The sequence below is a fragment of the Castor canadensis genome, chromosome 5 (assembly GCF_047511655.1).
Source record: "Castor canadensis chromosome 5, mCasCan1.hap1v2, whole genome shotgun sequence".
Classification (NCBI taxonomy): domain Eukaryota; kingdom Metazoa; phylum Chordata; class Mammalia; order Rodentia; family Castoridae; genus Castor; species Castor canadensis.
The window spans coordinates 8,622,054-8,694,142 of NC_133390.1; positions in this window are offsets into that span (position 1 = coordinate 8,622,054).

The following is a 72,089-nucleotide window of genomic DNA, read 5'->3' on the forward strand; positions in this document are numbered from 1 at the left end:
CATTCTGCTTAAAATACACATATGTGCCAGAAAGGAAAACATTTTCAAAGGGCAAGTTTCAAGGACTCCTAAAAATGGGATCTGTTGCCAAATATACATTTCCCCAATATGTAAATGGCTGAGAATGGAGCCCAATGAAAAGCATATGCGATTCACATTTTCCTTGGAAAAACAAGAGCTGGTAGATTGGACTCTAGCTCGGAGACTCTTTAAACTGGTGCTTTCCATTTACCTTTTAGCCTAAGTCTCAGACATCATTCTTTGCACATTTTACATCTATCTTTTAATCAAGGATGATAAAGCCTACTAAGAATAATTTTATTCTCCAAGTGTGCAAAAGTTATTTCATCACATCAATCTGTGAGTTGACATGAACCTTTCAAATAATTATCAAGACTAACAAGATCAAACACCTGGGCTTCTGGTGGCTGCCTCACAGAACCAGGGATAAAGCTCTGAGCTGGAAAGAAAATGTAAATTTGTTGAGATACGAAGGGTTTTCATTTCTTGCCTTTTTTGACTCGCAATCAGAAATCCCCCCAAACTCTTTCTGGAAATAAAAAACGGCAAGGCATAATAAGCACATTCATTAAAATCAAAGAAGTCAATGATGTTGGGGGTTTGCTGAGGATTCTGTGCCTGTCACCCAGTACAAATGAATGTCCTTTATTCTTAACTCTGTACCTTATAATTTAGGAGAATTGTCTTTCTTTATGAAAGTTCCACTGGTGAGCTAGTCTCTCAAATACCTTCTTTTTACTTTCTACATTTGATCTTAGCCAAAAGGCTAAGAAGATATTTTTTGAGAAAAATTATTTTCATCACCAAGGAGTCAACACTTAATTATTATAGGTTGTCTTGTCATAGGTTCACAAACCTGTGAGAAGTCCTTCCCGGGAGTGCTGGAGTCTGCTGGCTCTCTGGAGACCTCCATTCCTTCCAGTGGGGCTGAGGATCAGAGTTGGCTTACAGAGTACAACTGAAGGTCTACACTTTTACCCTTGGAATTATCTTGCCTTCCCAGCTCTGGTTAAATTTTTTCTTCCATATCTTAATATTTCCATGATAGGCCATGGAAAAAGAAACTTAGAAAAGATTTCACCTTTGCTGTTAAAAAGTTGTGACCTTTGCTCACATTTGCCAGAGAAAGTGCATATAGCACCAATTAACATGAATTATTAACTCCCGGATTAATAATTTATTAGAAACCTAAAGGCCCTAGGCACTGCCAGATCACACTATTGAAAGAAAAATGAAGAAAACAATATAGATCTAACTAGCACAATTTCTAGACCATGCTTGGAATAAGGAATGGCATTTGGGCTTTCTCCTCTAACACCAGAGTGGCGAGTCATGCAAATCAATAATTCCTATAATAATGCATGCAGATGTTGGTTTTAAAAACCTTTATTTAATAACTACTCATATACCTCATTCTTTGCATCAGCTTCTGTTTGAGCACTTGCACATATTAACTCATTTAATGAATCCTCCTAAAAAAGTTAGTTGAGTTAGGCACTGTGGTTACCATCCACATGAGTGAGACATGAATGGGGGAGGGCATAGATGGTAGCTGGTTGTATTACATATAACATAGCAAAGTACCACAGACTGGGCTGCTGAAACTTCAGAAAAGTACTGTCTCTCAGTTTTGAAGGCTGGAAATCTACAGCCAGGGTATTGATGTAGTTGGTTCCTCTTGTGGGCCGTGAGGGAGAGTCTGGTCCGGGCCTCTCTCTAAGATTTTGGTGGTCACTGATGATCTTTGGCTTTCTTGACTTGTAGATGGATCACCCCAACCTATGCTTTCATTTTCACATGGCATCCTCTCTTGGTCTGTGGTATGTCTGTGTCCAGATTTCCCCTTCTTATAAGGAAGCCAGTCATATTGGACTAGGACCACTGTAATGACCTTGAAATTGATTACCTCTGTGAAGACTGTGCTTCTAAATAAGGCCACGTTCTGCAGTGCTGGAGGATTGGAGATGGGGGCATCCATCATCCAACCCATAACATTAGTAGAGCCAGTATTCAAACCAGGACATCCACGATCCTAACCACCATGCTGTGCTCCTCCCATCTTTGGTCCTTTTGAACACATGAGGCTCATTATGGCCAGTTCAATTTAGGGTATCTTATTGATTTGTATTCAAGACATGTCCTTAGTATGGGTGCCCTTGCATGCAATGTGTTCTTGAGCTCGGGTGAGGATTTGCTTTACAGGAGGATCAGACTGGCTTACAGGTAGAAGGTCTCCACACGCTCTTCAAACTAGGAACCACCATTTTGGAATCTAAAACTCTTTTCAGCTCCTTCTGCTTGATTCCCGAGCATATATTTTCTTAAATCCATATTTTAAAGGCATTTGAGGAAGGAGAGCTTTAATTGCTTCCATTTTTCTCTTTCAAATACCTGTTCTTCAAGCCACATTTAGGTAATACTTATAGTACCGCTGCTGCTTGCAAATTCACCTGACATCATCTTTGTTGTATTTTTTTGGTTGCACTGGAGATTGAACTCAGGGCTCAGAGTACTCTACAACTTTATCCATGCCCCCTGCCCTTTTTGATTTAGTTTTTTTCGGGTAAGATCTCATGCTTTTTTTCTGGGCTTGCCTGGACTATGATCTTCCTACTTATGCCTCCTATGCAGATGGGATTACATCTGTTAGGGTTGGGCCCAACCCTAACTCATCTTGAAATGGAAAGAGCAAACCCAAAAGGTCTGTGAGTTCCGATTCATTGGCCTTTTAACTTGCTGTAGGAGCACAGCTTCAAATTCTTTGTTCCTTCATGCGAAAAGGAAAGGAAGAAAGAGTAGAAAATGGGGGAATCAGAAAAAGTAAAAGAACAGAGAAAAGAACTTTGTGAGTAAAAATCAAAATGGAGTTTGGGGTTAGGAAATCGTGTTTTGTGTTATTATATGTGAATTTTCAAGGGTGAGTGGCAGCTTACACATGGTTATTTTGAGGAAACTGGTGGAGGTTTATGTGCTCCATGTCCTGTCACTTCATCAACCTCACCACTGAGCTCATTCTGACATCTGTCCTAAGACTTCCAGGTAAATATTAGATTCCCAAAACCATATGCCATATTTAGCTCCCAACTTAGTAATTTTAGGATTTCTTCTCTTCTTTCCTTGTGCATTCAGACTTAATAGCATTTTAGTGCAGTTAATGTGTCTGAATAATTCCTGAATTTCTTCTCTTTTGAAGCAAATAATGCCATAAAAATCAGGCAGGGGAAGGCCAGGTAGATGACAAGCATTTATTCCTATTTTGCTGGAATGACTTGTCCACTCCTTTCAGCATGTTTACATATTTGCTCTGTTCTGAAGGCAGAAGTCCTGGAGTCACTTCTAAATGGACTCTAAGAGAGGACAGGCACACAGCGGTCACTTCAGAGTGAAGTACACGAAAGTTCAGGACTTGGCTGGGGCTCCTTGTCCTGCCAGGTCTCTAAGAGAGACATAAGATCTGTTTGGGGGTTTCCAAAACTTACCTTGAAAGGACTGGCCCAGACATTTGACTGGGTTCTTACTTCCCTCTCTTGTAGGGGCTGTCCTGCTTGTGGAACCCCAACAAATAGTAATTCGTGCTCAATCTAGCAGATGGGTAGGCTGAAAAATCAGCCACGAGACCTCAACTTTCCTTTATCTGTGTTCTTTGTAATGTGACTTTGCAGCCTTCTCACCCAGGGAAGAGCCTGTTTCCCCTGTTCTTGGATCTGGGCTACCCTGTGACTTGCAATGGCCAATAGGAGGCTGCAGAAGTGCCCACGACCTGCGTGGGTATGCTGTGTGAACCTGACTAAGAGCGGTGGGGAATGAGAAATAAGACACACACAGACACACAGACATAAAACAGAAAAGCTGGGGATGGAAGGGCTGCATCTTGGTGGGAAATGTGAGCGCCTACCTGAGCCAGAGTGTTTGTTTTTCAGGTCAATACATGGGGAAGACTCAGGTAAAAATTGAGCTTTGACAATTCTTGATGCAAGGTAAAAGGAATGACGTTTGGTGGGCTGATTTTCCTAAGGCTATGGAAGCTTAATTACAACACATCTCTTCTGGAATCATCAAGGCACGCAGGACACCTTAGCTAAGGTATTGATTCATCTGGCATCAGGGAGTCTCTAACAGTTCTGATACTTACCTAGTTTTGCATCAGGGGGTTGGTATGCGGACACAGCAGGTTGTATTCTTCAAGGAGTTGTGAGAACAAAGGTCAAGACACCAGGTACTGGGGAAAATATGGTAGGAGTCACTGTGCAAGCTCCTACCATGGAGAGGCTGTGCAAGCTCCATTATTTCCCAGTCCAGGGTTCATGCCTGGTCTTCAACAGAAAAGTGATGGTGAGCCATTTCTGAGCCTAGCACGAGAGCTCAAGTGATCTTATGCACTGCTTAATAAGGTTGCTTAATTAATGCAACAATTGATAACTGATATACTAGCTTGAAATGTGATCAACTTTTGTGCTTTCTGGTCTCTTTTTTCTGGTTTATAGGAAGCCTAGCATTGTGGTATCTTCTCTATTCGTGGAAGAATGATAATTGCTAGTGGGAATATCATAAGTCAGCCCCTAAAGTCTCCTTCTTTGTAGTAGGAGATGCAAATGCATTATTTTGTCCTTTATTTGGATGGGATGTCCAGGCCTCCTTCTGACCACTAGACCCTTGAAGCATTTACTCATATAGTGAGATCCTGAATCTTCATGGGGTTTATCTCATCCTCTGGAACATATGTGTCTTACTGAGGCCTCCAACATGCTAGTCAATTATTGCTCATCTGGCCTGATTAGTGTGGTGGCACCAGTGCAATGTGTCAATGTGATGTTCTATATGTTGCCTTAGTGCCTGATCCCTACAGACTGGAATGTAATGGAGTACAGAAGAGTGAGAATAGGGTCATCACTTTTCTCATGCTTCAAGGCTCCATCCTGATGGGAGATGTCCTTGCTGAAGGAGGTTAAAATCCATGTGAAGGTCAGGTTCCTGGTTGGGAAAGAATGGGACTTGACACTTGGGTACAACTAGGGTTGGCACTGAGGCTGCAATATTTAAGGAGGTCCATGCATGTGTGGGGAGTTTTCCTTGAGATTTTACTTCCCACATGTCTTGACTTCACCCTGATCCCAGCCTTGCCTGGATGAAGACATCTAGGTTGTATGCCTTCAAAATCTTAAACTCTTAGATCCCTCTCAATCCTCTGAGCTGCAGAAGTAGCCATTCTCTCCATGGCATGAGCCATCCCTTCCCTTCTTGCCTGGAAATAATGCAGAGACTTTGCCCATGAGACAACAGGAGCTCCCTCAAGATGTGACCCTACTTTCCCTTTTGGCCTGTACGCCTATCACTAGGGTCATAGCATAGCATACCCCAGATGAGGATGAGCCAGGCCAGATAACTGAGGAAAGGCACTGCAAGGCCCAGGCAGCACTGCCCTGTGGGTCCTGGAGTGTGAGCTTAGGTACAGTTCTGGGGATTTGGATCACATGGCCCTGGACAGGGACTGGCTGAGGGGACTTTATTGACTTGAAAGTACTCTACAGACTGAACTTCCTGACAAGAACCCCAGGGGACAGTGCGATCTTGCCACAGGTTTTCCATCACTATCCCACCTCTTCCTGTGCCAAGTCTCTCCAGAACACTGATTGGCAAGGGTGAGGACTGTGGAGAGAAGAATTTTGGTTCCTTGGACTTGTAGAGTATAAAATTATAAATACAATTTTAAGTCTGTTGTCTTCACTCCGTTCTGCTGCTTGCTTGTCTCTGTCATTAGTAGCCTCTTTACTTCCCTGAAAACTGTTGATGCTCTCATAAGTATTGTCTGAGTGTACTTCTCATTTTCTGATTCCTCCTTTATGTTTAGCCTACTGAATTCCAAACTATCCTAACTCAAGTTCTTTTCTGTTTTTTTTTTTTTTTTGTCAGAACAAAACAAAACCCAGCAGGCACTTTCAGTGCTTCTGTAATGGCCTGAAAGCCTCATTCACAAAGGAATTTGTCTTTGCTTAGTGTGGTTAGTAAAATAATGCTCACATCTCCCATATGGTGTCCATATCAAAATCCCAGAGACTATGGATACTTCCTGTTACATGGTAAGGGGGAGCTAAGGTTGCTAACCAACTGAACTTGAGATGAGGAGGCTGCGCTGGGTTATATGAGTGGACAACGGTCATCATGTGGACCCGTCTAAGTGGAAAGAGGTCTAAGACAGAGAATAACTTGAAGACAATGTCTGCAAATGGACGGAGGGGCCACCAGCCAAAGAATGCAGCAGCAGTTCCTGGGCAGTTGGTGCTCACAAGTTGCCCTGGCAGAGGGGCGTCTTTTCTGAAGCCTAGCACATGTCCCCACAGGACTGTCATTAGTGGTCCTATAGGTGCCACCTTTGGTCATAGCTTCGAACAAAGTGAGGACTTTCTTTAACAATGCAGCAATCCTCCTGTGACTCTGGGGCCAGTTGAGGACCGTGTGATGTTCACTTCTGAGCTGAAAGATGACTGCAGAGGTAAAATCACACACAGGAGTTGCACACGACATTTAGAATGGCTGCAAACTGTCACCCAAATGGATCCTTGGATGGTTTAACAAGCTATGTTATGAGTTGAATAGTATTCCTTCAAATTCATATATTAAAGGTCTATCCCCAATACCTCAGTATGTGAGTTATTTGAAAATGGTTTCTTCACAGGGGGAATTATGTCAAACAGAGATCTTCAGGTGGACTCTATTCTAACATGACTGCTGTCCTCATTTAAAGACAAAATTTGGACAGAGAGACAGAAGGGCACAGAGGGAAGATGCAGAGATATGAAGCAATAGAGGAGAGGTGACTTAAGTGCCAGGGAGGGAGGTCTGGAGCAGATTACTCACTCACAGCCCAGAAGGAACCAACCCACTGACACCTTGATCTTTACTTCTGGCCTCCAGAATCATGAAAGAATAAATGTCTGCTGTTTAAGGCACCCAGCCTGTGGTTCTTTATTATGACAACCCTAGCAAAGTACAAGCTGGAGACCACCCCCCCATAGTGTGTATCACTTCCAGAGAGGCATGGCCATTCTTAGAAGTGCTGGGGGCTCTTGGTTGTAAACACTGAGTGAGAACGGGAGCCCCTCCCATCCCGCGGTCTTTCTCTCTGTGATTAAGGATGCCACTGTTGTGGGTTGTTCTTATGGTGTCAAGGCCAAGAGGAAAACATGAAGGCCAGCAGCCCCATCCAGGGAGGAGGGTCAGTGAGGAGCCATCTATTACAATGTCGACTTTCTGAGAAGAGGAATTAAAGGCATGTAATCTCATTTTATTCAAAGACAAGTAATGATTACAGGGCCCCAACTTCTGGAAAGTAAGATGCCTCTGCGAATTTTTACAAAGATAAACAAAGTTACAGAACAGGTTATAAATGGGGCCTGTGCTTGGGGACCATGACTCAGTGACTCGGGCTGTGTCCCTTACTCTAAGTGGATTCCCCAGCCCTGCCCTTCCCACCAATTGCATGACTCCCTCAGATTCCCAGCCCCACTGTGCCTCAGCAGCTCTGAAAGGCACAAGTTAGAAAAGCAGAGATTTTCTCCCCTTTGTGTCTGATATGTTAGGAAGCCATGTCTTAATGAAAGAAAGTTTACAAAATGCATGAAGTATTTAAAAGTGATGTTTTCTTATTCCTTAGAGGAATTCATTATCTATTTACTACAGCCTTGATCCCTGAAGCTGACTGGACTAGGGAACTTATCCTTAGGTAACCCAGGGCTAGGCCTCAGCTTGACTCTTGTTCAGAGGGTGTCCTTCTGTGCAGAGTGCCAAAGGGAAGTTCATTTCCAATCATGAAAGCCCCAGTTGTCTCCCATTGCTTATTTTGCTTAGGTAAATCCATTATGAAGAATAATGCTGCTTGAGTTAAAGATATCCAAGGGCAGCTGTGCTAGGAAGTACACAATGATAAATGCTTACCTCAGGAGGCCAGATGTCACTTCACCAGAGGTATATTATGTCTTCTAGATACAATCGTGGGAACCATGGGATACAGCAGAAGGGGAGATGAACATGAGATCAAAGTGCACACATTTGGGAATGGTGGAAGCCACCATCCTCTGGTGGGGGACAAAGACAATAGGGCTCAAGTCAAGATAAATGACTGTGCATACCAATGTTCTTAGGAACAGTAGGGTTAAAATGAACAGTGAGGGTTATCGTATAGGGAAAGGACCAGACTGCCAGGGCCAGGAGTATATCAAACATTTGCAAAGCGCACTGCTTAGGCTCACCTGTGCAGGTGATGAGGTAAAAAGACCTAGCAACCCCCAGACCCTAAGGATGTAGGTGCCACTTTACTCCTACATGTTCAGAGTGATAAAGTACATATTCCTGAGTGAGGTGATATTTTAGAAAGGATAAGAGAAATGGACACATCTTTCCTGCCTGTGCACGTGCAGATATGTGTCTCCATGCGAGAGTCACTCTGTGCTTATGGAGTCATCGGTGGAAGTTATTACTGATAGGGTTGGCCGGAGTTCTCCTTGGCACGCTCCAGGGCTGGCACTGTAGAAAGAGGAGCAGCCTAGAACTCAGGAGTTTCCATCTCGTCTCTGGGTTGCATGTTCAGTCATTACAAGGTCTTGGGAAGTGATCAAACACTCTCTGTCTCACCTCACTGATCTTTAGGAAGGGAAGTAGTAGTATTTATTCCAATTGTCTCCCAGCATAAATAAGAACATCAAACTTTGAAATGGTTTTAAAAATGATTATTTATGGTTTAAAGTTAGAGTAGAGAGGAAGGAGGTTAGGAGAGAGGGAGAAAAAGGGAAAAGAGGACAAAAGAGGAATGAAAGGAAGGGGGAAACATGAAAAGGGAGAAGGAAAAACAGTCACTTGAATTTCATCTTGTTCCATGTTGAGATCTCTGAGTTAATTTGGTAAAAGTTGGGTGCTCTGGGAGAATTCAGGTAGTATCTCTCAAAATCTGTTTCTTTAGTATGTAAGCTTGAAAAATGTTGAGTAATATAGTCACTGAACTTACATCCTGCCTGAAAACCTGAATTCCAGTCTCTGGAAACTTCTTTGCTTTATGTGTCTTAACTTCTGTCGTTGTTGTTGTTGTCTGCAACCTTCCTTAAACTATCAAGATTCTCTGTAAAACTGCAGAACTGTGCAATATACTTTAATCACCAGGTCCTAAACCACAAAACCCATCACCAAGTCTGGCAAAGCAGATCAGCAGTAAGAGGATGTCTTTGAAAGACTAAGATGAACATTAAATTAATCAACCAATGCTCTGGAGGGAAATGGCCACTAATTTCAAATTTTTCATCTCTGGAAAATCAATTATTATTATGTTTATTGATGTTGTATTTGTCACTATTTTCAGCCATTTCCCCTGATGACATGGGTTAAAATAAGAACATTGTTATAAAAGAGACTAGACACGTTCGATTCTGTTTCTAGACTTTCCACCTCTGAGCTACCTGGGGCTTGGGAGAGAAATTGACTGCTATAGGACAAAGGCTGAGCTTCCTTTTGTTTGTCCTTTTTTCTGGTGATTTGCTTTTGCCTCTAAAAGATTTAAAATATTTAGTTAAATACCTGCTAAGGTCCATAATTCACTGGTCAGGATTTTGGAGACCTGTATATCAAGTCGACACTCTCTTAGAGTAATTTTGGGCTTGGAATTTGCTTCCTTACCCTCCAAAGATTCTCAGAACTCTCGCTGCCTCAGTATGAGGTAGAGCTCCCCAATATCAGCTACCTAGAAAGATACTTCCTGCTAATGTGATTAATCCCCCAAATGGCCCTGACTCTTACAAACTAGTTAATGCTTGTGTACACTTGTTCCAAACCTAGTTGTCCCTTCCCTGTTAAGTGGCTTTTGTCCTTTTGAAATAGGTGGTGATTTGGAGTTCCTACAGTAGTGATCAAGTCAGGTTTGTCTGACAATAACACAATACAGATTTCCCCTATTTATTTGCATACACATTTTATATGTAAATTTGCAGAATTGTAATTATATATATGGCCTAGGAGAGGCATTAGAGGAATGATTCTAGAGTCACAGTCCATGTTCCATTATATTCCATTGTCTGGGAGAAAATAGTGGAATGTATAATTATACATACAATATACAAATTAAACACACACACATGCACATATCATTTTACTAATATAAACACATAATTCTCTCTAACATTTATCCAAATATATGGTAGGTATTATGCAAAGCATTCTGGAAAACTACAAAGATGGATAGACTATAGACTCTGCCTTCTCTAAGTGCATAGTCTAGTGAGTACAATATGTTATTAAATTGTAGGTTTGTTGATGGAGGGGGTGAATTCAACTATGATGTATTGTAAGAATTCTTGTAAATGTCACAATGCACCTCCAGTACAAGAATAATAGAAAATTGTAGATTTGTAAATATTCATGTTAATACACCCTCAGATAAAAGTATAACAGGAAGGATTTCTAAATGAAGTCCTCAGAGAACAAAGTGCATTTTTAAAAACCTTATCAACTGTAGATATTTAAAATGTAATACTCACTTGCTCTTACACATTAAAGTAAAACAGAAGCTTAAAAACAATAACAAAACAAAAATAAAAGCCCTCTTTCTCCCTCACGCTTAGTCCTCAGGTGGCTATACATTTTGTGTTTGGTGTGTGTTCCTCCTAAATTTTTGTTTTCCTATAAAACATAAAAAGTAAGACTCACTTCTGGTGGATGTGTGTGTATACCATCATCTCATTCTTTTAAATGATAACCTATTATCCCACATTGTGGATGTACTAGAATTTGTTTACCATTCCTTTCTTGGTGGGTATTTAGGTACCTCATCCTTTTTATGTACGTGTTTACATTGTACTCTTAAACATATTTTGAATTAACAAGAACTCATTACAGTAGGAATGCTCACATTGTAAGTCCTATGTAAGCAGTAGTCAATTGTTAATTGAATCCTTCAACAGAGGAACAGTAGGATCAAGGATACATATTGAAAGGACTCAAGGTGAGGTTGACTTGGATTGGAGAGCTATTTACATAATCATCCAGATGAGAGAGTCTGGAGATTTGAACTAGGACTATGGTGGCTCGTGAGTCAGCTTTCCATCACTATAACCAACACCTGAGACCATCAACTTAAAGAGATAAAATGTTTTTTTGGCTCACAATTTTGGAGGTCCCCATCCATGATGGATTGACTCTGAGGTAGCACAGCATGACCGCAGTGCAGGCTGGAGCAAATCATCTCCCTCCTGACCAGAGGGCAAAAGAAAGAGAAAGAGATCAGTGTTGTACAATCCCTTCAAGGGTATGATGCTCCAATGACCTAAAGACGTCTCACTAGGCCCCACCTCTTAAAGGCTCCTTCATTTCCCAACAATGACTGGGTGGAGAGCAAGCCTTGAACACATAGACCTTTGAGGGACAATTAAGGTAAAAAATACAACAGGTAGTGAGAAGGAGAGAAAAGATTCTAGAATTGTAATCCATTTTCCATTTACTGGGACAAGTTAGTAGGGAAGAAGATATCTATTCTTAATTGCAATTAAAGCTATAGTCAACTCTTGATTTTCCAATGGTGGGACAGCTATGGCTAAGACCCAAGAGATAACTGGAATGTACTCATCATGGGGTCAGGAGTACTGATTGCCCATTTTGGAGTGGGTCAAGTCTTGGGAGTAAATCCCACTTGGGATAGAGGTAGGAGACTAAGAACCAGAGTTCTGATCTCTTTCCTGCTTACATCAAGGGCAGCTCTTCTGAATTCTGTGTTCTTTTTCTTGGCAGGGCAGTCAGCCAGCAAGTGCTCTCAGCTGGAGAGGTAAAGGGGTCCCAGCTTGCTGTTCATCCAGCTTTCACCATAATTAAAATGTGAACATTTTTAGGAAACAGAACTAACAGGAGTTTGGTAACATTTAGATATAAGAATAAAAGTAGTAGGAATAAAAGGATACATGAAAAATGATGGATGTTATCTCTTGGAGGTGAGGTCACAAGATCAGGACCAGATGATATAAGTCTCCGTGGGGAGTTCTCATCCTCAGCCTAGGGCTAAGGCTGAGGAATGAACCAAGACGATGAATAGGAGAGAGAAAGAGAGACCAAGGATTGTTGCACCCATTTCCGGAGGATTTTCCTCCTCTTCTCAAGTTTCTGTTCCACTCCACACCTCATGGGGACCCCCCTATCTGTTCCTTCCTGTCATCAGTGAAGGACTCCAATTTTCCATTTTGGCTGTAGAACTAAAAGAGTTAGGGAGAGGGAAGGTAAAAGAAGGAAGTTAAGAAGGTGAATATGGTTGATGTCCTTTCTGTACAAGAATGAATATAGAATTTTTAAACATGGCAAAATTAGTATAAGTAGAGGATTAAGGTAGAAAGGAGAAAAATAGAGGGGATGAACCAATTTTGGTTATAATACATACATAAATGGAAATGTCATAATGAAAATCCCTGTATAGCTATCTTAAACAGAAAAAAAATTTTTTTTGGAGACTGGAGAACAAGAAGGTAAAACAGGTCTTGTATGGGGATTGGCACCAGTGGGAAAGGGAAGAATGTGGGGAAAGGGTGCAGGAGGGTGAATATGGTAGAAATGTTATGTACTCATGTATGAAAATGAAAAAATAAGACATGTTGAAGCTGTTACATGAATGCGGGGATAAGGGATAAAGGAGAATAATGGAGGGGGTTAATTCCACCATGATATATTGTAATAACTTTTGTAAATATCACAGTGTATCCCCAGTACAACAAGGATAAAAAAGATTTTAAAAAATGAAAGAATTGTACAATGACAATGATACAATGCTCATTTTTTTCATTGAAAGTATTTTCCTTGTGACTGTGTTCAAGTTGGGCATTTGGTTCTGTCATCCTTAGCTTGCTGATAACAATGAAAAGCTGGAATCCCCTAAAAGCCCAATAAGTGGTAAATTGCTCAACTAGATACATTCATTAATCCAATAGTATTGATTTCCCTTTTTAATAGAAAAACAATAATACACAGACACATAGAAATAGCTAATCATTTGTTCGTATGTCTGGGACACCAACATGTCCCATTTCTGGGGAGCTTGCAGGGTGGAAAAAGCTACATTCTTCTTTTATGCAAATTGTAGGAAAAACAAAGATTGGATCTCCTGGATTTCTTTAGCCAGGAGTGGAAAGTTTAGTGATCAAGGTGTGGGATTTTTCCAGGTGGGTCTGACAAATGATAAGAAGGGTTAGGGAAGTTGTTACCTGAGTTGGACTGTAAGAAATTGGCACACAGAAGGGAACATCAGCCAACAGAGATATGCTGTTACCTTCCAGTTGGCAAATATTTGGGCTGATAACAAAGCACTGAACTGTCCTGAAGTAAAGCAGTACATCTTTCTAATGAACTGGCAATATTATAAATGACAATAACAAATTTAAAGATTCATCTTTTCTTATACAGAATAGACAGAGGTCTTAGTGGATCACGATGTGAACTTATTAGATCTTGAAGCCATTTGGCTATTTACCAACCAATTAATGGCATTTTTTAAAAGGATGATCAAATTCACAAATAAAATTTCCTAGTGTGGTAGTCAATTTCAGTGAAATTCTCTTGAGTTAAAAACATGATTGTTTAGATATTTTGGCACCATGGGATTTGCCAGGAAGATAATCCTGTGTTCCAACTGAAGTCCAGGCCAGTAGAAGAGGCAGGAGTGTCAGAGACTATCTACTAAGCCAGTTTCTTTCCTTTCAAGACTGAATCTCACTAGATTTCCCAAACTGTCCTTGAACTTTTGATCTTCCTTCTTCAGCCTTCTGAGTATTGGGATTACAGGTGTGTGCTGCCATGCCAGGCTAGTAACCCATTTTCTTCTTTTTTTAAATTTTTATTGTTTTATTATTCATATGTGCATACAATGCTTGGATCATTTCTCCCCCCTGCCCCTACCCCCTCCCTTACCACCCACCCCGCTCCCTCCCTCTTCCCCCCACCCACTCAGTACCTGGCCGAAACTATTTTGCCCTTATCTCTACTTTTGTTGAAGAGAGAGTATAAGCCATAATAGGAAGGAACAAGGGTTTTTGCTGGTTGAGATAAGGACAGCTATACAGGGAGTTGACTCACATTAATTTCCTGTGTGTGTGTGTTACCTTCTAGGTTAATTCTTTTTGATCTAAACTTTCTCTAGTTCCTGGTCCCATTTTCTTATTGGCCTCAGTTGCTTTTAAGGTATCTGCTTTAGTTTCTCTGTGTTAAGGGCAACAAATGCTAGCTAAATTTTTAGGTGTCTTACCTATCCTCACCCCTCCCTTGTGTGCTCTCCCTTTTATCATGTGCTCAAAGTCCAATCCCCTTGTTGTGTTTGCCCTTGATCTAATGTCTGCATATGAGGGAGAACATACGATTTTTGGTCTTTTGGGCCAAGCTAACCTCACTCAGAATGATGTTCTCCAATTCCATCCATTTACCAGCGAATGATAACATTTCATTCTTCTTCCCGGCTGCATAAAATTCCATTGTGTATAGATACCACATTTTCTTAATCCATTCGTCAGTGATGGGGCATCTTGGCTGTTTCCATAACTTGGCTATTGTGACTAGTGCTGCAATAAACATGGGTGTGCAGGTGCCTCTGGATTAACCTGTGTCACAGTCTTTTGGGTATATCCCCAAGAGTGGTATTGCTGGACCAAATGGTAGATCAATGTTTAGCTTTTTAAGTAGCCTCCAAATTTTTTTCCAGAGTGGTTGTACTAGTCTACATTCCCACCAACAGTGTAAGAGGGTTCCTTTTTCCCCGCATCCTCGCCAACACCTGTTGGTGGTGGTAGTAACACATTTTCTTATGGGGAATTGAAATTCGTAGGGGTAGGAGACTCGCTCAGGTCACAGCCAACAGCTAAAATTTAGCTATCATGATTCCCAGTCCAGGGCTCTTTGTACTGCCCTGGGATGTCTCATATAAACGCACAGAGGCATTTTTATACACTATTTTCAGGGTCTGGGCACATGGAAATTACGTAACCATATATGGTATTTCTGTGTAATTTGGATTTACTAGACAGCAGGCTGTGCTATTTTTTAAATCATTTTTTGGGGAAGTGAGTAGTATGGACTAACTGAAGGATATGTCTTCTCAGTTCTGAAAGCGTGTGCGCTGCTGGGAGCCAAAGGGATGGGATGCTCCTTTGCAAACCCTATCTTTGCTGGCCTTGTAGCTTCCCCACCTCTGGGACTATTCATCCCCCCACTGGCTTACTTTCTGCTTCCAAGGTATCATGAGTAGTGTTATGGTAAGGTGTGCATTTGGGAAGTCACTCAGAAAGGAAGGAATGGGAGGAGTTAGTGGGAATCAGTGGAGCTCAAATAGACCTCCAGCTCAAGAAATCAAAGTCGACTTGGGAAGGATTCATAACACATGTAGCTTTTGATAAGTGTAACCTAAGCTAGGTGTGGTGGTGCATGTCTGTCATACCAGTTACTTGGGAGGGGAGGTAGGAGGATGGAGGTTTGAGGCCAAACTGGGGAAAGTAGTACAAGACCCTATCTGAAGAACAAACTGAAAAAAAAAATACCAAAAGGACTATCAGTGGCTCAATTGGTAAGCACTTGCTCAGGAAGCATGAGGCTCTGGGATCAAGTCCCAGTACCACAAAAAAAGAGGAAAGTATAACCTTAATACTGCTAATAACAATGTTATTGAAGTAATAAAAGAGAAAAAAGAACTTACATGAGAAGCAATAATCCTGGCCCTACTTTCCCCGTTTACTTCTGCCCTTTCTGTTCTTCAGTTACATTGGGGGGTTAACCCCGTATTTCTGAGTCATCTGCCCATGAATGGGCTGTCCCCTTCCCTCCCCTCCCCGCCCCCCCCCGCCCCGTCCCCTTTCTCCTCCTCCAATACCTCCTGCAGGAGTACTGCTATATTTCTCTCCCTTGCTACTAAGAGGACTTCTTTCTATGAAGCAGAAGAAAGCCAAATTCCAACTTAATACCATATACAAAAGTGGGTGCTAGATAAATTATAAAAACTAAATACAAAAGGTAGCACTACAGAGATGAAAGAAGAAAATGCAGCAGAATTATTTTGTGACGTGTAAAGAGAAGCCTTCTTACACAAGACCTCAACATTACAGACAGATGTAAAAATCTTGGTAGATTTCATTCTACCAAACCAAGGGCTTTTTATTTATTTCACTAAATTGCTTCCCTGAAAGGGTAGTTCACTTTATATGAGTGTATATAAGGTTTATATTCAGGTAAGATCATTTTACCCTTCCTTGCTAGCATTTGCCACACAGCTTTGCTGCTGCATGAAAGAATTATGGAAAGGCTAAATTTGAAGACTCCAGAGTCAAGAAGCAAAAGTGTCCAAGCCATAACAGATTTATCTCCCCGTAAGTTTATTATTTTGGGGCAGTGACACTATCTGAAGATTGACAGTCTTCTGATTCCATTTGTTTTGTAGCTGTGCATTGGTGACCAGCCAGCTTGGCAGTAAGTTGGCAACGTTTAATAAGATTGTCCTCTGTGATTGAAACAAATGACTCTCTTTTTGTCATCAGAAATGGAACCCTTATGCATTTGTTTTAGTAATACCAGATCTGACATCATTAGTAATCTGGGCTTGCAACGTGTGCTTGTTGAATACAATAGATGAATGAAAAATTTAATTTTTTAGTAGATCACAAGAGATGTGCCAATAGATCAAAAATAATTTAGGCAGAGTACCTTTGATGCATGAGACATTCCATTGTCTCTACTTTTTGTTAGGCTGGCTAGCCTGTGCATGCTGACTTCAACCTTTGTAAATCCTCTAAAACCATAGCATAGTACGGACTTTTATAGCTGGTCTTATCGTTCGAGATTTTTTCTTCCAAAATTCTCCACAATAGCCTAGATTTGTCAATGAGGTGAATCTGCATCCAATCTCCTAATATGAACTGCAAACTCCTACCTCCATGTTTTTGTCCCTGCAGAACCTCACACGAGGAATTCCCTCCTTTCTTTGAAAATCTGTGTAGTTCCTCTTATTCTATGACCTCACTTAAAGCTCACAGCAGCGTGGGCTTCAACTCCATTTGTCAGGGGCCTGTACAGGTTCTTAAAATGTGGTGATCAGTCCCCTTTAATAAGTTTCACTTGGAGCCATGCAGCCGGGAACAGTGCTTGGGATGGCGTTGGGGATGATGGGTGTCAGGTAATGACCAGAAGCAGTTGATTTTTGCTAAAATGGAAGGATCTAGAAATTGCATTGAAAAGACACCTTTGCCCACTGTACCTAAAAACATGTATCCACAGTGTCAGGATAAAAATGTATATCAATAATCATGAGTAATCATAGTAGAAGGGTGGCCAAATGACGTCACTAAGCATGCTTTCATTACCCTTGGCTAAAATTTATTGGTCCCTTAGAAAACTGTTTTTTTTCCAGAAATCTATACCACAGAGTTCCATCATCTACATATATTCAAGAACACCCAGCAAAACAGTCTTACAACTTTTCCTTTTTTTATCTCTTGTGGGAGGGTTGTTGAATATTGCAAACCTAACTAAAAGGGATTCAAGCACAAATCCCTCCCAGGTTACAGTATCAGAGTTGAAGTCACCTTTCCCCTCTCCTCAACATTAAAAAAACAATCTTGCCAATATTTTAATCCTTGTAACTAATTCCCTCTTTACTTTGGCCACTAAGAAGCGTAGATCAGACTCTCAGACCACAGCTCACAGCTGCGGAGGGCTATAGGCTGTCTTTCTCTGCTTTTCTCTAACCCCTGGACTTACCATTTTTCTGCCCACTTTTCCCTTTGCCATGAAATGTTTAGTTATTTGTATTTTACTCTTCTATTTGTTTTTAAAATTGAACTTGATAGTTTGAGACGGAGTTTTTTTGTGTGTGGGACTGAGATTTGAACTCAGGGCTTTGTGCTTGCAAAGTAGGCTATCTACAGCTCTAGTCACACCTCCAGTCCCTTTAGCTCTGGTTATTTTGGAGATTGGATCTCATGAACTATTTGCCTGGGTTGACTTTGATCAGCAATCCTCTTGATTTTAGCATCCCAGGTAGCTAGGATTACAGGTGTGAGCCACCAGAGCCTGACTAGTTTGAGACAATTGCAGATTCACACTCAGATGCAAGAAACCATAGAGATCAACCTTACATATCACCCAGTGTCACCCAAGGATAACATCGTGTAGTTACAGTATAATATCGCAACCAGGAAAGGCATTAGTACAATCCATTTTCCCTATTAGGATTGATTATATTTTATAAGCTTCTCTAATTCACTGTGTAAAGGGTTAGGATATAAGTTAACAAATATAAATATTTACTTAATTGTTAAAGTATAGTTAGTACACTGAGAGGGTTCTTATGATGTAACTAATAAACTGCACAGTATTTTAGAGATGAAAGTGTTTTAATTTTTGGAATAGAAAATATATCCTGGGCCCCAGATTCCAAGACCTAAAGATGGACTTCTCCATTAGCATCTTTGTAGAAATGAATGGAAGCCAAGACCTTGATTCCAGACTCTGTCCATGGAGAGCCACGCCCAGGTAGGAGAGGTTTAGACTGGTTGCCCGAGGCAGATGCGTGCTCTCTGTGGCAGAAGCAGAAATGCAAGTTCAGGTTTGTAATTAAAAGTCCAGATGCAGCACAGCAAACAAAAGCAAATGCAGCACTAACAGCTTTGAAGGATGGCCAGCAAGCACATAGGACTTTGTTTGGGAGTGAAATTGGACATGGGTAGAATTAGTTGGCACAAAGGCACTGAAAAGAAATTTTGGGTTGCAACCCTATATCTTTCAAGATTCTAATGGCTATCTATCTGAAAACCCATCTTTTCTTTTTCCTAAATATATTCTGAAAATAACAAGTTCAGGGGAGATGAACAGCAAGGATGAGCCACAGTTGGTTCACGGCAAATGCAGTAATCTCATTTGCTCTTTCCAATGAGTGGTGTAATCAAAGGTGGGCCTGTGATTCAGTTCTGGCCAATCAAGAACAAGTTCAATTATTCTAGGAGAACTTTTATCCCCTAGCTTTTTTTTGGGAACCATGGTCCTCCCAATCTTTGCCTCCCAAGTAGCTAGGATTATAGGTGTGTACCACGGCATGTAGACTTGGCCAGCTATTTTAATTTTTTTGGCAATTCTGCAGGGATTGAACTCATGGCCTCTGCTTACGAGCAGGTGCTCTACCACTTCAGCCACTCCACAATCCCTTTTGATGTTATTTTTGAGATAGGGTCTCATTTTATGTCTAGGCTGGCCTGGCATTTATACTTTCCTGCATAGCTGGGGATGTCAGGCATGTACAACTGTATCTAGTGATTGGTCGAGATGGAGTCTTGTGAATTTTTGCCTGGATGGCCATAAACTATGATCCTCCTGATCTCTACCTCCTAAGTACCTAGAATAACAGGCTTGAACCACTTTGCCTCGCCTCCCCCAGTTTTTAAAAAAGCAGGTGCAGTGAGCTGGAGTGCATGTTTTGAAGCAAAATGTTTGGGGGAGATGGGTGATGCCAGGATGCACCTGCCATCTGTTCTGTATCTTTGGGATGAGATGTTGATGTGTTGAGAAGCTTGGGATAGAGGGATTGCACAAGCTTGGTCCTTGGCTACTTGGTGCCCTGTTGCTGTGTGGATTTGGAATCATGTGCCTTAGATTTCTTGCCAAATAAGAACCACTGTCTGTGTGGTTTTGGATGTTGGCTATAGTCAAATGCCTTCTAACTAATAATACAGGTACATTTAGCTTTACATGTCAGGATTCTCAGTAGAAGTGTCCTGTAGACATGGTGACCACATGTACCTTCATATATTTCAAAAGAATTCTGATTTTCAGTGTGCCTTCTGCTGTATTCATCAGCTGTAGAAATATCGTGGCATTCTAATCGTTTGCTTCTTTTTTCGTGGGATTGAATTCAGGGCCACCCACTTTCTAGGAAAACATTCTACCCACTTGAGCCATTTCTCCCCAGCACCAATTGTTTTTGATTACAAATTTTCTCCTTTGTTCCTTGCAAAAGTAAATGGTGCACATTTCTTTGTTGGTCATGTAACTTGGCATGGGATTTGGAGACCCTGATCACTGTTCTTGGTGGGTTGTTGGTTCCCCAAATTCCTTGATTGTGGACTCACTTTGGTGGCCTGTAAACTTGTAGATCACAATGCCCATTTCAGACTTATGGTTCAGAGATGTTTTAAAAGTTCTCTTCCTACCCCTGTGAGTTTTATGATCAGACAGTTTTAGGAAATACCACCACAGACAAGGAGGGCCTAGAAATGAGGAAGAAGATGTTAGGTGCACAATTTGATTAGTGAAAAACTAAAAGAAAGAAAATTTTGAAGCACTTGAGCTCCCCCAGTAAGTAAATGTGGTGTGGAGGAGGGGGTGCTGTTGAGGATCTGGGTTTGAGTCTTACAGCATGTGAGTTAGTGGAAGGAGCAGGAGAAGGGAGCCATGGGGTGCAGCAAGTGAGGCAGGAAGATGTAGCTTTCACAACACTGTCCATCCAATGTTTCTTTTCAAGTCAAGTTTAGCTATATAGATAGTCTTAAAATTAATAGTGATAATTGCTATTATTGGGCCAATTAATTAATTTTGGTCACTGGGTTAGCATTTTTATTGTTTTTTCTTCTCATCTTTGCAGGATGGCATTACTATTTCAATGCAGCTGATGGGAAACTAAGGTTCAGAAGGGTTAAGCAACTTGCACAAAGATACCCAGCTAAAACAGACATGAACTGGATCAGCCTGAGGTAAACGTGAGGATTTGGGGCACTGCACTGTATTACTACACCACACACCAGTGTGGAGGAAGTAAGCACAGTGAGTACTCTTCTTTCTCTCATCTCTCTTCTCATTTCCACAGGACACAGGGGGGTGCCAATGGTTGAGAGACAGGGGATTTTAATAAAGGATCTTTATGTTTACATGTCGCCAAGTAACTGGGGGACTTTTTGGCAAGTCAGACAATGTCTCTGCTCTGTAGTTTGCCCAGCTGTGAAGGACAGGAAGTGGAGAAGACCTGGAGGGCTCTGGAGTGCAGTCTGTTCTGTCCTTAAGGTGTCGTTGGTTGGCGTTTGTGGGAATGTAAATGAAAAGGTGGTTATAGAACAGGAGCAGGGTGGACGAGGAAAGAGAAGGTGAAATCGTTCTAAGCCATGTGTGTCCCCAAAGGTAAAGGAGCAAGGGCAAAGGACAGATGGGGTCAAAGGGCTATAATAAGGGCCTCAAGAAAATAAAGCCATCCGTCTGTGAGGTGTTGATGTAAGGGCCACACTATATGTGAATGTATGAGATGGAGCTTACCTTTGTCACATTGGCATGGGCAGGGCTGAACCTAAGTCCTCAGTGCTGGGAGGGAGCTCTCCGTAGAGAGAGCAGGAGGGGGGCATGGACACCCCTAAACAGCTGATGGTTGTTGGGTGTGTTTTACTTAGGAAGCAGCAGGCTATAGATATTTAGGAAAGAAGCTAATCCTCGTGTATGTCTGCATGGGACAAGGGACACAGGGACCCTCAGGCAGTGTTGGTTCAGAGAGGCTTTTCTTCTCGCCTATGACCAAACGGTTCAGAGACAGAAGGAAATGTATCCTCAAGGGTCTGGTGTCAGCCTTCCATGGCTCTGCTTGGGGGAATACCCTACGTAAAGGACTTTGGTGTCTCCAAGTGAGAAATGAATGATTCTTTTTAAAGCAAAATATAAAGGAGGTACACACCTGTAACAGGAGGCTGAGGCATGAGAATTGTGTGTTTGAGGAAACCCTAACTATGTAACAAGACTCTGTCTCTGAACAAAACAAAGCAAAATAAAAAAAAAAGAGAAGTAATTCACCAGTGTAACTTGACCATGGACAATTTCAGTAGAGGAACAATAGGATCAAAGGTATATATTTGAGGTCAGGTATGATGCTGCATGCCTGTAATCCCAGCTATGGAGGAGGTGGAGAATGGGGGGATTAGGGTCCCAGATTGACCTCAGACAAAAATGCAAGACCCTATCTGAAAAGTAACTCAGGCTATCTATTTGAAAGATTCCGGGTAGAGCAGTAGAGACTGACTTGGATTGGAGAGCTATTTATGTGGTCAACTAGATGAGAGAGGCTGGAGATTTGAACTAGGACGATGGTGGTGCGTGAGTCAGCTTTCCATCACTACACAAATATCTGAGATCATCAACTTAAAGAGGTAAAATGTTTTTTTGGCTCACAATTTTGGAGGTCTCCATCCATGATAGATTGACCCTGAGGTAGCACAGCATGGCCGCAGTGCAGGCTGGAGCAAATCATCTCCCTCCTGACCAGAGGGCAAAAGAAAGAGAAGGAGATCAGTGTTGTACAATCCCTTCAAGGGTATGATGCTCTAGTGACCTAAAGACCTCTCACTAGGCCCCACCTCTTAAAGGCTCCTTCACTTCCCACTGGTGAGAGGATGGGGACCAAGCCTTTAACACATAGTTGCTGTATGGGGAGAATTCCCCAGTAAAGGACTTTAATTTCTCCCAGACAAAGAAATGAAAGATTCTTTTTAAGGCAAAATCCTGTCACTCAGGAGGCTAAGGTGTGAGGATTATGAGTTCAAGGCCAGTCTGGGTTGCATAGTGAGACTCTGTCTCAAAACAAAGCAAACCAAAATGAAATATAAAAATTAATCACTGTGTGCAGAGCCATCGGCAGTGAAGGTTGTGGGGATAGTTTTAGACAGAGGTCCAGATCTGATCCAGGGAGGTGACTCATTTTGGACCACATGCTTTTGTCTTCAGTGGGCTAGGCTGAGGGTCTGGTCTGGAGGGTCCAGAGAAGAGCACATTCTCCCACTATGGCTGGCTCACAATCGGCAGTGGCAGGATAGAGAAATCCAACCAACCTAATAGGCTGAGATCGGGCCTGGGTCTGGGGCCCTAACTCACAACCAAACATGATTAGAAGGGAAGGGTAAGCTGCTGCCTCCCCAGCAGCCCGCCATCATCAGAGTCTCAGCGCCCTCCCTTGCATGAGGAAAGATGACCATTGCTGATCTCTGCTGGCTCCATGTCAAGGCCCAGGCCCAGGAAGCCTGCTCTCCTCCTGCCCATCAGTGAGGATGTTCCCTGTAAAAGTCGACATTCAAGGCTGTCCAGAAGACAGTCTGTATAAAGAGAAGGAAAGTCATCATCTCAGAGCTCCTTAGCAGTTTGCTCTTTTTTTCCAGCCTCTGTGGGCTTCCATTTACCAACTAATTGCAGAGATTTCTCAAAGGAAGAAAAGAAAACGCCATCTTGTCCTCATGGTGATTCACTCTGTCCATGTAAAGGCTAGCCTTGCATTACCTGGTTATGGGGAACTGGAAAAAATGATGTGCAAGCTGAAACCACATGTCTTATCTGTTTGTGTTGCTGTAACAGAATGCCACAGACTGGGTAATTTATAATGAAAGAAATTTATTCCTCACAGTTCTGGAGGCTGGGAAGTCCAAGATCAAGGTGCCAGCATCTGACAAGGGCCTTCTTGTAGCATCATAACATGGTAGAAGGTAGAGGGGAAAGGTAGTATTAAAAAGCTGATGAACAAGAAGGGGCAGAACTGGCTTTTATAAGATCCCACTCTTGTGATAACCATCCTTGAAATAACTAACTTCGCCAGAGTGCTTGTGATCTGATCACCTATGATTGGGCTCTACCTCACAACTTTGCTGCACTGGGAATTAGGTTTTCAATGCATGAATTTTGGAGGACAAATTCAAACCATAGTACCATGCAAAGCCTTTCTAATAATCAAAAATTATCTACAAAAAGGAAAGCTTCGATGTCCTAGAAGAAGTTTTCAGATATATTTAGCTAAAAAGGCACAAGATAAAAGCAAATCTCTTGTACTTAGTAAGTCTGGCAACTTTTTCATGCTTGCTGCTTGAACACAGAGCTCTCTGCTGAGGTGCAGGGCAAAGGGAACCTGGGTCATGGACTGACGTGGATGATTACTGAAGGCATGTTTCCTCTATCAGTACAAGAGTCAGTAGGACTCTCTTTGTTGCAATTGGCAAACTCCAGTGGGTGATATGTCAATGGGTACCCATGATAAGGAGAATTCCCTGCAGTTGAGTAGCCCTTTCATTAAGGAAGTATGCTCCTCTGGAAAAGAATGAAAATTGATCAAAGAATTTTGGGGAAAGGAATATGGTCACAGAATCAGAAAGCAATCATGAAGAAAAGGATATAGGTAGGGATAAAGAGTAAGAGAAATGACGTAGCAGTTCAGAGAGGACACTCTTAGTGACCTCATAACACCTTGCTGAGCTTGTTTTAGAAAAATAACTCATCTTGGAAAAACTACAAGAATTTCTGAAATGAATGGTGCTGATTTCTCCCTGAGGACTTAATTGCTTTTCCGTTAGTGGCAAGTCGTTTCTCCCAGATTCTGTTGGGTGTAAGAAGGGGTGGAGATGAGTCCAGGAGCTGAAGTTGGCACCTCCCTTAGGCTGAAGAGGTGGAGTGCAGATGTGTCGAGGGAAGAGGGGCCCTGGATGGGGCTTATGATAGAAGAGAACAGCCATTGTCAAACTGAAGTATGGAAAGAGTAAGCACCCTGGCCTTTGCCTGCAACCTTCCAGTTTCCTACTGGATCTTCTGTGGTCCATGGCTAAGAAAATGGGTTATGGTCACATTTCACACCAGTATAGAGATGAGTCTGTGGTCAGACCTGCAGGCACAGCAATGTGACTAATAAAGTCTCAAGTGACTACCAAATGCTTACTTGGTTTTAAAAAACGAATAAGCAAGTGTCTTAGCTTTCTTTCCAGAAGCCTTTCACATTTCCTCTTCCTAAAGAGATCAACTTGGGTGAACAAGAGACCTGGAAGTCCCGGAACTGTATCTGTGTTCTCAGAGCCTCATTTACTGCAGGCTCTTCACAAACAGGAAAGGAAATATATTGATCTGTTCCTCCAAAGCCATACATTTTAATATAGCTTATCATACCGAGTTGTCATGGTTTGATCTCTTGGGTCATAGTTTGAACTTCTTCTATTCTATTGCCTATTTTTCTAAATTTCCTGGGCAGTATTGAGCACAAGTCAATCAGTGTCAAAACAAACAAACAAACAAACAAACAACCCCCCCAAAAACCAGGGTCATATTTGTGCAGAGACTGATGGGTTTTTAGGTGCTATCCTTCTGTGGCATGAAAGTGGTCATTTTCTTTATCCTCCTGTACCAGAGAATTCAGAGCTAGGTCCTCACTAGCTTTTGAGGTAAAGAGAAATCTCCTTACCCCAAAGGAAACTAAATCTCAATGATGGAAGGGTGTGGTGGTTAATTTCACTTGTTGTTGACCAGTTATTAGGTGAAATACTAGTCTAGATATACAGGTATATTTGCTACACAGGTATATTTTACACGTGATTAACAGATATTTGCAATCAATTGACTTTAAGAAACACATGCTGACTTCCAAATTCAGGTGGACTTCACTCAATTAATGGAAGGCCATATGAAGAAAGACTGGGTTCTCTGAGAGAGAAGGAATTCTGCCTTCAACCTGCAATGTAGAAATTCTGCCTGAGTTTCCAGGTTTTACACTCAAGACTTCACCATAACTTGTGTCAAAGCCTGGTATCTACCTGGCTTGCCCCATGGAATTTGGACTTGCCACTCCCTGTCATTGTATAAGCCAATTCCTTAATATGCTATTGATTCTTTTTCTCTGGAGAGCCCTGTCTCATACAATGGAGGAAGGATTAAGGCAGAATGACCAATCAACAGAAAGATCTGTGTGTTCATTGGCCACAGCACCACGCAGAACTGTCTCACATATGTGTGTGGCTACTATGGTCAGAGTCATGGTGAGTCACACAGGAGAGTTTCTCCAGCTTCCTGGCAGGAAACAGATGGTTCACTGCAGGGGTTCACTGGGCACACTATTTCAGAGATAAAAGGTAAAGGAATCGAGAACAAAGTGCATCCAAGGGTGAGCATCAGAGGGAGTCTATTACTTCCCTTGGGACTGAAGGGGCATAGGATGCAAGGAAGTCTATGGGAAGCAGAGGTATAGCTGTGGGCAGAGCTGAGGGTTGGCAGAGAGGATGGAAGGAGTCAATGCCCTGACCTTTCTCTCCTCCAACTTTAATCTCCTGCTATCACCTCTTATTGGCTGAACCCAACCAGGATCCTCAGGGCAAGGAGGCTCATTGGATACATTCATAGGACCAGCATTCTGGGACACCAATCAGGGAAGAGAAAAGCAGAGAATACAGGTGGGAGGGAGCAAAGAAAGAATGAACAGATTGCATGGGAATCTATGGAGAATTCATACCAACTATGCAGTTTCAATATATCATAAGCTAAGACTTATTAATAAGAGAAAAAGAAATGGATTATCATTTGGTGATGGGGTCCCTATCAGCAAAGGAGTAAGTGGGTGCACATACATGACATGGGAGAGGAGAAGCCTTACTTTCCCCTGGGGATCAGAGGCTTGCTTTAATCCCAACTCTCAGCCACTTGGGGCCTCTTAGATCAGATCCTGCTCTCTCTCCTCTTCCCCCATCTTCCTGTCTAAGCAGCCAGGCTCCCATTCCAGCCCACAGTCACTGAGCAGCACAATGAATACTTTCATACTTGTGGTCTGGCATAATCACTGGTGAATCATCTCAAGCATAGAAACCAGCTTCCAGTCCTCTATGATAAAACAAGGACTCGACCTCTTAGATGAGCCTTTGATCATATGAGAATGGGTTATTAAACAATAGCGTTTGAGAACTTGCAAGAAATTTATAAAGCTTGACTTATTTTAAAGCAACTGGAATAATGGCTCTTGAGTTTTAATGTTTTAAAAATTATTAAAATTAAAAATTGTTCAGAACACTGGAGTTTTACAGTCATTTGCTGTGTTACTGATTTTTATTAAATCCTAGTACACTACCCCTATGTACAGGAACAAGTTCTTGAGTCAGGATATGTGGGGCATTTACTGAGCACTTATGCAAGGCAAGAAATGCACTAAATCCAGGTCAGGTAGGGATCAGAACAGCCCTTGCTTTCTGGGCATGCACACATGGGTCAGGTTGATAGCAACAGGAAGGTAACAGCACGATAGCAGTGTGTTCAGAGGGACAGAGTAACCTTAGACCTGAGGCCTAGGGCAGGTGACTAAAGAAGGAAACACACCAATGGAGCCTTGAAGTTCCATGATTAGTGGACACTGCAGGGCATGGCACTTGGGAGGACAGGTGGTTCAGCTTGGAACTAGCAGAAAGTTTGTGGGTGGGATACAAGGACTGATCAGGAGTTGGTGTTCTACATTATGGTCTGGACTTTGTGGCAAATTCAAGGATGGACCCCAATGCCTTCCAAGTTGGGAAGTGACATGGTAAGATTTTAATTGGGTAAAGGAAAAATGTGTATAAAGAGGAGAGTGGGTCAAGACTGAAGTGAGAAGGCTGATAAGGAGACTCTCACCAAATCTATGGATAAAAGCCTGAACTGAAGCCAAGTTCGGGGTGTGGATAGGTTGGGAGAAGGGGCAGAGTGTAAAGGTATTTCTGAGATGTAATAATAGGACTTTGTCTGAAGGGTGAATATGTTTCCAAATTGGTAGGCAAGCTAGATAATCAACACAAGTAATGAAGGACGGCAGGAGTGAGAGGTGAAAAGTTCGATTGGTTAAGTGTCATGAGTTGATGGGATGATCTGGTGGTTGGCATTATGGGATGGGGGACACAGGACCTAAAACAGTGGACAGGATGAGCAAGGGTGAGGAAATAAGTGATTCAAAGAGGATCACTAATTCACATTATTCTGTGCTTTTATGTATATCTGAAATAGTTCATCATTTAAAAAATATTTTTTTACAAAAAGAGTAAGTAGAAGAAGAGAAAAATCTTTCATGGACATGTAGAGACAGAAACTACTCCCATTACAAAAATGGGAATCCATGGACACAAGGGAGAGTGACAAGTAAAAACAGAAACATTTCAATTGGATTTTGAAATTAATGGGGACTTGGGGACTTTAGCTAGGGTTGTTTGACTGGGTGGTGATGGTGAGGTTGTGGAGTGAGAGAGGGCAGCAGAAACATAAGGAAGTGTAAGCTCATCCTTCCAGAAATTTCAGTGGGTCTGGAAGGAAAGAGATAAGCAGCTAGGGGTCCATGGATATGTTATCAGGATGGAAGCAGAGTCAGGAGAAAAGGAGAGACTCTGGATTCCTGTCATGGTGCAAAGGAACCTTGAGGAGGAAATAGATTGTAGATTCAGAAGAGTCTGTAGTGCAGAGAACGTCAACAGGGAATTGGAGTTTCTCTTCAGAGAGAGAGAAGGTCCTGCTGATGAAAGTTTCAGGTGCGATGTGAGGGAGAAGCACGAGGAGCTTGAGGAACTGGACTTGTCCATAGGGACACAATCTCATTGGCTGGTTTGTGTATAAGTGCATAGTTTTATGTTTGTACTTATAATCTATACTATACCTATACCTCCCTACCTATCTCTACTTCAGTAGTTCCAGTTTTCATGTTAAGAGAAAAGACATATTCTGAAATGTGTGTTAGGATATTACAGGGTGAAATCTTCAGACTTATAAAAGCTCCTTTGAAATCTGCAATTTTGAAATGGAAGTTTGGGTAAAAGTTCATTTGCAAGCAGTTGAATGCTATCACTCAGTTTTTTTTAAACCTGAATTATAAGACTATGTAGCTATGCAAAGACCTTGAAAGACCAAGAAATGACATAAAATTTATGAGATAATTTTCTAAATGACCAGCCATCACTTCTCTAAGAAATGCTATCTTCATTTGTAACTCTCAGGATACCCTGAAATTTATAATACAAATAAGATTTCTGTGGTATTGAGTCCGCAACCCACACATAACAGCCCAGTATATCTTCATTAACAAGAAGCATTTCTATTGATCTCATTTTGCGATGTTTCATATTACATATAACAAATATGTATGGTCACCTAAATGAATTATTACAATCCAATTTGAAATGATTGCATAGGGTTATTGTATTATCTCTAGGATGCTTTAGTCTCTGGGTGTCAAAACTGTTTTTATTTAATGGAATAACATGGAAAAGTTAATCAGAGTAGGTTAACCTCTGTGGACCTGAAGGTCACACGCATTTACTCTCAGTTCCAAATGGAGGAGCTTTCAGTCTTGAACTCTGGCTGGGGTGGGTGAAGGTGGAAGAGGGTAAAACCAGGAGAAATTTAGTGCCTGTGTTTCCTTTAGTCTCACCAGTATCACTTGGCTTGTGGGGCTTTCACTAACTGGATTTTTGATTAAAAAATTTCCTGCAAAGAAAATAAAATTAAACAGGCAATACAAATATAATAAAAAATCAATAATGCAGTTAACATTTCTATTGTATATTATTGAACAGCTTGGCTTTGGGCTCATTCAGCTTTGCATAAACACATAACCACTCAGAGTTTCTGAGCAGAGTTGGGGTGGGGATGAGGAATTGCAAAGAAAGAGTCCTCTTCTCAAAATTGTATTTCCAAGAAAACTGGTGCTTCTTATAATATGAGTCCTGGAGGAACGCAAATAGAAACTTCTCTTTTGCTTAACTAGCATCTTTTCTTTGATGGGCACACAGAAGATAGTGAGACTAGTGTTCGCTGATTGTATAAAAACTTGCCAGACCCACAGGGCTTTCCTTTTCAGAGCAGGCTCTGTGATGTTAGGTTTTTGCCTTAAGGAATTTTGTTTTTTGTTGTTTTTGTCTGCTTGTCCTTGTGAACATGAAAACAGAGATGCACAGATGGACAGACATCAAATCTTAATTGGACATGGTTGTGGGGGAAAGCGTTGGCCATGAATTAATTCATCTAAGTTTCCAGAGTTCCTTATACTCTTGGTTAAGAGATTACTGAGATAACTAGAAGGTCCCATTCTGCTCTATAGATAACAAAATCAAGAAAATCCACAGGTGAGCTCAACAGTTGGAAGGGAAGATCTCCAGGTGTCAGAAATGAGGCCAGAGTTGGGTCAGAAGAGTTGGAGCTTCTGGGTTAGGAATCTACCATGAGTCTGGCTCCACAGTGCAGTGGGAGGTGTCTTTTGCTGGTTTGAGGCGGGCCTGAACTCCCAGCTGTACAGCTGTTCTGCCGTCGAAATAGGGATCAAACTACCTACCAGTCCCAGATGTGGATCTTGGGTAGAAAAAGAGCTGCTGAAGGGAAACCAGAATACAGAAGCATTCACAGTCTGTGAGTATGAGACAAATTTGCCTAGATAGATCTCAAATCTCAAATCAAGAATCGAAGTGCTAGGATTACAGATATGTGTCATGATGCCCAGCTAAGATTCTTTGTTCTTATTTCCCTGAAATAACTAAAAAGAGTAAAACACACAAAGACATTTTATTCCTTGGGAGAGGCATACAACATTTGCTACAAATGGGGGAATAACAAAAAACTGAAGATAAAAATTTGATAAGGGAGGGAGGATAAAGGAGAATGATGGAGGAGGTGAATTCAAGTAGGATATATTTGATACATTGTAAGAACTTTCGTAAATGCCACAATGTACCCCTACCCAGCACAAAAATAAAAAATGAAAAAAAAAAGAATTTGATAATAGGCAGGATTCAGAGGGTCAAAGTGACGAAGTAAGGAATAGATTGCATTTTTTAAAGTTTTTGACAGGGCTGAGGTTTGAACTCGGGGTCTGTGATTGCTAGGCAGGTGCTCTGCCACTTGAGCCATGCCTACAGTCTTTTTTGCTGTAGTTGTTTTTCAGATAGTGTCTCGCACTTTTTGCCTACACCAGCCTTGGACTGCAATTCTCCTATCCATGCCTTCCACACAGCTGGAAGATGCACGCCCACACCTATCTTGTTCTTTGAGATAGGGTCTTGCTAACTTGTTTTTGTCCAGGTTGGCTTCGAACTGTGATCCTCCTATTCTTAAGTAGCCAAGATTACAGTTTTTGGCCACCATGTCCAGGTTGGGCTGATGCCTTTTATATCTCACTTCTGACTCCCTCTCCAAGGTCTGTATGTATTTGTGATGCTCACATGAGAAGGCAAGTCTTGGTGGTAAACTAGGGAAGAAAGGTCCTACCTCAGGGCATTACAATCCCTGATATGTCTTTGGAGTTACCCAAGAACATTTTATTTTCCTGGGCTTCTGTTGAATTAGGATGTTGTACTGATGGTGGCAAAGTAGTATTTTATTTTTTGCAATCTGAAGAAATTTATTTATTTATTTATTTTTTAAATTATTATTTAAAAAAAATTTTATTTTATTCATATGTACATACATTGTTTGGGTCATTTCTCCCCCCTTCTCCCCGCCCCCTCCCTTACCCCCTCACTCCCTCCCTTGTCCCTCTTACCCCTCACTACCAGGCAGAAACTATTTTGCCTTTATTTCTAATTTTGTTGAAGAGAGAGTATAAGCAATTATAGGAAGGAACAAGGGTTTTTGCTGGTTGAGATAAGAATAGCTATACAGGGAGTTGACTTGCATTGATTTCCTATGCATGTGTGTTACCTTCTAAGTTAATTCTTCTCGAACTAGCCTTTTCTCTAGTTCCTGGTCCCCTTCTCCTATTGGCCTCAGTTGCTTTAAAGTATCTGGCAAAGCGGTATTTTAAACCAACTTTCCAGGTAGCTCTTATTCTGTCTAAGGCATAAGGAACAACACATTCCCTGGTGAAAGATTGAATTGTTTTTTCTTAAACTTTTTGCTGCTCTTATACCATCAGTAGGTGACGTCCCCATACATAATCTTTCATATGTCTTTGATGCTGGCAAATAAGCAGTAAGTTACATGTCATTCACTTTTAGCAAGTTGTAACTACAGCCTTGCTCTTAGTCAGGTTCCAACGGGCTTAGGCATTCATTTGGTTGTATTATGACCATTCATCCGTCCATCCATCCATCCATCCATCCATCCATCATCCACCCATGCATACATATGTGCACACAGGCATACATTTACCTTGAATTTATTAAGCACCTGCCATTGTTCATAGTATGTGCTGGGAGATGATGGGAGAGACTTTGCAGAGAACGAGTTGGGACCAATTCATTCCAAAAGTTACACTAATGTTGGCTCTACCTTTGCAGCAATCTAGCCTTTTACCAAGAGACACATTGACTATAATTGTGCTCTTTGGAAGTGTGTCCTTTCCTTGGTTTCTCCTACACTGGGATAGCACTGGTACAGTGGAAAACCCAAAAACATTAGAAGGAGCTTAGTAGTGATTTGGAGTCCACTATGTGACCTTCAGTGAACTATGAATTTCTCTGAGGCTCAGTTTAAAAATGGAATGATAAGAACAGTAACGAAGTTGATGTGACTATAAAATAAGATAATGTAACCAAAGGGTGTTGAACAATTAAAAACCTTCTGTGACCAGTTGTGAGGAGTATGTGTATGTGTGGCAGGGGCAGTAAGTGATCCATCCAAATTCAGGTTTCTTCAAAAGCAGATCCTCAGACAGGTATTCTAGTTGTGTAAGTTATTTTTGTGTGAAACTAGAACCTAATCCCCCTGGGTAACAGTATTAAACATGAATTTCTGGTTTTTCTACTTCAGGGTGGATTTGTTTACCACCTCCCACCAGTTACTGGGTGAGGGCTGCTCTTGGAGGTATTAATTTCCTATCAATTTCAACCTGCTATGTCTATGAGTTGATTAGGCCCTGGTGGCCAAAGAAAGCCTCAGGCAAAGAGGTGAGAGCGCTGGGACTCAGAAGTTGGGCCAGAGGCCCTGGGAAGGGAAGGTCCCCTGTCCTGCCTGATGCCTGTGTGTGTCAGCATGTGTGCGTGTCAGTTTTGGGTGGGGGTGGCACTGTGTGGGCTGGATTTGGACAGAGTCCACTCTGCAAGACAGTAGTTGGTCAGAAAACAGATGCAGGTGAGTACCCAAACTTTCCAAGTTGCCTGCACTTTTGCTGTCATGCTTTGGACTGTGCCCTGAGCCTGGTCTCCTGGCCGCAAAAGTTTTCAGGTATTTTGGTGGCCACTAGAGCAGTGACATCACAGTTTCTTCCTGTCTTTGCAACCGGCTTTTCTTTGGAATCTACTTGAGGCTTCTATAGGCTTTTGCCACCATGCATAATATCGCCTCTCTCTCCTCTTTAAGAGCTATTTCCAGACAATGGTGACAACAGAGACGAGTTCTTAGGGGACTCAGATCAGTTTTGGATATTATTAATATTCAGGTACAGACACACAGCTTCAAACTAGATGCACACACTGAAAGATTCCACTCTTTTTATGTGTGCACTCCTGGTATAAATGTTGAATTTAGCTGTCCTGTCGGGCAGTTGAGTTGGGGTCAGGACATGGCTCTTGTAGCTATAGCCACTGGCAGCAAGTGGACCATTTACTGGAGACACCTAATTCTGTGACTGAGCCTCCTGTGCCACAGTCAGTGTTTGAGGTTAGAACTGAAATGAAATTCTGTCCCATGGACTCAACTTCCACCAAGCCACTGGAATTGAGGGAAGGAAGAACTGGGCCCATGTCACTGTCACAGCATAAAGGATTTTCATTGACCTAAAGACTTGATGGAATTTCAATCTCAGGCCCTGAGTCCATTTCCTCTGCCTCTGCCACCTCTAGGGACAGGGATAGTATCCATAGTCAGCACAACAAAGGCCAGGCAGGGTCATTAATATTTCAAAAAGGTAAACCTGGAAGTGGCATTACTAGTGATGTATGGCTCCTCCAGGACAACTGCTGTGAGTCTGGGTGGGATGAGTCCAGGGTTCTTTAGGAAGTTTCCATGGTAACGTGGTGCACGCCTGGTGCTAGGGCCTTGCATATTGTTTCCTGTGCTTGTCTTCCCTCCCCAAATGTGTTCCTCCGTTGCAGCCTACCTTGGTTCGCCATGCTGCTGCCCACCCATTCCCCATAGTGTGAGCCCATCGATGCCAGTCTTCTCCTCATCCCTCTCCCACATCCCTTCAGCTGGACCAGGAGACTGCATCAGAGTGGTATGCCTGCATCAGTGGCACTATGATAATTGTCACTGAATTCTGCTATGGATTCCAGAAGGAAAATGCCCAGAGAGGAAGAAAATTGTTGGCCAGGAAAGGCTAGTTGTTAACCTGGGAGAGGGTACAATATGTATAAAATGACAGTGGCTAACTCAAGACACCACGACCGTGACATGGAGCCCAGGATTGAGATGTGTGCAGAAGTAGCGAGGACTGCTGGCGTTAAGATCCAGAAAGGCTCTGAGCGTAATGTGCACCTTGAATGGCTTCTTGAATGAGGACCTGAGAGACTACGTTAGTGATGTCATAGAGCCTGAGGCTGCTGGCAAAACACGCACTGGGAAGGCACAGTGTTTCTTTGCATGCTAGGTCCCCAAGAGTGTTGAGAGAAGTGCCACGTAATGGCTAAAAACATGGATATTGGTTCTCCTACTTGCCAGTGGCAGGTCCTCTGTGCCTCAGTTTCCCCATCTACAAAACTGACATAATGAGAGTACCTCTCTCTGGAGACTGAAGGAGTGTGTAATTATGAAGTACTTGACTCATGCCTTATTCACATTTTAGGAGCGTTAACTGTGGCTGTTTTTATTGGAAATATTATTAAGTATATAATCAGGACGAACCTCAGAGATTATCTAATCCTCCTTTTTCATTGTCCAGATGAGAGAACCCAAGCCTAAGTGGGAAGTATGAGTTTTTTTTTAAAGATCCCTCAGCTAGTGCCAACAGAGATGTAAGGAGAAACCCAGGCTCCTGACCACCACCTGGTCGTTTCTCTATATCAAGACCTTTTAGAAAGCACTGATCCTTTATCTAATCTTTATAGGAGAAAACAATATTTGGCCTGAAAGTATCTAATATGTAACCATATTGTTCCCTGAAGCCAAGATCAATAATTCTGAACTGTATCAAAATGCCACAAGGAAGTAAATGATTACCCAACTTCAACCACAACACATGGACCATCTGCACCACACCGAGGGCTGGGAGAGCCCTGTTCTCCAGAAATTTAAAACTGAGAGAGAAAAGACAGGGCAGAAAGGGCTATAATAAAATCAGGACAGCAAAACTTCTGTCTCACTAGCTGTGTCACTTAGTTGACACAGTCAACTTAGGTGCCTGGTGTTCTAAGTACTTTACATGTATAAACTCATCTAATCTCACCCCAACTCTTTGAGGTAGGTTGTGTTACTGAACCCATTTTCCAGATGAGAATGCTGAGGCATGGGTGACGGTGTTGTTATTTAGCCAACATTTCACCATATGGGAAGGGGGAAGCTGGGATAGCATCTGGGAATTTTCTCAGTGTCTGTATGCTTTACACAGCAGCATCTTTAGCTAGTGGTGTCAGAATTCTACTTTTCTAATTGTTAGTAAACTTTGCTTTTTGTTGTGACGTGTATGGATCTGTAGCACATGTTCACGGATCTTGAAAAGCAAACATGTCCACATCACCACCAGTCAGGAAAAGACATTGAGTATTCTGTATCTCAGAGCTTCCCTCTGGTTACCATGACCTATTATCGTCAAGATCGATGTTTCTCCATCTTGTTTTCAATTATGTTCTTCTGGAAGAGCTTTTTAGTTTGTCTTCTTAGTTGTCTCCTTTGACACTATGATACCATAGATACTGTAAATCTCTTTATGTACCATATGTGTACCTGAGGGGTATGCATAAAAAGAATAAGACCTTTTGGTCCTGCCACCAAACCACTTTTCATCCCTTGGCAACAATATCGTCACCCTCGTTAGGAAAGGATGCCCTGGAGAAAGGTTCCTAGTTATGGAAGCAGAAGACATGAGGGGACAATTCCAGGGCCTTGAACATGTGCCCGAAGTGTGCACCACATTGCTGTCACGTGTGTTTTCTGGAGTGTTCTCTTGTGTTCTGACAACTCTGAAAAGGCTAAACAAGGTGTCAGGTTTCCTGGTATGATCAGAGCCAATTCAGATTAGTTCTCAAAGGGCTTGATCATCTGCAAATATGACCCTTGTGTTAGATTCCTGCCTCATGTGACTCACCCCAAAGAACTGTCCTGCTGGTCAGAGTTGACCCGGCTCTGTGCAGACTCTGTCACTCTTGGTGGTGTCAAAAAGAAACCGAGACACAATAAAATCTTGAAGATCTTATTTAGCAAACAGCATTTTATGAATCGGGCAACTCCAACCAGAAGTGCTCAGGAGCTCCACAGAGGAAAGACTAGGGTGATCATTTACAGTACAAATACAAAGGAAAGCAAAGAAAATTCTTTTTTTTTTTTTTTCCTTTTTCCTTTTTTTTTATTTTATTATTCATATGTGCATACAAGGCTTGGGTCATTTCTCCCCCCTGCCCCCACCCCCTCCCTTACCACCCACTCTGTCCCCTCCCTCTCCCCCATACCCCCTCAATACCCAGCAGAAACTATTTTGCCCTTATTTCTAATTTTGTTGAAGAGAGAGTATAAGCAATAATAGGAAGGAGCAAGGGTTTTTGCTGGTTGAGATAAGGACAGCTATACAGGGAGTTGACTCACATTGATTTCCTGTGCGTGTGTGTTATCTTCTAGGTTAATTCTTTTTGATCTCACCTTTTCTCTAGTTCCTGGTCCCCTTTTCTTATTGGCCTCAGTTGCCTTTAAGGTATCTGCTTTAGTTTCTCTGTGTTAAAGGCAACAAATGCTAGCTAATTTTTTAGGTATCTTACCTATCGTCACCCCTCCCTTGTGTGCTCTTGTTTTTATCATGTGATCAAAGTCCAATCCCATTGTTGTGTTTGCCCTTGATCTAATGTCTGCATACGAGGGAGAACATACGATTTTTGGTCTTTTGGGCCAAGCTAACATCACTCAGAATGATGTTCTCCAATTCCATCCATTTACCAGCGAATGATAACATTTCGTTCTTCTTCATGGCTGCATAAAATTCCATTGTGTATAGTTACCACATTTTCTTAATCCATTCGTCAGTGATGGGGCATCTTGGCTGTTTCCATAACTTGGCTATTGTGACTAGTTCTGCAATAAACATGGGTGTGCAGGTGCCTCTGGATTAACCTGTGTCACAGTCTTTTGGGTACATCCCCAAGAGTGGTATTGCTGGATCAAATGGTAGATCAATGTTTAGCTTTTTAAGTAGCCTCCAATTTTTTTTCCAGAGTGGTTGTACTAGTTTACATTCCCACCAGCAGTGTAAGAGGGTTCCTTTTTCCCCGAATCCTCGCCAACACCTGTTGTTAGTGGTGTTGCTAATGATGGCTATTCTAACAAGGGTGAGGTGGAATCTTAGTGTGGTTTTAATTTGCATTTCCTTTATTGCTAGAGATAGTGAGCATTTTTCCATGTGTTTTTTGGCCATTTGAATTTCTTCTTTTGAGAAAGTTCTGTTTAGTTCACTTGCCCATTTCTTTATTGGTTCATTTGTTTCGGGAGAATTTAGATTTTTAAGTTCCCTATATATTCTGGTTATCAGTCCTTTGTCTGATGTGTAGCTGGCAAATGTTTTCTCCCACTCTGTGGGTGTTGTCTTCAGTTTAGAGACCATTTCTTTTGATGAACAGAAGCTTTTTAGTTTTATGAGGTCCCATTTATCTATGCTATCTCTTAGTTGCTGAGCTGCTGGGGTTCCATTGAGAAAGTCTTTGCCTGTACCTATTAATTCCAGAGTATTTCCTACTCTCTCCTAATTTCAGTGTTTTGCAGACTGTTAACCAGTTTTCCCAGCAGCCTTTGTCAAAGGTAGGTTGGTTATAGTTGTGTGACTTCATATCTGGGTCCTCTATTCTGTTCCACTGGGTAAAGACACACCTTGAAACATCTCTCTGACTCTTGTCCCTTAAGGAAACAATGGAAGTTTTCTTTAACAAGATTGTACTGAGTTCCAACACTGTTCCATGACCACCTGGAACTTCAGATACTTGAGTTTCCTTGGGCCAATGGATACCCTGTAAAGATATCTGGGCCTGAATCATCTTGTTGGTACCACATCTGAGAGATGCCATTGGCACAAGGACCCTAGTAGTGAGAGGCTGTGTAATTTTCCCCCGTGTAAGGATCTAGAGGTCGAGTGGGAGCCAGGTGTCCCATGTCAGGGAATTGTAAAATAGGCAGGAGTAGAGAACGGAGATGACAGAAGCTACAGAGTCCTCTCAAATTCTCAGACATGTCACCATGAGAGAGAATGTTTGGACACTGCTCCTCAGAGGTGTGGTAAGCGTGTGTCCCCTTTCCAGCCATCAGTAGGGGAGCTCAGCTGGGAGTGGCCATTGCAGAAGTCAACCTGGTCCCGCCCCTCAGCATCTCTGTCTAGATGCAGCTCAAGTCTGCATTGAGGACATGGGAAGGAAATCCAGACAGAGCTTGGAGCTTTGCCATGGACCAGTATTTATATACTCATCACTTACAAATTTTAAGGGACTGGAAAGGTGAGTCTGCCCAAAGGATATTTGACACAGAAAAGGGGCAGGGGTTGCAATTAAAAGAAAAAAATTGTATTTGTAACCTAGTGTTTTGAGACTCTTTAGTAATCTGATTACTGCTCCAGATGTTTTTTACTTATTTTATTTATATGCTAATGTTGATAGAGGCACAAACAACATTGATCTCCACCTTCTCATTTTCACCTACAAACCTGTCAGAAAGGCTAAATTCATCAGGATTTCCTGTTCAGACACTTAGTTCTTTGACACCAACATCTTGAGCTCGTGTCTCTGTCTGCTATGATTGCAGATGTCAGACTTATCCAGTGGATTCTGCTTGAGGGACTAAAGAAGGAACGGCCCAGGGAATAAATCAAACAGATGGAATGGGGCGTGGGACACAGAAGAAAAGATGACTGGGTTGGGGCTGTGGCTTCCTTTAGAGCTTTTTTGTCATTTCATTTCCTCCATACCTTGAGGACTGTTAGCTGTGTCACCAGGTTTGTCCTGGATGAATGCCAGAAAAAGGTGAGAAGTGCTCATTAAAGATCGGGTGAGCGGCTCTGGTGAAGGGAGAGGGAGCAGGGATTTTGAGCTGTGGATGTCACCAGGGGAGGGGTATTTATGTATTCTATATTTAGTGTGTTTATTTAGAAAATACTAGGGTGATTGCTTTTTTAAGTTAGTACAACTATTAATGTAGAGAAGTGTCTACTCAGTAAAGATGCTCATTGGTGTATGTACTTTCTTTGAAACATTTCACTGCTTGGATTTTTGGAGAAGGCCAAAGATACAGCCATGAATTAAGAATTGAGGGACATGTGTGGTGTAATTGTGTGGGATAGGCTCTTGCGTTTTCAGGTTAACTTGGCTTTTAGACAGCTCCTTGCAGATGTCAAGACTTGAGTTATCTTGAGAGATTTTATTTCAGCAGATGCTGATCTGTTTTCTGAGAGTGTTTTAGATCAAAGCCAGGGGGTCAAGCTTCAAGCATGTGGGAGTTTTGGACACAATGGTATTCTCTTCATGAGACATCAAAGTGACAATAACCTCTGCTCATTAAAAGAGAATGATTCCATGAATTCTTACTCAGAATAGGATATCTTTACTTGTGGCCGACGAGGTTTTTGTTGATGTTTTGGGATGGGGAGGAATCAGATAATGGAGAGAATGTGTGTTTTCACACTGGTGTACTTATTAGCATGAAAAACGAATGATCCATTTAGAAAACTAAAATCATTAGTCAATGTAGCACATTGCATAGTTTGGGGGAAGACAAAACGATTTGAGATACTACAGAATATTGTGAAGCTGCAATTGCTCTGCAACTTGCAGAAGAAATAAAATTGGCCATGTTCAAAATATGCAGAGTATCCCGAATTTCAAATCAATAGGGTTTAATATTTCACTGGCAATCATAGGTTGAAATCAATGCTGTCATGGCTCTTTGGGAGAATAGAAGCATATGAAACAAAGGAATTGAAGGCAACCATCCAAGGATGAAATAAAAGAAATATGCTTTGCAAGGGCTTTTGCGAAAGGGAAACAGATAGCAACTCAACCCATCCCCCCAACTGGAAGTCTTTACCTTCCAGTTCAGTGTTAGAGCCTTGAGGCTCAAAGGAATCATGTCAAAAGATCAGGTGAAGAAAGGAATGAAGGTAACCATTTGGAATGAGCCAGGTAGTGGCTCCTTTGAAACTGGTAATGTAGAAGTTATGTTGAAAAACAGTGGATCCTGTATCAGTTAGCTCTCACCAAGTAACAAATCAGACCCACATTAGGGTAGCTCAGAGCAATGGCTTTTGTATCACTCCTGAGTCTGCAGGCTTGCAGGTTGGGCTGGGCTAAGCTGGGTATCTTTGCTTATCTCAGCTGAGTTTGTTCATGTGTTTCTAGTAAGTTACTAGGTCAGCTAGGGGCTGGCTAGCCCATGATGACATCAGATAGGTAGAGTGGTGAGTCTCTGTTCCATGTGGTCTTTCATACTCCACCAAGGTAGCCTGGATATGTTGCTATGGAGACTGGGTACCATTCAAAGAGGAGGGGATTGAAAGCATGCAAGTGTTCTTGATGCCCAGGTCCCAAACTGACACACTGTCACTTCCGTTGCTTTCTTTTGCCTAAAGCAAGTTCCAGTAGCAAGCCAGATTCAAGGTATGGGAAATAGACTCCACTTCTTGAAGGGAAGAGTCACGAAGTCACTTCTATGGATTGGGTCTGTAATGTTCCCCAAAGGCCCATGTGTTAAAGGCTTTGTCCTCAGCTTGGTGCCATTGGGAGGTGGTGGAACCTTCAAGTTGCGATGTACTTTCTATATAAGAATGAATATAGAATTTTTAAACTGTTGAAATCACCATAAGAAGAGGACTAAGAAGGTAGAAAAGAGAAAAACAGGAGGATGAACCAATTCCATATGCATAAAACTCTCTGTATAGCTATCTTAAACAAACAACAATGCCTTTTTTTCAAAGACAAAGAACAGGAAGATAAAACAAGTCCTGTCTGGGGGTTGACACCAGTGGGAAGGGGAGGATATAAGGAAAGGGTGTAGGTAGAGCTATTATGTACCCATTTGTGAACATGGAAAGATGAGATCTGTTGAAAGTATTTTAAGAAGGGGGTTGGGAGAATAAAGGAGAATGATGCAGGGAGCGAATTTAACTAAGATACATTGTAAGTACTTTTGTTAGCGTCAAATGTACCCCCAGTGCAACAATAATGTGGTAATAATAATAAAAAAGATGTGGAGCCTACTGGGAAGTAGTTAGCTCATGGGAGGAGTGCCCTCCAAGGGGATTATGGGACTCTATTCTCCTCTTTTCTCTCTTTTTTGCATTCTGGCCATGAGGTGAATGGGCTTGGTCTGCTACACACTCCCTGCCATAGTGTGCTGTCTCACCATAGTGCCAAAGCAAAGGGGCCAGTCAATCATAGACTAGGATCTCCAAGCTTGTGAGCTAAAATAAACATTTTCTAAGTTTACTATCTTGGGCTTTTATAATAGTGACAGAGAGCTGACTCCTAGTCCCATTGCAAAGAGTGTGAATATTTGGAGAAGGAAAAATCAAGGTCATTTTCTGGTCTACCGCAAGCCATTTTCACCTTTAGTCGACACCCCAAAGAGCAGTAGACATATGGCAGTTTCCATTTTGAAACACCATCTCTCCACAGAAGTATCCCACCTGGCTGGAGGAAATGGTTTGGATTGGCAATGCCTAGTGAGTGTTGTCTATGAAGTTTTATGCCCCTTTACAGAGGAATGAATGAACAAAATGCTTATCTTCCTTTGACATCTCCAGGGTAGGGTATGAAGAAGAAGAAATAAATAGAACGGGGTCTCCTGTGTGGAGTGAAACATTGGAGTGATTAATTTTTAAACATTTGGTTTCCAGGGCAAGTGACACCTTACATTATGATGCAACTGAGGGGAAGGCAACAGCAACAAACTCTGAGTGTATGTGGAGTTCCATCACTGGAAATTGACTGTATGTCTGAGCCAGTGGCTATGTCCAAGAATCCCTCTACATAAGGGCATGGCTTGGGGAATAAAGTTACTTAACCAAAGGCTGAGGACCTATGGTATGGCCAATGCTGGTAAATCCAGTCAGCCAGGATGGCAGGGTACACTAGTGCTCTTGAGGAGTACTAGCAGGGTCTCTTTCAAAATGGAGAACACAAGGTGACTGACTGAGAGTTTGCCTTATCTCACCCTACCACAAGGGGTACTCACTTGTGCCTGAAGGTAAGATAGCTTGGGTCACTAGTAACTGACCAGTCTTTGGAGGTGTGTACCTGGGGCCCAAATGAATCCCTTGCTAAACCTTCAGGACAGTGAGCTAGTCATCTAGGACTGAGCAGACAAGAACAAAAAGGCATTCCTACAACCTTCTCAATAGTGGGGTTCCCCTCTGACCCACCCACCTTTGCCTTTTTACCCACCTCATCTAGTTCTACCTCTTGTTCCACATGCTTAATTGATCCTTGTGTGGCTGTGTGGCATCAGTGGCAGACAGACCTTAAGGTAGCCTCATTGTTACACCTTGAGTAATCCCCTTCTTGAGTCTGAGTGAACCCATGATTACTTCCAGCAGATAGAATATGTGGGGATTCTGATGATCAGGTTATGATCAGGTTAGTTTATACAGCAAACAGGATGGTTTCCACTCCTGGGCCAAGACTATGCCTACATATGAAAATTGGCAGAGCTGGGGCACAGAACTGGAGACTGGTATCTCATAACAATGAGGGCAATGGGGAAGGATGTGGGAAGCAAAGATCTAATCTGCCCAGTTGCCTTGTGTAGATACAGAACAAAATCTCTTCTGAGTACCAGTATAGATAAGATAGGATAGGGGCAAAGATGCAGGCACAGAACATGGAGACTGTCATGAAGAGTTGGAAACCCAGCATACATTAAAGTTAAGTATTACCTGCTCTGTGAAACCTTTCTTGACTGACTTCCAACCCAACTTAAAATTAATTGTTACCCTTTATCTTACAGCTCTTTTTTGTACCCCTAGTATAATGTATTTTACTTTGCCTTTTATTTAAAATCAATTACTTGCTTATATGTCTTTAGATGTTAAACTACTCCAGGGAATAGAGCATATTGTGGTCATTTTTATTTTCCCATCACAACTTTTCTGTGTCTAGAAGGTACCTTGAAATAGCAATCAGCAAAGGCTTGGGTGCTGTATTCAATCAACAAGCTGTATCTATGGAGATTTTATTGGTAACATATCTCTGACACATCAAAATCATGTTGCTCTGTAGAGTCACTCTGAACAAGGTCCCACTCTGTAAAGGACTGCTTCCCCAACAGCCCAGCCTATGAGCCCTCTCGGTACTGGGAACTCAGTCACGCATGGAGCACCTGCACGTGTAGATTGCTCTGAAACTCTCCCAAGTTTCTGTAACTCCCTCTCTCATCTCACATGGCTGCAGTGGCATTTTCTCACTCTTTCTGAATCAGCTTTTTAAATAGTACAAGATGGCCACCTTGCCTCTTCCATGCATTGTGTTAGTTTGTTTTTTGTTATTTCATAACAAAACTCCTGAGTATGCTACTTTATAAAGAAAAGAGGTTCATTTGGGCACGTAGTTCTGGAGGTGCAGTGTTTAGGGGCTTCATCTGGTGATGGCCTTCTTGCTAGCAGAGTCTGGAGGTGGCCCAGAACACCACACGGCAAAAGACAAGAAGCACATGTGAGTCTTTTCTGGTTTTTCACCTTCTGTTTATAAAGCCCCTGGGGCTTCATCCCAGTGACGGTATCTAATTCTAACCACTTCCCAGAGGCCCTACCTGTAAACACTATAGTAGACGACACTTCTACCTTCAACACTTCACGGTGGGAATTCAATTTCAGCACATAAGGCTCGCTCTGGAGGCACACCCAAGTCACAGCAATAGACGGTCATTTATCCATGTCACTACCAGCCAATGTACAGTGGATCATTACTGCTTTTGGAGGGTGCTCAGAGTTTTGCAGTCCCAAATCCCATAGGTGTTGTTATTGGCTACAGCATGTTATGGGGTACCCTGTGCCCAGGATCGGGACATCTCTCTACAAACTAGTCCTCAGCCAAGAATCTTGGACCCTCCTCTTTGGTACTGATTTTGAAATCAATGAAAGGTTTAGCATTCATTCTTACTACATTTCTTCTTGGGGCTTGGGCTATTGGGCTAGCAGGATGAGAGCAATTAGGATCCCGCTTCTTTTGCTTAATATATTACCAGCTCCTCCCATCCTGATGTCACTCAATGTTCTGAGAAGCACGCCTTCTACAACTGTCTTCTAGCTAACTGTGAACTTGCCAACAGGACAAGACCAAGCACAGAGCCCTGAGGCCAAGGCTGACTTCCTTTCGGGTTGACATCACGCTATTGATCAACACTTTGGTGTTCTTATTCAACCAGTTACAAATCCACTTAACGTTGCTCTATCCCATCCCCGTTTCTCCATCTTGTCCACAAGCACATCCTGAGCAGCTCTGTCAAGAGCCTCGTTGAAATCCAGACCCACCCATCACCCAGTCTAACAACCCTATCTATTGGAGAGGAAACGAGATTAGATCAGGGTGACTGGTGGAGGGGCCGCCAGCCTCTTGGCAGTCGCTGGTTTCTTGTCCCTGAGCTCACAGATCAGCTCACAATGATTAGTTCTGTCGTTCTGCCAAGGATCAATATTGAGCCCCTCGTCTATATTTCACTGAATGCCCCTTCCTCTCCCTGTTCTCCCTCCCTATCTGCAAAATGTCACTCTCTATCTTCTAAAAACTAACCCCTAAGCCTGCCTCAACTTTTCAGGAACACATCTCTTTCTTCTTGGTTTTTTTTTCTTTAAAAATATTTTTTTAAATTGTTGTGCTAGGGATACATTGTGGCATTTACAAAAGTTCTTACAATATATCAAATACATCATAATTGAATTCACCCCCTCTATCATTCTCCTTTATTCCTCCTCCCCCCACTCCTGGGATAGTTTCAACAGGTCTCATTTTTCCATTTTCATATATGTGTACACAGTATTTGCACCATTTTCACCCTCCTACACCCTTTCCCCATGTCCTCCTTCCTCCCACTGGTACCAACCCCTCAAACAGGACCTGTTCTCCGATTTTGTAAAAAAAAAAAAAAAAGGCATTTTGTTAGTTTAAGACACTATACAGGGAGTTTCCTCATGGCCTTTCCATGTATACATGTATTATATACATATATATAAACCTAATTGGTTCATCTTCTCTATTTTTCTCTTTCAACCCTTGAATCTTCTGTTACTGCCATGTCTGCTGAGAACCCTTGGGATGTCTCTTACAAGCATCTAGCTTTGGTGTCCTCTTTTGGGGAAATAATGCCAGACTCCTGCAGTCACCTTGAGAACCAAATATAAAAAAAAATGTGCCTGAAAACCCTTATACAATATGAGTGGGGAATCTTACTATAATGACAAGTGAGATACACAAAGTACTTTATTCAAGACCAAATGAATTACACACTGAATTTACCTGTGTGCTGTCATAAATTTAGTACAAATTTCAATCTTTGACCTCATTATCTCTCTGAAATTATCGTTCCTAAAATTGGATTTATAAGATACTAACTTTTGTTATTGTCAAATCATTACATTCTAGATAAGGAGATTCATGATTTTTGACAAGGTTTGCACAAGTGCTTTTTGCTGGTTAGTTATATAAATTGAGTGACATCATTTTGGATTAAATGGTATGATATTTGGGGAAAAAAATCATCCTCGGACAAAACACTTCAAGGGTGAAGGAGAACTAGTGGAAGAGCACTTCTTAATGGAAATGTAGTTTGCATGGTGATAAGTGTTAATTACGATGTTGCTAACGTTATCTGGCAGCTTGCCCAGAAGTAGTAATGATGCCTCTGATCACAGTCAAATTGAGCCTCACTCGTCACCATTGCTAGACAGAGTATACCTTTCTTGTACTAGAAGAAAAAGAAATTTCTGTTGAAACAACCTAAACAAACACCCTTCCTTACAGAAGAGGAAAGTGAGGCCACAAAGACTAGGTTACTTGCTTAAGGTGACCCAGCAGGGATGGCCAAGCTGACCTCAAAGCCAGGGTGGTCTGCTCCCAGACCTCTGCCATTTGTGCTTCACAGCTTGACAACTCCCCTCACGTATTCTCATTTCCTGAACTCTTCTTTTTGGGGTTTACTCATTGTAGGTCCTTTGCTTCTAATTCATTGGATAGTGGCCAGAAGAAACATCCCATGTGTGGCTGTCATCCAGGCTGTTCCTGCCATTTAATTTAGTCCTGAGAACCATGAGGCATCAGGTCTGTGTTGTCTGGTGCCCAGAGAAACGTGGATGCTGAGATGCCAGAATGCATCTCTGGGATGCACAAATTAGAGCTGATGGATGGGAGGCCACTAATAAAATGTCACATCTCATAGATGTGGATGAGCCACGGGGCCAGTGATAAAGTGAGACTGGTGGGCTCTGACATACACGCCTTCCCGCCATATTATGACAGTGGAGGATTGTATTGATCGAGCTGCCAAGATGATCCTATTATGCAATTAGAATATTAGATTTGCATTTTTAATTCCTTTAGGAGAAATTGGCCTGAGGCAATTATGGCAGGAAAATATTAAGATGGATCCAGCTTCTTCGGAAATAAGAATGCAGAAGAGGCTTTTAGGAAGATGCAGTCATTATCAGAGAAAAGTTTTCCTCATAAAAAGGAACAACGGCAAAATTAGGCAAGTTTAAGGGCTCATAGAAACAGACTTTTCCTCTGAGGAAGAGAATAAAACTGCCTGCCCCAGGACACGGTTCAGACTAGCCCGGGGGCTCCAGTATGTTCTGGTGAGTGCACCTGAGCACACACAAACACTACAGCTTGGGTTTCTCCTTTGAGCAGATTTGCACATTTTCTGACCGTTTGGACAGCACTGGGTCTGATCCTTATGTTGTGCATGTGTTTCCTTGACCAACTGAGCCTGGCTTTTCTCGGAATAACTTGCTTTCCCCATTGGTTTTGGTGGCAGGTTGGCTCCCTAGGCAGCTGAACCTGTCTTTCTTCCTCTCAGTTAATATGATTCTTTTTACATCATAGATTCAGTGTGTAATGGCTCACGGAGAAATGTCTCAAATCCGAGGTACTTGAAGATGCTTTTAAAACACTAAGTGCTTCTTTGAGAGTGTGGAGGTCATTTGTTCCTTTAGTGCTGTCAAGGCCTGACCTTAGGCCCAAAATTGTTCTCAAGCCCATGGTAGGTTTTCTGGGTAAGCCAGTGTGAGGTTGTCAGGTAAGAAATCAAAGCCACGATTAAGTGACAAGCCAGATGTCTGTGCATTTGTATAAGCAACATTTTTGTAGCGGGCTATACAGTACTTATGTTAGGCCCATGGACCACTTCTAGAAGGGAACTTTTCAACCTTCAGAACTGTGAGTCAAATAATCCTCTTTTCCTTATAAATTACTCAGTCTGTGATATTTTCATCGTGGTACCTGTTAGACATAGCCGTAGGAGCTAGGGCCATTTAGGGGTAGTGAAAACAAATCTTGTTCTCCAGAGACTAATAGGGGAGCTGAAAGGTAGAGATAGGTATAGGAGGTGGTGAATGCCCTAGAGGGTTATGTGCAGTCAGGGAGTGTGTGTGTGTGTGTGTGTGTGTGTGTGTGTGTGTGTGTGTGTGTGTGTTGGGAGTGGGGTGCCAGCAGTAAGTGGGAGCTGCAGGAGACAAACTGGTTTCATTCTTCTTCAAGGAAGTGACCTTCTTATTACCTGGACCCAATAGAAGTTGTGACGTCAGGAATAAGTTGTAGTTTTGTATTTAGGATGTATGTGGCGATTTTGAGGAGGTAGAAGAGCTTGGGTCTCACAGGGAACATGCATTGCTTTGTATTACGCCCTACACAGACCTTGCAAAGGTAACTTTGCTCCAGCTTCTCTGTACATATCATCAGATTCATTTGGCCCCTGCACTCTGCTGAGCTTTGTCATCTGATATATTCATTTTCTAGGATTGCCATAATAAACTGATACCAACTGGGTGGCTTTAAACAGAAATTTACTCTCTTATAGTTCTGGAGACCAAAAGTTCAAAATCAAGGTGTTCAGAGACTTGATGTTTTCTGGAGGCTCTGAATCCATGCCACACTCCCTTCCTGGCTCTTTGTGGCTGCTGGGATCCCTTGCAATTCCTTGGATTATATATACTTAACTCCAATTTCTGCCTCCACCTTCATGTGTACTGTGGTTTAGATAAGTGTACCCCAAAGGTCCACATGCTAAAGGTTTTGTCCCCAGGGTAGAACTATTAGAGTGAGGCAATCTTCAGGAGGAGGGGCCTGTGGGAGGTCCATAGGGAGGAGGGGCCTTTTGAAGGAGGGACCTGTGGGGCCCCCCTTGAAGGGAGGAAGAGGAAGGTCCCTTCCTCTTTCTCTTTGCTCAGTGGTTATAATGTAAATGGTCTGTTCAGTTATGTGCTCTGGCCAGAATGTGTTGCCTTACCACAGGTCTGAAACAATGGGTCAGCAATGGATTAGAACCTCCAAAACTGTGAGCTAAAATAACCTTTTCCCTTTATAAGTTAATTATCTCAGGTATTTCATTATAGTGACGGGAACTCAACTAATACAATGTGTCAAAACTTCCTCTGCCTTTCTCCTTGGTACACCTGTCATTGGATTTAAGGCCCACCCTACATCCAGGGTGATCTCATTTCCAGATCTTTAACTTATATCTGCAAAGACCCTTTTTCCAGGTAAAGTCACATTCACAGGTTTCAAGGGGTTAGGACTTAGACATACCCTTCTGAGGGGCTACTATTCTGTTCAGCTGATAAATAACGTCTCCTGGGATTTTTAAAGACTAGGCTGGTTGTACCAGGTTATATATACTATGTGATAGGCAGAAGAAGAAACTTCCAAAGTTTGGGGTTCATCATTGTAACTTGCTGGGGGAAATGGGGACACTTCTGTGAAGTGTGGCTTACAGGTGACTTCAGGGTGCAGGGCCAGCATTTGTCCCTCAGCCAGCTTCATTCAGCAGGGCTGCTCATGTAGACGGAGTACTCACCTTAGCAATGTCACCCTAGAACCCAAAAGACAAAGATAAATGGGGTAAAAATGTAGTACTCTTGACTTATCAAATGATTCTACTTAAGGAATCCATCACATCCAACAGAAACCACACTAGCAATTCCTGTTCTTGGTCTTATCTATCCCAGAGCCCTGGGGTCCAGTCAGTACCCATATGACCCACTCAAAGGAAAAAGAAGGAAAATCTAGATGGTTTGTTTTGTCCTTATAAGTGCATGAGGCTTAGGCAAAACCATGCAGTTCGAGGTAAAAGAAGAGGCTTTAAAGAACTGGCAGGGTGGTTTCCTGAGGAAACCAAGGTCCTGATCATTTATTAGAGCAACCACACGGAGCTCTTCATCGTGTTAACAGTTGTGGCACAATCTTTTTTTTTTAATTTTTATTTTATTCATATGTGCATACAATGCTTGGGTCATTTCTCCCCCCTGCCCCCCATGCCCTCCCTTACCCCCCACCCCTTCCCTCTCCTTCCCCACTCCCTCACTACCAGGCAGAAACTATTTTGCCCTTATCTCTAATTTTGCTGAAGAGAGAGTATAAACAATAATAGGAAGGAACAAGGATTTTTGCTGGTTGAGATAAGGACAGCTATACAGGGAGTTGACTCACATTAATTTCCTGTGCATATGTGTTACCTTCTAGGTTAATTCTTTTTTTTTTTGTTTGTTTCTAAGGGTTTTATTGTTAAATAAAAATAAATTTGTTGTAAATTTCACAAAACTTGGGTCTCCCTCTCCTAGTTTTTTTTTTTTTTCATTTTTCTTTTATTATTCATATGTGCATACAAGGCTTGGTTTATTTCTCCCCGCTGCCCCCACCCCCTCCCTTACCACCCACTCCACCCCCTCCCGCTCCCCCCCTCAATACCCAGCAGAAACTATTTTGCCCTTATCTCTAATTTTGTTGTAGAGAGAGTATAAGCAATAATAGGAAGGAACAAGGGGTTTTGCTGGTTGAGATAAGGATAGCTATACAGGGCATTGACTCACATTGATTTCCTGTGCGTGGGTGTTACCTTCTAGGTTAATTCTTTTTGATCTAACCTTTTCTCTAGTTCCTGGTCCCCTTTTCCTATTGGCCTCAGTTGCTTTAAGGTATCTGCTTTAGTTTCTCTGCATTAAGGGCAACAAATGCTAGCTAGTTTTTTAGGTGTCTTACCTATCCTCACCCCTCCCTTGTGTGCTCTCGCTTTTATCATGTGCTCATAGTCCAATCCCCTTGTTGTGTTTGCCCTTGATCTAATGTCCACATATGAGGGAGAACATACGATTTTTGGTCTTTTGAGCCAGGCTAACCTCACTCAGAATGATGTTCTCCAATTCCATCCATTTACCAGCGAATGATAACATTTCGTTCTTCTTCATGGCTGCATAAAATTCCATTGTGTATAGATACCACATTTTCTTAATCCATTCGTCAGTGCTGGGGCATCTTGGCTGTTTCCATAACTTGGCTATTGTGAATAGTGCCGCAATAAACATGGATGTGCAGGTGCCTCTGGAGTAACAGTCTTTTGGGTATATCCCCAAGAGTGGTATTGCTGGATCAAATGGTAGATCGATGTCCAGCTTTTTAAGTAGCCTCCAAATTTTTTTCCAGAGTGGTTGTACTAGTCTACATTCCCACCAACAGTGTAAGAGGGTTCCTTTTTCCCCGCATCCTCGCCAACACCTGTTGTTGGTGGTGTTGCTGATGATGGCTATTCTAACAGGGGTGAGGTGGAATCTTAGTGTGGTTTTAATTTGCATTTCCTTTATTGCTAGAGATGGTGAGCATTTTTTCATGTGTTTTCTGGCCATTTGAATTTCTTCTTTTGAGAAAGTTCTGTTTAGTTCACTTGCCCATTTCTTTATTGGTTCATTCGTTTTGGGAGAATTTAGTTTTTTAAGTTCCCTGTATATTCTGGTTATCAGTCCTTTGTCTGATGTATAATTGGCAAATATTTTCTCCCACTCTGTGGGTGTTCTCTTCAGTTTAGAGACCATTTCTTTTGATGAACAGAAGCTTTTTAGTTTTATGAGGTCCCATTTATCTATGCTATCTCTTAGTTGCTGTGCTGCTGGGGTTTCATTGAGAAAGTTCTTACCTATACCTACTAACTCCAGAGTATTTCCTACTCTTTCTTGTATCAACTTAAGAGTTTGGGGTCTGATATTAAGATCCTTGATCCATTTTGAGTTAATCTTGGTATAGGGTGATATACATGGATCTAGTTTCAGTTTTTTGCAGACTGCTAACCAGTTTTCCCAGCAGTTTTTGTTGAAGAGGCTGCTATTTCTCCATCGTATATTTTTAGCTCCTTTGTCAAAGATAAGTTGCTTATAGTTGTGTGGCTTCATATCTGGATCCTCTATTCTGTTCCACTGGTCTTCATGTCTGTTTTTGTGCCAGTACCATGCTGTTTTTATTATTATTGCTTTGTAATATAGTTTGAAGTCAGGTATTGTGATACCTCCTGCATTGTTCTTTTGACTGAGTATTGCCTTGGCTATTCGTGGCCTCTTGTGTTTCCATATAAATTTAACAGTAGATTTTTCAATCTCTTTGATGAATGTCATTGGAATTTTGATGGGAATTGCATTAAACATGTAGATTGCTTTTGGGAGTATCGACATTTTTACTATGTTGATTCTACCAATCCATGAGCATGGGAGATCTCTCCACTTTCTATAGTCTTCCTCAATCTCTTTCTTCAGATGTTTATAGTTTTCCTTGTAGAGGTCTTTCACATCTTTTGTTAGGTTTACACCTAGGTATTTGATTTTTTTTGAGGCTATTGTAAATGGAATTGTTTTCATACATTCTTTTTCCGTTTGCTCATTGTTAGTGTATAGAAATGCTAATGATTTTTCTATGTTGATTTTATATCCTGCTACCTTGCTATAGCTATTGATGATGTCTAGAAGCTTCTGGGTAGAGTTTTTTGGGTCTTTAAGGTATAGGATCATGTCGTCTGCAAATAGGGATATTTTGACAGTTTCTTTACCTATTTGTATTCCTTTTATTCCTTCTTCTTGCCTAATTGCTCTGGCTAGGAATTCCAGTACTATGTTGAATAGGAGTGGAGATAGTGGGCATCCTTGTCTGGTTCCTGATTTTAGAGGGAATGGTTTTAATTTTTCTCCGTTAAGTATAATGCTGGCTGTAGGTTTGTCATATATAGCTTTTATAATGTTGAGGAACTTTCCTTCTATTCCTAGTTTTCTTAGAGCTTTTATCATGAAATGATGTTGGATCTTATCAAAGGCTTTTTCTGCATCTATTGAGATGATCAAGTGGTTTTTGTCTTTGCTTCTGTTAATGTGGTTTATTACGTTTATTGATTTTCGTATGTTGAACCACCCCTGCATCCCTGGGATGAAGCCTACCTGGTTGTGGTGAATAATCTTTTTGATGTGTTGCTGAATTCGATTTGCCATTATTTTGTTGAGGATTTTTGCATCAATGTTCATTAAGGAGATTGGCCTATAGTTCTCCTTTTTGGAGGTGTCTTTGCCTGGTTTTGGGATAAGTGTAATACTGGCTTCATAAAATGTGTTTGGCAGTTTTCCTTCCCTTTCTATTTCATGGAACAGTTTAAGGAGGGTTGGTATCAGTTCTTCTTTAAAGGTCTGATAGAATTCAGCAGAGAATCCATCAGGTCCTGGACTTTTCTTTTTGGGGAGACTCTTGATTGCTGCTTCAATTTCATTTTGTGTTATAGGTCTATTCAGGTGATTAATTTCCTCTTGGTTCAGTTTTGGATGATCATATGTATCTAGAAATCTGTCCATTTCTTTTAGATTTTCAAATTTCTTTGAATATAGGTTCTCAAAGTAGTCTCTGATGATTTCCTGGACTTCCATGGTGTTTGTTGTTATCTCCCCTTTTGCATTCCTGATTCTACTAATTTGGGTTTTTTCTCTCCTCATTTTAGTCAGGTTTGCCAGGGGTCTATCGATCTTGTTTATCTTATCAAAGAACCAACTTTTTGTTTCATTAATTCTTTGTATGGTTTTTTTGGTTTCTATTTCGTTGATTTCAGCTCTTATTTTTATTATTTCTCTCCTCCTATTTGTTTTGGGATTTGCTTGTTCTTGTTTTTCTAGGAGTTTGAGATGTATCATTAGGTCATTGATTTGGGATCTTTCAATCTTTTTAATATATGCACTCATGGCTATAAACTTTCCTCTCAAGACTGCCTTAGCTGTGTCCCATAGGTTCTGGTAGGTTGTGTTTTCATTTTCATTGACTTCTAGGAACTTTTTAATTTCCTCTTTTATTGCATCGATGATCCATTCTTCATTAAGTAATGAGTTATTTAGTTTCCAGCTGTTTGCATGTTTTTTGTCTTTACTTTTGTTGTTGAGTTCTAATTTTACTGCATTGTGGTCAGATAGTATGCATGGTATTATTTCTATTTTCTTATATTTGCTGAGGCTTGCTTTGTGCCCTAGGATATGATCTATTTTGGAGAAGGTTCCATGGGCTGCTGAGAAGAATGTATATTGTGTAGAGGTTGGATGAAATGTTCTGTAGACATCTACTAGGTCCACTTGATCTATTGCATATTTTAGATCTTGGATTTCTTTATTGAGTTTTTGTTTGGATGACCTATCTATTGATGATAATGGAGTGTTAAAGTCTCCCACAACCACTGTGTTGGCGTTTATATATGCTTTTAGGTCTTTCAGGGTATGTTTGATGAAATTGGGTGCGTTGACATTGGGTGCGTACAGATTGATGATTATTATTTCCTTTTGGTCTATTTCCCCTTTTATTAGTATGGAATGTCCTTCTTTATCTCGTTTGATCAATGTAGGTTTGAAGTCTACTTTGTCAGAGATAAGTATTGCTACTCCTGCTTGTTTTCGGGGGCCATTGGCTTGGTAAATCTTCTTCCAGCCTTTCATCCTAAGCATATGCTTATTTCTGTCAGTGAGATGAGTCTCCTGTAAGCAACAAATTGTTGGATCTTCTTTTTTAATCCATTTTGTCAAACGGTGTCTTTTGATGGGTGAATTAAGTCCATTAACATTAAGTGTTAGTACTGATAGGTATGTGGTGATTCCTGCCATTTAGTTATCTTAGTTGTTTGAAGGTTTGATTGTGTGTACCTAACTTGATGTTACTCTCTACTGTCTTGCTTTTTCTTATCCTGTGGTTTGGTGCTGGCTGCCTTTTCATGGTTAAGTTGGGTGTCACTTTCTGTGTGCAGGATCCCTTGCAGAATCTTTTGTAATGGTGGCTTTGTGGTCACATATTGTTTTAGTTTCTGCTTATCATGGAAGACTTTTATTGCTCCATCTATTTTGAATGATAGCTTTGCTGGGTAGAGTATCCTGGGGTTGAAGTTATTTTCATTCAGTGCCCGGAAGATCTCACCCCACGCTCTTCTTGCTTTTAATGTTTCTGTTGAGAAGTCTGCTGTGATTTTGATGGGTTTACCTTTGTATGTTACTTGTTTTTTCTCTCTTGCAGCCTTCAATATTCTTTCCTTAGTTTCTGAACTTGTTGTTTTAATGATGATATGTCGTGGAGTAGTTCTATTTTGATCTGGTCTGTTTGGTGTCCTGGAGGCCTCTTGCATTTGTATGGGAATATCTTTCTCTAGATTTGGGAAATTTTCCGTTATTATTTTGTTGAATATATTACGCATTCCCTTCGCTTGCACCTCTTCTCCTTCTTCGATGCCCATGATTCTCAAGTTTGGTCTTTTGATGGAGTCAGTGAGTTCTTGCATTTTCTTTTCACAGGTCTTGAGTTGTTTAATTAGTAGTTCTTCAGTTTTTCCTTTAATTACCATTTCATCTTCAAGTTCTGAGATTCTGTCTTCTGTTTATTCTATTCTGCTGGATTGGCCTTCCGTTTTGTTTTGCAGTTCTGTTTCGTTCTTTTTTCTGAGGTTTTCCATATCCTGGCTGTTTTCTTCTTTATTGTTGTCTATTTTTGTCCTGAGTTCATTTATCCATTTATTCATTGTGTTCTCTCTTTCACTTTGGTGTTTATACAGTGCTTCTATGGTTTCCTTTATTTCTTCTTTTGCTTTTTCAAATTCTCTATTTTTTTTGTCTTGGAATTTCTTGAGTGTCTCCTGTACATTTTGGTTGACCCTATCCAGTATCATCTCTATAAAATTCTCATTGAGTACTTGTAGTATGTCTTCTTTTAAATTATTCTTGTAGGCTTCATTGGGTCCTTTGGCATAGTTTATCTTCATTTTGTTGGAGTCTGGCTCTGAGTTTCTGTTCTCTTCATTCCCCTCTGGTTCCTGTACTAATTTTTTGCTGTGGGGAAACTGGTTTCCTTGTTTTTTCTGTCTTCCTGTCATTGTCCTTGGTGTTGTTACTGTCCCTGTACTGTGTGTAATTAAGTATTTTCTAGCTTGTAATAATAACAATGGTAATATTGAGAATGGAAGAGTGAGCTGAGATGGAAAGCAAGAAGTTAAAGAAAAGGGAAAAACAAATATACAGACAAGAGGGAGAAAGCAGAACAAGGTATCAGACAAGAGAGTTTCAAAGGTATAAACAGGGAGTGTTAGTGTACTAATCGACAGCTGAACAGACAATAGAGTGACAGAGAGAGGATTGAAAATCAAAGATAAAAAAAATAAAAAATAAGTATATGAAAGTAATATCTATTTATAAAAATGAATTAAAATAAAATGGAAAATAGAAAATTAAAAAAAACAAAAAAAAACCAAAAAACCAAAAAACTTCCAAGTTTATATGCAATGCAATTTCAGTCTTAATAATTTGGATGTCCGTCTCAATCTCCAGTCCTGGAGTTGGTGCCTCAGATGTTGTTCTGTAGTTGTCTCATCAAAGGGGATGCATAAAGTAGAACAAAACTACACTCACACACACACAGAAGAAAAAAAAAAAGCCCCCCCAAGTGTCCCCAGTTCAAATGCAATACAGTTTCAGTAAGTTTTTCGGCTTGCAGGTGTAATTCGGTTGTTCTCTCATCAAAGGTAGGGAGAAAAAGAAAAAAAAGCGTCTGGAGGCAGTTCTGAGAGTGGTATCTGCAACTGTGGCTTGCCTGCCTGCTGCTCTCAGCCTGTAGCTGGGGGCGTTATTTATGCAGATCTCTGGGGTGAGCTTAGCATTCACCTGGTCCCGCAGGCTTTGTTTGCTCAGAGTTCTCCTGTGCGGGGGAGGGGAGCCTCTGCTACAGGCTTTTCCCTTTCCAAGCACTGGGAAAGGCGACACTGCCCCGCGTTGTCAGGCCTGCGTGTTTATTTACAGTTCACGTGGGAAGTGGGTCTTCCCTCCTCTCACAAGCGTCCCCGCTCCTGGTTGCTGGCGCGCCCCACTCCCGCCAGAGCCTCTCCGGCCCGCCCGGCTCGTTTATTTACAGTCCCGGGAAGGAGTCCCTTCCCCCAATCTTCAGCGCTCAGGGCGCCCCACCCTCTTTCCAGCGTGTCTTAACTGTTCTTAGTGCTTAGTACTCAGTTTCTCTTTTTTTCCCGGGTGGAGGTCAGTCTGTCCAGGGGGCTATGCTGCTCTGGCCCAGGCTTGTCTGTGGGGGAACCGCGGTACCGCGAAGCTCACCTGGTCCGCGTCTTCCCAAGCCGTATGGGCGCCGGCCACTGGCGGCCCGGGGGCCTCCTCGGTTCTCCGTTTAACGTGAAGTGGAGATTCTCTGCGCAGGCTGGAGATGTGGAGTGGTCAAAGTTATGCCTTTTCTCGGTGGTTATGCCTTTTCTCGGTGATTATGCCTGCAAAGTGTGTCTCCAGCGTCTCTCCAAGATTTCACTATAGGAGGGTCGCTTTCTGCTTCCTACCTCTAGCCGCCATCTTGGAATTCCCCTAGGTTAATTCTTTTTGATCTCACCTTTTCTCTAGTTCCTGGTCCCCTTCTCCTATTGGCCTCAGTTGCTTTAAAGTATCTGCTTTAGTTTCTCTGCATTGAGGGCAACAAATGCTATCTAGTTTTTTAGGTGTTTTACCTATCCTCACCCCTCCCTTGTGTGCTCTCGCTTTTATCATGTGCTCAAAGTCCAATCCCCTTGTTATGTTTGCCCTTGATCTAATGTCCACATATGAGGGAGAACATATGATTTTTGGTCTTTTGGGCCAGGCTAACCTCACTCAGAATGATGTTCTCCAATTCCATCCATTTAGCAGCGAATGATAACATTTCATTCTTCTTCATGGCTGCATAAAATTCCATTGTGTATAAACACCACATTTTCTCGATCCATTCGTCAGTGATGGGGCATCTTGGCTGTTTCCATAACTTGGCTATTGTGAATAGTGCTGCAATAAACATGGGTGTGCAGGTGCCTCTGGAGTAACCTGTGTCACAGTCTTTTGGGTACATCCCCAAGAGTGGTATTGCTGGATCATATGGTAGATCAATGTTTAGATTTTTAAGTAGCCTCCAAATTTTTTTTCCAGAGTGGTTGTACTAGTTTATATTCCCACCATCAGTGTAAGAGGGTTCCTTTTTCCCCTGCATCCTCGCCAACACCTGTTGGTGGTGGTGTTGCTAATGATGGCTATTCTAACAGGGGTGAGGTGGAATCTTAGTGTGGTTTTAATCTTAGTGTAGCATTTCCTTTATTGCTAGAGTGGCACAGTCTTGGTTATTTCTGCAACTGTATTTCAGAATTCTTGAGCTGGGCTTTGCTTCCTTGTTTTAAACAACTCGAGTAGATTCAGAATCCTAGCAATTGTTCATTTAGTTAGTTCAGTGGATGTCATGAAGCACCCATGTGTACCAGCTCCAGGCCTGCTCGTGGACTCAGAGGATGAAGGAAACTATTTAAATGTAAGGTGGCATATTTGTGAGATTTTTTTTTCCTTCCGACTATCCTAGTGGTTTAAAGTCCTATGTACACTAGACCCTTGGTATCCATGGTTACGTGGTAGCAAGGAGACCACCATTGAAGAAAAAACATGCATGGTCAGGATGCGTAGAGTTCAGTGCTGTGCTTGGATCCTGGATTCATTTTCCCATAACACCACCCAACTTCTGCTAAAGATAAGCTGCCTTTCAACACTTCTCACATTATTACTTTATCACTTAAATTAAGCATATTACAAGCCTTTTTTGGCTTGGGAGGTTTACCATAATTTTACATTGCTTTTGGGGCACCATTTGCTTTCTGGGAGGCATACTGTATTTTCACAAAATGAAGGTCAGGAAACCGAGCAGATCACACAACAATTTAAACACAACTGAGGACAGCACTGGACTGAGAGTTCCTTTGTGTTGACAGAGCTGTATCATACACTTGAAAATTAAATTTTTTTTGTTTTTGAAATTTCTTTTGATTTTATTCATTTAACTTTTTGACAAAAACTATGTGTAAGAAATCCATGAATAAGGCAGGATTACTGTACATGTGTAAGATGTATTTTAAATGTTTGAATGAAGTGGAGGAGTGATGAGTGAACTCAGGACTTTGAAATCTTAAGTCTGGGGTCCTGACTTTATTTAGCTTTCCATCCATAAGAATAAAGTGGTTTAAGCTCTTTGGGATTTGGGAGGGAAGTACAAGCAGTTAATACAACGATGCTGTTTCCAGTGTACAGCAGCATTCATTGGGTCTTTGTTATTTTCTATACAGGCTAGAGTTTGATTTGGGTGTCAGCAAGTTGAAACTCAAGAACATCCATCTTTCCTAAAAGTTCTGTAGTTCCCCAGCCCCTCCCATCAAAGTGTCAATACTGCCGCTTCTCATTCAGATGCTCCTGTGAAAGGTGGGGACAGTTGCAGTGTTTTTCTATTTCCTTACCTTCTAGAAAAAGTGTTGCTCCGTAGAACTATGATGAACTAGAACTAAATTTTATAGTAAGAACAGACAGATAAAATTAATTTAATGGTATATTTTATTTAACCCAACATATCCAAAATATTATAATTCCAACATGTAATCAATATAAAAGTTATTAATGAAATATTTTAGACTTTTTCATATTGGGGCTTTGGAATATGGTGTGCTATTTACATTTATGGCACAACTCCATTTGGACCAGCCTCATTTCAAATATTCAGTAGTCACGTGTATTTAGTGGTACTATATTGGATCCTGCAGTTATACATGCAAAATTCAGAATTGGCTCCTATTGGCCAAAGCTACTTAGCAGCTCATTGGCAAAAGGCATGGGGATTGCAGGCACCTGTGATGCAGAGCAGGGCAGGGGCTGGTTGAGCATCCAAGACCAAATGGGCACATGCTCCTGCAGATGGACCGCCTTAAGGAAGTTCTCTGGCTATGCAACAAATTTATCATCTGCTTTTGTTTTAAAACTATTTTAGAAATCATGACGTTCACCATCACTATGGTGAGAGGAAATGCCAGTCTGAGAGGCATGCTTTGGTTGTAAATGTGTTTCTTTGACATTCTTTCGGCCCATTCCTCCACACTTCAATCCAGTGTCTGGTCTGAATCTACATACCTGTTCTTCTTGTGTAATAAACACTTTTCATTCAAGACATCACTTCTATTTGTTTCACAATTTGAAACAACTGAGGGTGGTCTTAGGGTACTGAATGAGTCTGAAGTCATGAATGAAGAGGTAAGCTAGCCCAAGATAAGAGACTATATTTTGTTTCATTTTGGTTTGGGGAAGTATAATTCATTTTTCATTATTTTAAGCATTTAATGATACGTTGGCAGGATAGAGTTAAACTCTCCCAGGCCCAGGGAGGGAAAGCCACTCTAGCTTAGAGGTTTACTGACCATTCTGCAATGTTTTGCATCTATTAACTCACGTAAGCCTCATAATGGAGCTGTGTGTTAGAAACAGCTATTTCCCCAGTTTGCAGGTGAAGATACTGATGTTAAGTAATGTGGCCTGTTCACAGGCAGTTTGGTAGTGGTGGGGCTGTGTTTTGAACTCAGGAAGTTGGGTGTAGAGTCTGAATTCATAGCCACTAATTTGTACTACCAGTTGACCTATGTTAGTCAGCGCAAGGGTTGGGATTGGGAATCCCCAGGGTCCGGTCCTGATGTATTGGGCCCTGATACCCAGAGGGCTGATGGCCTGGGTGGGCATGGGGAGGGAGCTGCTGGGAGGTGGAGGCTGTGAGTCCCATGTTATCACCGGGCACTTAGTTGCTAATTGCCATTTAATCACAAGATGAATACGGTTACTTCTTTTCTCCCTCTACTGGTGCCGGTTAGATGGTGATTACTTCTGAACTAAGTGCTGAAGATGTGGCTTTCCACAGAGCTGGAGCTAAAAGGCTGTGACTCTCCTTTGAGCTGCCACATTCCTGGCAGGACTTGTTTACCCACGTGGCTAACTAAAAACATCCCTTTGATATCAGATGCTCATTCCAAGTTTCTCATTTCCCTTACACGATGATTTCCCCCACTACCTTGGAAATTTGATTTTTAAAAATGCAAAATCTAAACTTTATATTTGGGAAATTAAATAGCTAGAATTTTGGTAGAGGTCACATTACATTTAAGTCAACAGTTAAAGTAGAAAACAGCATTTGGGTAGTGCTAAATTTAAAATGAGGCAACTTAGACAATTTGCTTCTTCAAAGTGTTCTATGTACAGCTATTGTAAGGAGTGGGAGAAGGACTTCTTTCTTTCTACTTTGGTTTTTTTTTGAAGTGCTAGGGATTGAACCCAGGCCTTTGTGCATGCTAGCCAAGTCCTTTGCCACTGAATTGTACTCCAAGTCCCCTACTTTTTATTTTCTATTATTTAAAGTTTGATCAATATAAAAAAGTCACATGGAATTCGTCTAGACATGGAAATGCAATGTGCCTTTCTCTAAGGAATTTTTCTCTGGGTGACTTTCTAATCGGTCTATTAGGGGTTTGTTTACCTGATTTTCAGACGAGGCAATGAAAATGAACAGGTTATGCAACTTGTCCAAAATAGCTCCACTAATGAACCTAGCACTTGTTTTCTGGCTTCCAGCGAAGTGTCCTGGAGTGACTGAGAAAGACTTAATCAACTGGTTCTAGGCTTGGAATAAATGTGCCTATCCAAAATAAGCCATAATCAGTGGCAAGGCAGACAAAGGTTTGGAAGCAAGAAGTCTGTAACCCTTGTGTGGTCTCTGCACGGCCTATTCAGAGGTCTTGTGGGTGAGGGAGCCATGATGAAGATCCTAATGAGATGGCAGCCTTATTTCAATCGGTCATTGAGGTCTCAGTTTAGAATTTTTAGGTTGGGACTTCCTATGAATGGTTATCTAAGAGACACAACAAATAAAAACTCCAAATATCAGTGACTTACACAGAATCCCCCCAGGGTTTCTGCTTAAGCCTGGGCTGGGGCCTGAAGGTTGCATTTTAACATCTTTCCAGGTGATGCTCTTGCATCCAGTGAGGATCGCAGTTTTAGAACTGGGTAGTAAGGGGCTCATCTCTTCTTCTCATCATAATCTGATGTGGGTATTTACAGCTGGACAGCCCTCCAGAGACGCTCTCTTCTAAGAGGTAAGGAACCTAGCTCCCTTCCCTGGAAGCTTTGCCATCCCATAAAGCCTCTTCTTCAGTTAGCTAGCAAGTGTGGCAGAGAAGAAGAGAGAGAACTTGGAGGATGGTGCCTGAGGGCCCCCACTGCCCCGGGACCAGGTGGGAAGTGGGGTCTCTTGTTTTTCTTGTATTCCATTGGCTGGACTCCATTCTGTGGCTCTTGCTTGCCTATAAAGGAAACTGGAAGGCCTAGAGGGGGCAGCACATACCTATAATCCCAGCTTCTCAGGAGGTGGAGGTAGAAGGACCATTGTCTGAGTCTGACCCAGACCAAAGCATGAAACCTTGTCAGAAAAAACAAACTAAAAGTGAAAAGCCTGGGGGTCTGCTTCAAGTGGTGTATGAAGCCTTTATATCAATTCCCAGTATAATAATAATAATAGTAATAATAATAATAACAATAATAACATGAAGAAGAAGAAGAAGAAGAAGAAGAAGAAGAAGAAGAAGAAGAAGAAGAAGAAGAAGAAGAAGAAGAAGAAGAAAGAAAGAAAGAAAGAAAGAAAGAAAGAAAGAGAGAGAAGAAAAAATTGGGAATCAATTCTAGTTGTGTGCTCAGGAGGAAAAGGAAACCAAATACCAAATTTGGGGAAAATACAGTTATTGTAGCCATGCTTTTTTTGTTATTATAAATTTTTTATTAGGCTATATTCATTATGGGGGGAATTCATAGTGACAATTCTAATCAGACTTATATGGTACATTAGTTACACTGTCCCCGTCGTCTCTCCCCCTCAGCTCCCTCCCCACCCTACTCACAGCAATTGCAAGAGGTGTCTTAGTTCTGTTCTATATAAGTATATGAAGTCCATCTACCATATACCGTCACCTTATCTCCTTAGTTCACCCTCCCCCTCCCACTAGTACTCACACCCCCCATCCATTGCGCCTATTTTTCAGTCCTGGTTTTCGTTATTAATATTTAAGTTGATGTTCAAAGGGGAGTCTCAATGCATGCCCTTTGCGGGTGTGCTTTACTTTGGTCTCTTCAATCCCTTCGAATAGTCTGTCTTATCCCTTTACCTCCCAACCTCCCACTCCCTGTTTTTTTTTAACAGCTCTCGATACACATCCTTATTTCCTCTACCTTTACATCTTATAGTATGCAATATTACCGATGCTTTGTCACTCTCTTTTCCTTTCTCTTCCCCCTTCCTCTCACCCCCCCAGTTCCATAGAGCAGTTCCACTGTTACAAACATGTTCTACAACTGAGTTTGTATATGATCATGCTTGTTTTTGTGTATACGTTTATCTTTGGTTCCATCTTCCACGTATGCAAGAAAACATGCGTCTGTTGTGTTTCTGATCCTGGCTTACTTTACTTAACATGATGTCCTCCAATTGCATCCATTTACCTTCAAACTCCATGTTATTATTCTTCATGGCTGCGTAATACTCCATTGTGTACTACAATTTCATGATCTCTTCATCAGATGTAGGCCACCTGGGTTGTTTCAGAGCTTGGCTATTGTGAATAGTGCTGCAATGAACATCAGTACAGATGTCTCTACAGTATCCTGTCTTACATTCTTTTGGGTGGGTGCCCAGGAGTGATATCACTGGATCATATGGCAGTTCTATCTCTAGTTTTTTGAGGAATCTCCATACTGTTTTCCATAATGGTTGTACTAGTTTGCATTCCCACCAGCAGTGTATAAGGGTTCCTGTTTCACCACATCCTCACCAGCATTTGTTGTTATTACCCTTGATTCTGGCCATTCTAACTGGGGTGAGATGAAATCTAAGTGTTGCTTTGATTTGCATCTCTTTTTATAACCAGGGAAGTTGGGCATTTCTTTATGTATTTACTGGCCATTTGTACCTCTTTGAAAATTCCTTGTTTAATTCATGTGCCCATCTCTTCATTGGGTGTTGATTCTTTGGGGGCTGAGTTTTTTGAGTTCCCTGTAGATTCTGGATGTTAGTCCCTTATCAGATGAGTAGCTGGCAAAGATCTTCTCCCATTCTGTAGGGTGTCTCTTGAGTCTGGTGACTGTTTTCTCTGCTGTGCAGAAGCTCTTTAGTTTGGCGCAGTCCCATTAATCATGCTCAAATTTATAAATGTCCTCCTCCTGACCTTCCTCCTTCACCTAAGACATTGTGGAGCCACTTTTGTCATTGATTTTTTGAAAGTCTAATTATATTCCTTAGCCCTTCTGAATACACTCTTGAGCACTAACAACCAGGGTTGAGTGCAGCATGTTGTCTGTCTTCCATGGATGAAGTTACAGTGATTGCAGTTCTCTGACATGAAGTGTTTGCCTGTACTGGATGTCAGACCAGATGTACAATGAGAGGCCTCATTAAGACAAGTTTCAATTTATTGTTTCTTCTCAGGTTCAAATCCACCCTTTTCTGCCCTGCTTTGTGATACCAGAGCTGAGCCCTGCAGACATTTCTCCTTTGCCAATTGGCTTAGTGTTAACTTCATCACTAGATGGTGCTACAGTGGCAGCAGGAGATGACAGTGGTGGCAAGAGACTTCCCTTTGAGGTCTGGGCCTCCATCTTTATTATCTGTTGCTGTGACCCAGTGACCCATGCAGCTGAGCTCCAGCTGTGCCCTTGGGTCCTGCTCTCTCCACATATGATTGCCTTCTGTTCACATCCTCCTACAATGGATGGTCAGCTTCTATGAATCATCTGTGGCTTTTGCTTTCCAGAGAGTTCCTTCACCACCAACAGGTTGAGTTCCCGTGGCAGTCAAATCCTCTCCAAGGAAATCACAGTCTCAGCCTTAGTGTTGATCAGGGAGCTTCTCTTCCTCTGTGTGGAACCTCTATATTTTTACTCATCTTTACTTAGAAATAATAGCTGCTCTGTTGCTACTTCGTAAGAGTCTTTTAAAGATCCATTTTGGTAGTTAACCACTTTTAATAGTTAATAATTCCTTGTATTCATTTTCCTTGTTAAAATAACTAAAATAATTTCTATCTCCTGCCATTTTTTCCTGTGACTTTTGTTGCAGAAACACAAAATAGATTGTATATTTCATAAAATTAAAAATCAAGACAGCAAAACTATACATAATCAAATCTAATTTCTTCATTTTTTCACTCCCATGACATTGATTTTCTGCCCTGAGAAGGTCTGGCATTCATATCAAAGACCCAGTGGGAACAGTTTAAGCATACTAGAGCCTCAAGAACAGGGCTTCCCTTGGGTGAGTAGGGTAGGATGTTCAAGTTTTCTAGGGCATGAGAAAGAAAGGAAACGTGTGTGTTGCTTCCTCAGCTGCTTCTTCCTCCTCCGTCCCTGGTGAAACCATAGAGTCAGCTGTGTGTAACCACCAGTAATTCTGCTGTGGCTTGGTCCTGCTGTCACAGCATTAGGAAATCAATGAAACCTAAAAAATTCTCATGTAAGAGTTGAATAAACAATACACCATCTAATTTTAGGCCACAGGAAATAGAAGGTCAGCAAAAAATAATAATAATAACAATAATTCCAGTTAGCTTTGGTTGTTTGTTGTATCTATTTCTTCACAGAGGACAGATCCATGCCAATGACAGAGAGACCAATTTGGCTTGGTTTCTTACAAGTGAATCTTGGCTTCCCAGAAGGGCCATTAGGGTGAGCATCTGAGACAAACTCAGCCTCTGGCAAAGGCAAACTTGTTCCTGTGACTTAGAGACCTGGAGAAAACTTATAGGAAACATCTCTTCTATTGCCACTTTCCCCATAAGAGCCTCATTCATATATGATCACCTATCGATTCTTCCCCACCCATGCCACTTAAAATTGAGGTGAAATTTACATAACAAAATTAACCTTTCAAAAATGAGCCCATCAGTAGCATTACGTGTGTTCAGAATGTTGTGCAAGTATCACCTCTATCTAGTTCCAAATATTTTCTTTGCCCCACAAGAAACACCATACCCTCTAAGCAGTCACTCCTCATCTCCCTTTCCCCCAGTCCCTGGCAACTACCCATCTGTATTCTGTCTCTAGATTTGCCTATTCTGGGCATTTCATGTAGCCTTTTGTGCTTGGCTCCTCTCCCTTAGTGTGGTGTGTTGGTGTTTCATCCACACTGTAGCATGTACCAGCACTTCATTCTTTTTTATGATCAAACCTCCATGTCTGTTATGATATGGATAGGTAAACAAATTGTGGTGTATCCATGCCAACTTCATTTAAAATGATTTCTAAGTGATGCCCTCAAGTGGGGAAGATTACACATAAGATCACCGATATCTGAGTCTGAATGAGGATGGCTGATAAAATTACTTTGGACTAAAAGCATCAGGGAAAACTGTAGAGTATAGAGAACCAACCCCCAAACTGTAGTGAAACAATGAAAAGATGAAGGATGGCAAAGCCCCCCCACAGTTTAGTGGAAATCTGACTCTAGTTTCAATTCTCTTCCCTGGGTCTCTGCCTAAATACACTATTACATTTAAGCAGAATGATCTTAGAATCAAAATGTGCACACATCTTGTTCTCAAAGATCAGTGCACCAAAGAGGATCTGGCTGAGGGAAGGGCTACCTTCTTGTAATACCACACACCTCTGGACCAGTCTCCCTAGATGAGGACCACAGCTGCAGAGTGCATACCTGCAGTGGGGTGGTGCCACTCCTGGGAAGCTGCTAAGGTGGTCCCACTTCACTGCAGGAGCATGGTCCCTTCTGAGTTCAGCTCTCCTTCCTAATATGAGACAATAAAATCCCTTTGGAAGGAAATGGAGCCAGAGTCAAAGGAGATGGGTTTCCCTCTTCATCGTCATTGGGAGTTAATTTGCTGGCAATTATAGTGCCTTTACCATACACTTAGAATCTCATTCATTTACACTCCAGGAAGAAGGATGGCTCTTGATGACTCTTTTATTTAAATTATTGATGCTTAAAGCCATGAGACTTTCATTTCCTGCTTTCTCAACATTGGTAATTGACTAGCATGTACAGGCTTGAGAAAGCCGATTAGTTGGCATGAGGAATGATGGCCTCGGGGACTGTACTGTTAATTTTGCCCACAGCTGATTATCAGTCATGAAGGCTCTAATCTCCACTTCAAAAGCGTATAGGTAATTCCCTTGCATGGCTGTGTTGTGTGGCAGGCCAGGGTTGGGACGTGGGCTTCAGAAGTAAGTATTAAAAAATATGCATAGGTCTTCACCCCAAAATCTCTTTTCTTTATGGTCCCTGTAGGTGACCAGTTAGTGGCAAAATCTTGCACCAAATTCTAAGTGGAAGTGGCACCCTCTTAGGAAGAGCAAATAGCGATGACTGTGAAGGGAGGGTGGACCAAGGTAATTTAAGAAAGGTAGGATTGCAGCTGGGAAAGGTGAAAAAGCTAAAATTGTGAGCAGTCACATTGTGGATTAGACATGTCCTTTTGCTAGAGGAAGAACATAGCATGAGTTCAACAAACATTTTTCAAGGAGGGTAAGGACTGTGTTTCAGGAGGTGCACTGCCCCACATACCCAGAGACTCAAATAAAAAGAGTAACATGTGATCCAGAGCCTCAAGAAATACACAACTCTATCAGGCAATATGACACTCAAGTATGGAATTGTAGTGAGATGGGCAAGCTGTGATCAAGACAGAATGAAGAGCAGAGGTCATGTAGATTAGGAAAACACTAATGCTTTGTGAAATGCTGTGGGAGATGATAAGGGTGCAGGGGTGGGGACAGTGAAGCTCTGGCTGGAAGGCTGGAAGCATTTATCAGGTAGAAAAGAGGGAGAGGGTATTCCAAGGGTGTCCAAATGAGAAGACATCAGTTGGTGGTTGGGTGGTCGTTAGCAAGAGGTCACTGAGGAGGCAGCTGAACCCTTCTGGGAAATTGATGCTAAGGCTTGACGGCGGGAATGTTGAGAGGGACCAATTCTAAAAGACATTTTTTGAGGTAAAAGGGATGGCTATTGGGGAACCAGTGGGTACAGGGCTCTGGGAGTGAGAAAGGAGACAAGGATGGTTACAATGATTCCAGCTAGGGGAAAAGGTAGGTGCTGACACTCTTATTGGAAGTAGGAAAGTTTGGAAAGGATTTGACTCTGGCCACAGTGAGTGTGAGGTGTCCAAAAGGTGCCTTGGAGGTGATGACTGGGATCTGGGGAATTATGCCACGCTGGTCAGGATGCTATGACCCACTGTAGGTATTGGCACATTTTTAGGTAATTAAGCCTAGTTGAGAATGGCATTGGAATTTCTGACACTTACGCTTGAAATCTTATTAATGCATTCCTTATCATATTTTAAATTTCCTTTAGTTCAAAGAAATGAAGTCCTCTCATTAATGCATTGGTACTTCATCTGATGATATGCTACGTTTCTATTTTTTTTAACCTCTGGAGAAAGGACCAATGCAATTAAATGTGTTAATACTAACACATTGTAAATATCTATATTTACAATATCTATATAAATATATATATTGTATAATATTATAGGATAAATATTATATATTTGCATATATATATATTCTATGGTGACTTTCAGCATGGACTGTTACTTAGAAATTCAAAGTATATTAAAGGAAAGTTACCTAAAGAACTACTTGTCAATAAATCTTTTTATTTTTTCTTAGTGAAAGACAAAGGAGGTAGTTACTAGCCTCAATAGCTAGTAGATCAATGATACCATAAAATTGGGTCTGATTCCAACTAGATTTGGCTTTTATCTGCCTCTTCTCCTCATGAAGGTTCTATGGTTCCCAGTGACCCAGGAGGGATAAAGTAAAAAAGTCTCAGGCAGAGACTTTCAAGCCACCAATCTTCTATTTCTATCACTTTAAAAAAAAATCCTGCGCAAGCTAATTTGGTGTTTGTACCATGACCCAAATACAGCACAGGCATTTCTGCTTTGGAATCCACTGGGCTCGTCTGCCTCATCTCTTGATACAAGGCCTTCCCACCACAGTGCTGAGCATAGCACTTTATCTGACAGGTGATGTGAAACCCACAGCAGCTTTCAACATGATCTGACATAGTTTGTTTCCTCTAGAGATCCTTCTGGTAGCAGAGATAGAGGAAGAGATCCTGGTAGGTGGGACCTCTGCAGAGGCCCTTGCAGGGGTTCAGGTGAGCAGAGAAAACAATAATGGTTGATTCCAGAGGAGAGGAGGTAAGCTGGACATCTCTTGTGAAGCATCACCCAGTGGTCCGTGGTCACTTTTCAGATTTCTCTTGTGGATGACAATGAAATTTGGGAGTCCTTTAATGGAAAGAGGAGAAACAGGAGAAGGGATAGTGAGCAGAGGTCCAAATGTCCAATTCAGACTGGGCATGCAGACACTCATGGTGTCTGGAATATGGGGGTGCCCTGGCTAGCTGGCAGTAGACAATGGTATGCCCGAGAGAAGCCTGAGACAGAGATAGAAAATAACTGTAAAATACACCATAAATACTTGCAGGCTGAGAAAAAAGTCTAAAGTCTTTGAAAGGATTTGAAAACCGTTAATTTTTCACATATTTTCAGCATTATTCTTGACATCTTATTTTTCAAAGTGTTTTCAGTGTCTGTGAAGAAAATGCTTGCGTTGCAAAAATCTAAACCTTCTTAATCACAAATTCCAAATTCATAGCATCAGAATTACAAGAAGTTTTATATGGTATAATTAGAAGAAGATCCCAGTCTTTGGCTCATTGAGTCTGGAGCCATGTTACAGCCTTGTCATATTTGACAATGACATAGCAGACATTCTATCAGGACTGGGATATCTGGAGAGGGATTCCACAATGCTTTAATCTTGTCACAAATCAGAAGCAGCTGCTCCTTATAAAAATGAAAGCTCAAGTTCAGATGGTCCTCAGAAAAGAAAATGTGACTTAGAATCTTAAATAGCGAGTCCTGAGATTTTTCAATTGGCAGGTGTTTTCCATCATAAAACACTTCTTTCCACGTTTATTTTTGTTGATTTTATTGCTTTAGCTTGCTCTCAAACTGAAAGTTGCATTTGTGTAATGAACTTTACCACATGCACTTAAGCATTGTGTGACTAAGGCTTAGAAATGTCTTGAGACTTTTACACACCACGAAAACAGATCACACAGGAAAGGAAATTTGAATACGACTTGCATCCTCCAGAAGTAGAATAATCAAAGAGAGAAATGTTAACATCGTCAGTCAGCCAAAGACTTCAATGCTGAGCCTACAAACCTCTGGTAGGTTCTATGACAGCATGAAACTGCTGTTGTAGAAACTCTAAAACTAACAAGGGTATTAGCTTCATTGATTTTCTGAAAATGGGAAAGGGAAAAAAAGTGCTCAGCTAAGTCCAGGAAAGAGATTTAATACAACTGTCTTTTAATAATATTAAGTTTCCTAGAATCGATATTTTCTCCCCCTCCTATTAAACTATGCGTTGCTACACACCAGTTGCTATGTAGGAGAATCAATAGCAGGCTTACCTTCTTCAGAGACTATTTCAAAGGCCTGCATAATGGGGCATAGATTAGAAAGAGTGAAATTGAATTTTAAGTACCCTGACATTGTCTTATCATCCTCAGCCTGGGGAATATAGATTGTTCCAGAGCCCATGAGACTCAGAGGGTTCAGGGTGCAAGGTGCTAGTTCCACATGGGTCCCCAGATCTCCTGCTGGAAGCTTCTGCTGGGACTGCTTAACAAATGCACTGAATACAGGCGTTTGGATCACTTGTACAATTGTCCTCAAGCACACTAGGGTCACTTGGTGGGTGGGGTGATGGTATGTTCTCTACCCGCCATCTTTTAGTCTGTGGCTTTGCAATTGAACCTGAGACCTCTTGGCTGAGATCTCTGTTTAGCCATTTTATCCTGTTTTTTTGGAAAATTGAATAAATATCTCTCAGCCAATAGGATTAACTGATAGAATCACTGAAATGCTTTTACAAGTGCTAAAATAATGTTTTTCATTAACATATATGGAAAATAGCCAATAATGTCACAAAAAAATCTTTTTTTTTTTGGCAGTATTGAAGTTTGAACTCAGGGCCTCATGCTTGCTAGGAAGGCCCTCTACTGCTTGAGACACTCCACCAGCCCTGTTTTGTGATGGGTTTTTTTTTGAGACAGGGTCTTGTAAACTACTTTGTCTGGGTTGGCTTCCAACTGTGATCCTCTTGATCTCAGTCTCCCGAGTAGCCTGGATTACAGGTGTGCACCACTGGTGCCCAGCACGAAAATCTTAAATACCACGAAAGATGTCAACAGAATTCTAATTTTTAGAAGAGGTAGAGCACATTCATTTATGAGTATTGATTAACAGTGATTCTAATGTCTTATTTGAAGAGGTTTATCTGAAAAAAAAAAAACCAGACATCTAGTGTGATGTTGGTATTTACAAGTCACTATTTGTTTACTCTAGAACAAAGGAAACTCATGGTCACTCAACAGTCCATACTTGAATGTTTATAGTTGTTCTATTCATAGTTGCTGAGATCTGGAACTAAACCAGATGTATTAATCAGGTTCACATTACTACAGTGACATACCCGAGGTGATTAGCTTATAAAGAGAAAAGGTTTATTTAGCTCATGGTTCTGGAAGTTCCAGTACAAGTTTTGATAGCTCCTTTTGCTTTGGGCCCCTGGTGAGGGCACCAGTGGCAATGGTAGGAAGCACATGGCAGGAACGCCACTCACATCACCAGGAAGGAAGCAGAAAGAGGCTGAGAGACTGGGGTCCCACGCATGTGTCCTTAAGGGCAAAAGGACCTCCCATTACTCACCACTTAAAGGTCCACAGACTTCTAAATACTACACACTGAAGCACAAGTCTTTACAAGTAGGTCTTTGGGAGGCACTTGCTAAACCATAGCACCTGATGTCCTTCAACAAGTGAAAGTTAAATGAGCTGTAGAATGTCTATTTAGCAATAAAACAGAGCAGAATCTTGATACACACAATTTGGGTGATTCTCAAGTCAAAAAAGTCAGTTCCAAAAGGTTGAATACTGTATAATTGTATCCACGTGACATTTTTGGAAATGGTCCGAATAGATCTAGAGAACAAGTCATGGGTAGCAGGGGTGGGGCAAAGAAAAGAGAGTGACTATAGAGGGTGAGTAGTTAGGAATTCTTTAGGGTGATTAAACTGTTCTGCATTCTGTTTATACTGGCAGTTGTACAAATTTATGTTCGTGGTAAAATTCATAGAATGATACACAAAGGGGAGAAAAGTCAATTTTACTATAGAGCTAAAAAAGTTAACATTTAAAAAAATTGCTCTTACCTGCAATTTCTTTCTGTAAAATGGGGTGCTAATATCATAGCTGAAACCCATTTCTAGCCAAGTGTTTCACACACACAATTAGGTTAAGAGGAAGTTGTTCATTTATTACTTGATAGGTGACTTGACTGTATGTTTCCCAGGAATGACTGTGAATTACCTGTGTTGAAGTAAGAAGAATGCTCATTTGGATACTTCGTAATTGTTCACACTTTCCCATCTTCTCATTTTAATACTATGGAAATGTAGAGTAGGAATCCTTGCCAGAGTTTTGTAGGTGTAGGAAACTGATGCGCAGGGTGGTTAGGTAACTGGTGAGTAGCTGGGACTGGCTCCAGAACACTAGCTCCTACAGAGTTGTGACTCTGAGGTTTACTATTTATTTATTTGCACCAGCTCATCTCTCAGTGATTCTCTGCAAGACTGGAAGTCACTGAGACCATTTAAGGAGCTCTGTGTATGGAACCTACGAACCTCATGTCACAATTTGACCAGAAAACAAATAACATGCTATCAGGTTACTAATCAGGAGACTGGTATATGCAATTCTAAGTCCTTATTGCTCCTTAAATTTTTGGCTTAGCTAGAAACTTTTGCTAAA